Source organism: Aspergillus aculeatinus (genome assembly GCF_003184765.1).
Source record: "Aspergillus aculeatinus CBS 121060 unplaced genomic scaffold BO66scaffold_84, whole genome shotgun sequence".
Taxonomy (NCBI): Eukaryota; Fungi; Ascomycota; class Eurotiomycetes; order Eurotiales; family Aspergillaceae; genus Aspergillus; species Aspergillus aculeatinus.
The window spans coordinates 1-63445 of record NW_020291553.1 but is presented as its reverse complement, the minus strand read 5'-3'; the positions used below and the strand labels follow the sequence as shown (position 1 = coordinate 63445).

At 53.3% G+C, this 63445-nt stretch overlaps 22 protein-coding genes across 22 annotated transcripts; 10 read left to right on the top strand and 12 right to left on the bottom strand.

Moving 5' to 3' along the window:
* The first annotated feature begins 510 nt into the window (after positions 1-510).
* BO66DRAFT_385776 (transcription factor domain-containing protein) lies at positions 511-3677 on the top strand. Its single transcript, XM_025646156.1, has 5 exons — positions 511-1049; positions 1120-1248; positions 1332-2016; positions 2061-2576; positions 2634-3677. The coding sequence occupies exons 1-5, from the start codon at positions 982-984 to the stop codon at positions 3315-3317; spliced, it is 2082 nt and encodes a 693-aa protein (XP_025498123.1). The 5' UTR covers positions 511-981; the 3' UTR covers positions 3318-3677.
* A 303-nt stretch (positions 3678-3980) lies between these two features.
* BO66DRAFT_244095 (putative MFS transporter) lies at positions 3981-5967 on the bottom strand. Its single transcript, XM_025642893.1, has 5 exons — positions 5311-5967; positions 5079-5139; positions 4754-5016; positions 4176-4704; positions 3981-4107 (listed from the first exon to the last, which is right to left on the bottom strand). The coding sequence occupies exons 1-5, from the start codon at positions 5932-5934 to the stop codon at positions 4004-4006; spliced, it is 1581 nt and encodes a 526-aa protein (XP_025498122.1). The 5' UTR covers positions 5935-5967; the 3' UTR covers positions 3981-4003.
* A 477-nt stretch (positions 5968-6444) lies between these two features.
* On the bottom strand, positions 6445-8238 carry BO66DRAFT_444152 (uncharacterized protein; the record flags this gene model as incomplete). Its single annotated transcript, XM_025651570.1, has 4 exons — positions 6445-7910; positions 7970-7995; positions 8052-8089; positions 8152-8238. 4 exons carry the CDS (start codon positions 8236-8238, stop codon positions 6445-6447), a joined length of 1617 nt encoding a protein of 538 aa, XP_025498121.1.
* A 3617-nt stretch (positions 8239-11855) lies between these two features.
* Positions 11856-14329, top strand: BO66DRAFT_244026 (hydrogen/calcium exchanger domain-containing protein). The gene is made up of 6 exons (XM_025642892.1): positions 11856-11935; positions 12112-12187; positions 12247-13529; positions 13582-13923; positions 13971-14059; positions 14115-14329. The coding sequence occupies exons 2-6, from the start codon at positions 12184-12186 to the stop codon at positions 14143-14145; spliced, it is 1749 nt and encodes a 582-aa protein (XP_025498120.1). The 5' UTR covers positions 11856-11935; positions 12112-12183; the 3' UTR covers positions 14146-14329.
* Positions 14330-14859: 530 nt separating this feature from the next.
* On the top strand, positions 14860-15216 carry BO66DRAFT_444150 (uncharacterized protein; the record flags this gene model as incomplete). Its single annotated transcript, XM_025651569.1, has 1 exon — positions 14860-15216. One exon carries the CDS (start codon positions 14860-14862, stop codon positions 15214-15216), a length of 357 nt encoding a protein of 118 aa, XP_025498119.1.
* A 2711-nt stretch (positions 15217-17927) lies between these two features.
* On the top strand, positions 17928-23229 carry BO66DRAFT_406488 (uncharacterized protein; the record flags this gene model as incomplete). The annotated part of the gene is made up of 7 exons (XM_025649018.1): positions 17928-18363; positions 18422-20101; positions 20146-20162; positions 20661-20744; positions 20914-21070; positions 21167-21278; positions 21396-23229. The coding sequence occupies 7 exons, from the start codon at positions 17928-17930 to the stop codon at positions 23227-23229; spliced, it is 4320 nt and encodes a 1439-aa protein (XP_025498118.1).
* A 1915-nt stretch (positions 23230-25144) lies between these two features.
* On the bottom strand, positions 25145-27309 carry yap1 (putative bZIP transcription factor AP-1/Yap1). The gene is made up of 3 exons (XM_025642891.1): positions 26637-27309; positions 25395-26572; positions 25145-25343 (listed from the first exon to the last, which is right to left on the bottom strand). The coding sequence occupies exons 1-3, from the start codon at positions 27117-27119 to the stop codon at positions 25193-25195; spliced, it is 1812 nt and encodes a 603-aa protein (XP_025498117.1). The 5' UTR covers positions 27120-27309; the 3' UTR covers positions 25145-25192.
* Positions 27310-27998: 689 nt separating this feature from the next.
* BO66DRAFT_243929 (uncharacterized protein) lies at positions 27999-28875 on the bottom strand. Its single transcript, XM_025642890.1, has one exon. It carries the CDS (start codon positions 28697-28699, stop codon positions 28241-28243), a length of 459 nt encoding a protein of 152 aa, XP_025498116.1. The 5' UTR covers positions 28700-28875; the 3' UTR covers positions 27999-28240.
* Positions 28876-29472: 597 nt separating this feature from the next.
* Positions 29473-30762, top strand: BO66DRAFT_396284 (uncharacterized protein). Its single transcript, XM_025648433.1, has 3 exons — positions 29473-29585; positions 29636-30377; positions 30437-30762. The coding sequence occupies exons 1-3, from the start codon at positions 29535-29537 to the stop codon at positions 30523-30525; spliced, it is 882 nt and encodes a 293-aa protein (XP_025498115.1). The 5' UTR covers positions 29473-29534; the 3' UTR covers positions 30526-30762.
* Positions 30763-31811: 1049 nt separating this feature from the next.
* BO66DRAFT_475899 (uncharacterized protein) lies at positions 31812-33355 on the top strand. Its single transcript, XM_025653284.1, has 3 exons — positions 31812-32830; positions 32926-33051; positions 33118-33355. Exons 1-3 carry the CDS (start codon positions 31873-31875, stop codon positions 33294-33296), a joined length of 1263 nt encoding a protein of 420 aa, XP_025498114.1. The 5' UTR covers positions 31812-31872; the 3' UTR covers positions 33297-33355.
* A 1579-nt stretch (positions 33356-34934) lies between these two features.
* Positions 34935-38370, bottom strand: BO66DRAFT_243888 (putative C6 transcription factor). Its single transcript, XM_025642889.1, has 2 exons — positions 36606-38370; positions 34935-36556 (listed from the first exon to the last, which is right to left on the bottom strand). The coding sequence occupies exons 1-2, from the start codon at positions 37976-37978 to the stop codon at positions 35011-35013; spliced, it is 2919 nt and encodes a 972-aa protein (XP_025498113.1). The 5' UTR covers positions 37979-38370; the 3' UTR covers positions 34935-35010.
* A 5460-nt stretch (positions 38371-43830) lies between these two features.
* Positions 43831-44798, top strand: BO66DRAFT_243864 (uncharacterized protein). Its single transcript, XM_025642888.1, has one exon. It carries the CDS (start codon positions 44164-44166, stop codon positions 44704-44706), a length of 543 nt encoding a protein of 180 aa, XP_025498112.1. The 5' UTR covers positions 43831-44163; the 3' UTR covers positions 44707-44798.
* A 1009-nt stretch (positions 44799-45807) lies between these two features.
* BO66DRAFT_396281 (uncharacterized protein) lies at positions 45808-46751 on the bottom strand. Its single transcript, XM_025648432.1, has 2 exons — positions 46330-46751; positions 45808-46245 (listed from the first exon to the last, which is right to left on the bottom strand). Exons 1-2 carry the CDS (start codon positions 46520-46522, stop codon positions 45950-45952), a joined length of 489 nt encoding a protein of 162 aa, XP_025498111.1. The 5' UTR covers positions 46523-46751; the 3' UTR covers positions 45808-45949.
* An 852-nt stretch (positions 46752-47603) lies between these two features.
* On the top strand, positions 47604-52186 carry BO66DRAFT_464851 (uncharacterized protein; the record flags this gene model as incomplete). Its single annotated transcript, XM_025652478.1, has 5 exons — positions 47604-48001; positions 48024-48251; positions 48362-49435; positions 49490-50303; positions 50361-52186. 5 exons carry the CDS (start codon positions 47604-47606, stop codon positions 51942-51944), a joined length of 4098 nt encoding a protein of 1365 aa, XP_025498110.1. The 3' UTR covers positions 51945-52186.
* BO66DRAFT_243740 (uncharacterized protein) lies at positions 52076-52568 on the bottom strand. Its single transcript, XM_025642886.1, has one exon. The coding sequence runs from the start codon at positions 52469-52471 to the stop codon at positions 52208-52210; it is 264 nt and encodes an 87-aa protein (XP_025498109.1). The 5' UTR covers positions 52472-52568; the 3' UTR covers positions 52076-52207.
* Positions 52569-52665: 97 nt separating this feature from the next.
* Positions 52666-53023, bottom strand: BO66DRAFT_416003 (mitochondrial 54S ribosomal protein bL33m; the record flags this gene model as incomplete). Its single annotated transcript, XM_025649570.1, has 2 exons — positions 52666-52835; positions 53011-53023. The coding sequence occupies 2 exons, from the start codon at positions 53021-53023 to the stop codon at positions 52666-52668; spliced, it is 183 nt and encodes a 60-aa protein (XP_025498108.1).
* Positions 53024-53102: 79 nt separating this feature from the next.
* On the top strand, positions 53103-53675 carry BO66DRAFT_243799 (uncharacterized protein). The gene has a single exon (XM_025642887.1). The coding sequence runs from the start codon at positions 53271-53273 to the stop codon at positions 53562-53564; it is 294 nt and encodes a 97-aa protein (XP_025498107.1). The 5' UTR covers positions 53103-53270; the 3' UTR covers positions 53565-53675.
* BO66DRAFT_243737 (uncharacterized protein) lies at positions 53676-54589 on the top strand. The gene has a single exon (XM_025642885.1). It carries the CDS (start codon positions 53787-53789, stop codon positions 54261-54263), a length of 477 nt encoding a protein of 158 aa, XP_025498106.1. The 5' UTR covers positions 53676-53786; the 3' UTR covers positions 54264-54589.
* Positions 54590-56579, bottom strand: BO66DRAFT_243736 (uncharacterized protein). The gene has a single exon (XM_025642884.1). The coding sequence runs from the start codon at positions 56243-56245 to the stop codon at positions 54917-54919; it is 1329 nt and encodes a 442-aa protein (XP_025498105.1). The 5' UTR covers positions 56246-56579; the 3' UTR covers positions 54590-54916.
* Positions 56580-56869: 290 nt separating this feature from the next.
* On the bottom strand, positions 56870-59239 carry BO66DRAFT_385744 (phenylalanine ammonia-lyase; the record flags this gene model as incomplete). Its single annotated transcript, XM_025646155.1, has 2 exons — positions 58980-59239; positions 56870-58907 (listed from the first exon to the last, which is right to left on the bottom strand). The coding sequence occupies exons 1-2, from the start codon at positions 59132-59134 to the stop codon at positions 56870-56872; spliced, it is 2193 nt and encodes a 730-aa protein (XP_025498104.1). The 5' UTR covers positions 59135-59239.
* An 876-nt stretch (positions 59240-60115) lies between these two features.
* BO66DRAFT_294423 (MFS transporter) lies at positions 60116-61750 on the bottom strand (the record flags this gene model as incomplete). The annotated part of the gene is made up of 5 exons (XM_025643182.1): positions 60116-61251; positions 61323-61382; positions 61451-61508; positions 61578-61598; positions 61685-61750. Coding segments are annotated over 5 exons (1341 nt in total), but the record flags the coding sequence as incomplete, so codon positions are not given.
* A 428-nt stretch (positions 61751-62178) lies between these two features.
* BO66DRAFT_464825 (Clavaminate synthase-like protein) lies at positions 62179-63425 on the bottom strand (the record flags this gene model as incomplete). Its single annotated transcript, XM_025652477.1, has 2 exons — positions 62179-63146; positions 63197-63425. 2 exons carry the CDS (start codon positions 63423-63425, stop codon positions 62179-62181), a joined length of 1197 nt encoding a protein of 398 aa, XP_025498102.1.
* Positions 63426-63445: the final 20 nt, after the last annotated feature.

The window sequence follows — 63445 nt, the reverse complement described above, 5'->3', positions numbered from 1 at the left end:
CATGGGGATTCCAACTGTGATGGGCGGGCTGAGAACCCGAGCGTGCTGTGAGTGGGTATGGAAAGTTTCCAGCTGGGACGATCCGCTGGACTCGCAATTGGGTTATAACCGACCCAATTAACTGGTTAAATAAGCAAGGCAGCCCATGGCATTCGTCCTTGAGTCGCGCAGCAAGAATCTGAGCGAGTCAGTACTCACTAGGATTTTCAAGGTTGTTAAGGATTGTTTCCCGTGCAGGGATGAGAGCCTCTGAACGGGCAGAGCTAAACATCTGGACACCACATTTGATAGGCACTGGGCAGTCACACGGACTGCGGGGGGGGGAGGGAACTGCCAGGTGGAACCACCACAATCAACAATTACCACAACTACCACCAAATCATCTCCATCGTAGAAGGGGGGGAGTGCTTGCAAAGGTGGCGAGATATTGGAGCTGCTATAGAGCAGGTACAGTACAAAAGATAAAAGTTCAGCCAGCCACACCAACAGCCAGCCAGCCAGCCAACGCGGCTGTAGATCACATAACTTACACACACATACACACACAGTTTTACTGAATAGTATCACCGAATAGTCCCGACTTACGGCCGTTACAAAGCTTGCAGAATTCCCAAAGGGGTGACTGTACTACGCGCAGCTGGATACTTGAAAGTTAATTCTAAGTTGGAAGCCGAGTAACTTCACCTATTGTACATTTCCGACGGGAGTCGAACATTCCATTGATTCATCGATCCATAAATCCATCCATCCATCATCCAATGCCTTCATGCCTAATCGGGGATCGGCCGGAAGGTCGGCAGAATTCATCGATTGCCGGCCGAACTCAACTTCAACTCCTTCCAACCGGACACTGGCAGGAACTACTCGGTACGAACTTGAAACTCAAGAAACTACTATCAACCACGTACATGACGATCATCTACCGATCTCAAATTCCTCTAACTTCTTTTTTTGACAACTACCTCTGTCTCGTCATGACTGATGAACCGTAGAAAACATAGCAGAACGACCGATGAGGTCGAGATCCCCAAGCGGCCGAAATTCATCGCGTATGTTTTCCTTCCTCTTCCCCCCCCTTGCAGATGGCATCCCAGCAAATCGGCTGATGAGCCAATCTAGATGCCAGCGCTGCCATTCGCACAAGATTAAATGCTCAGGGGGTCAGCCGTGTCTCAAATGCCGGCAGGTTGGCTGTGCCGATGAATGCGAGTACACGCCTCGCGATCGGCAGGTGAAAGTAAGCGAAAGGTAGGGAGGGAGGACTTTCCATCACATCACATCTCACGCTTCCAGTTTACACAGGGTTTGATCTAATGCCAGCACTATTGCAGCTTCTTGCAACGCCTGCTAGCGGAGAACCAGCGTCTGCGCGAACAGCCCCGAGCGCCGGAGCATCCGACCGATGCGGACCCAGAGGGGGGCGGCGTCTCGGGGCGCGGGCCGTCACGAGTGCCGGCAGAAGCCCCGGACCTGGAAACTGGGAATCCCAACAACGTGCGCAATCCCTTAATCGGGGATCGCGCCTGGTTCCATCCTTACGATCCCTCCGCGCCGCCTATCTTCATTGGGGAGGCCGCCTGCACCGCGTTTGCGACGCGCTTCCGGCGCTTCCTGACTGGGAGTAACGCCACCGCCCACATCCCTCGCACCCAGTACGTCCACGACGAGAGCATCAGTGCGGCCACCGCGGGCGAGATTGGCTGGCCGAGTCTGCAGCAGGCCCGGCTGTTGCTGAAGATCGCCCTGCGGCAGATCGGGTTCATTTACCATCTGGTCCTGCGCAAATCGACGACGGAGAAGCTCGAGGAGATCTACCAGACGGGCGACTTCGAGGCCAAGGTCCACCAATGCAAGTTCTTCGCGCTCTTCGCCTTTGGCGAGGCATACTCCATGCGAAATGAGCCCTCCTCGGGGTCGCGGGTGCCAGGGACCAAGTATTTCGCGCGTGCGCTCAGCCTCGTGCAGGTGCTGCCGGAGCGGACGAGCATCGCCCATTTGGAGACGCTCTTGTTGCTGGTATGCATTCGATCCAGGCTGCGGGGACTCTGCTGATGATCCAGTCTTTGTTCTCCTACTACCTGAACCGGAGGCATTCAGCCTACGTGCTGATCGGCAGCGCGATGCGGCTGGGATTGACCATTGGTCTGAACCACAACATTCCCGAATCGCAGCTGATCGACCCGGTGGAACGCCAGCACCGCGTGCGTATCTGGTGGACGATCTACATCTTCGATCGCATGTGGGGCTCGAAGATGGGAGTGCCGTCTCAGATCCTGGACGATGATATCCATCTGGACATGCCGTCGACGATCACTCCGATCGCCTTGCACGAGGAGCAGTTCTCGGACACGGAATACTTGAAGGCGAACATCAGTCTAGCGCGGATTGTTGGCGAGACGATCGCCAAACTGTACAGTCGACGCAAGTACAGCGAGACGTTTCTGCAGCGCGTGCAGAAGTTGCTGAAAGCGCTGAAGAACTGGGTGGAAACGCTGCCGGAGCATCTACGTCTGAACCAAGAGGAACCGGAAACGAGTCGGACACCGGTCGGATCGTTGCATTTATCCTTCAACCAGGTACGTACACAGTGCACCGAGGTGGCTTGGGTTGCATCTACCTAACTCACAACTCAGTGTGTCATCATCACCACGCGCCCCACCCTCCTCCACATCCTCATCAAGCTCAGCGAGCCCGCGTCGGAGGAGATCTCCCAGCCCGTGCTTACGCTGGGGGAGGCGTGCGTCCACGCCGCCCGGCACACCCACTCCATCATCCTGACACGGTGGATCAACGGCTCCATGCCCACGTTCGGCTACTTCCACGCGCACTACCTGTTCTCGTCCGCCCTGGTCCTCGCCATGTCCAGCTTCACGCCGATGGGGAGCGCCGCCGACATGAACTCGTTCGAGACCGGGCTGGAGGTGCTCCGCTCGATGAGCGAGAACGGGAACCTGGCGGCGTCGGAGTTCTACCAGCACCTCAAGGTGGTCCACGAGTGTCTGGGGCGGTACCTGAGCGACCGCCGGCGGAGCCAGAATGCGGCCGCGGCGGCGACGGCGGCGATCGGGCCCGGGGTGGCGAATGCGGCGGTGGTGTCGACGACGGTGGATGGTGGGCCGGCGGCCGCCGCGGCCGGGGTCGAGGAGTTCTTGCCCGTGGAGCTCCGGGACAGCAGTGGGGGGTTCACGACGGCGATGGCGTTTATGGAACCTACGATGCAGGACTTTCTGGCACAGAGTGATTTCGATCTGGGGATGCTGCAGGTGGATACGTATCTGAATGAGGGGGGTTATGAGGGGATGACCAGTAGTCATTGACCTGTAGAGGCTCTGGGAATGATACCTGATGCACTAGTGTAGTGATCTAGGGGAGACATGACCGCGGAGAGCTTCGGATGGAGGCCAGATTGCGGAGGGAATACCGCCCAATCCCAAAAAAATAGATCCCCACAATACGAACCATCATCCATCACCACAGCGATCCTCAAAGGAACCACTTGCCGGGTCAGACCATAGGTCGTCGCTATAATACCGTCAATTCCGTGGTAAAACCCTGATCCATAAAGATGAGCAATATCTATGCTACAATCTACATTCCCTTTCTTGAGATTTAGTCATGTTGAAGATCCCTCAGACCTGCCTACTCTGCTTCAACATTTCATTTGTTGCATATTCTGTGATACTGATCCTTTTCAAAAATCTGGGGGAAAATTCTCGTTCTTAGCGTCCACACCTTGTTCACGGTATATCCTACCATACCATACCAATACTTACCTTTTACCAAACGGCTAGACCCTCGTTCAACCTGTTTATTCAAGATGAACAAGCTAAGTCAACTCTATCACGATCAATATGCAGTCTCTATATTATTCTTTATACCACTGCTCATGCTTGGGAGAACACCCCCAACCCCTCGCTATCTCATCCCCACCCCCAAACACAAGACATTACCCAATAAATCATAAACAATCATCAATCATAACCTCATTACCCACTTGGAGTAATCACGGATCCGCCCCAACCCTCCTCTGCACCCACCGCTGCATATCCAGCCCCCACCTTGTAATCAGCATCACCAACACGCCCCCGAAGATCGAAAAGAAGACGCCTGAACAGTCACCACAGTCAGCAACAACCCTATCACCAAAACCAAACCCCCCACCGAAGAGAACTCACAAATCGTAAACGTCCACCCAACCCCAATGGCCCCGATCAGCGGATCCACCGCGGCGCTACTCCCCGCCGAAAACAGATATTGGATGATGTACTTCCCACTGATCACCTCGGACCGCCGATGCGGCAGCGCCTCTGCCGCGTAGGTGTTCAGCCCATTGAAGCTGCCCATGAGGCCGCAGCCCCCGAAGAACGCCGCGATGATCGGCACCGCCATCCCGCCTTTGCCCTCCTGGAGGGTCCACCCATACACCAACGCGCCGGCCGGGAGCACCCCCAGCAGGGTGATCAGGCCGCTGTTCAGCCGGTCCTGCGGGAGGCGCGTGCCGTTGCGTTTCGCGATGTAGCGCTTCACGGTGCGGTCGCTGAGGCGGCCGCCGACGATGCTGCCGACCAGGAACCCGGCGCCGGGGGCGAGGTAGAAGAGGCCACTGACCAAAGCGGAGGAGAGGTGGAAGCGCGGGTTGAAGATGGAGCGGGCGGAAGTGAGGATCGCGTATTGGAAGGTCGAGAGGAGGCCGCAGGTGAGGTCCTTTTCTTTTGTTAGGATTGTTCCTGAGAGGAAAAGGAGATGAACGTACAGCTAGGAAGATGTTCGGATAGATCCAGAGTTTGAAGACGCGCATCGGGTTGAAGGCCTGCAGGATGTGCTTGAATTGCTCGGAGGGAGAACGGCGCGCAGGGGCTTTTTCCTCGAGGGTGATGGACTTTTTGGCGTCAACCGACGACAGCTCCGGGACGAAGAGGATGGCCAGCACGAGCCCGAAGCCGGTCATGGCGACTTGCACCCAGTAGATGTTGCGCCAGCTGGCGAAGGTGACGATGATGCCGCCGATGCAGGGGCCTGGTTGTTGTTGTTGTTATCATTAGAAAAGCGGACAGAGACAGCAGGGAGTGTATACTCACCAATGGCTGGTCCGGCGACTGTGCCTGCCATGAAGAAGCCAACTGCGGTACCTCGGACCGTCTGGAGGGTGTCAGTTGACGTACCAAAAGAACGATACCATGAGTGCTATGCATGAAGCTAGAAGATCATCTCCTATATCCCCATCGCCCCCGTTCAGGATATACTTCAGGATACAGAGACCCAACCCCCTCGCCCTTTTGCTCAAACCACAAAGAAAATAAAGAAACTTACAGGCTCCCAACAATCCGCCAAAACCGTTTGGCCCGTCACCATAAACCCCGTACCGGTCAACCCACCCAACACCCTCATCGCCGTGAACACGCGCATATCGCCCGCCACGGCCGCGCCCACCGAACACCCACACAGCACGGAGATCGCCAACAGGTACGCCACGCGCCGCCCGATCAACGCATTCATGGGGCCCCAGATCAGCGACGAGAACCCCATGGCCAGCAGCACGCCCGCGTTGGTGACATTGATGATCTCCGTGGTTGTGGCGAACTCGGCCGCGATCTCCGGCGTCGCGGGGAGGAGACTCGTGCTCGAGAAGGTCACGGCGAGGGTCATCCAGCTCACGATGAAGAGAATGATGGCTTTATGCCAGAACGGGAGCTCGTAGCCCTTTTGGGGTGGGGAGTGGAGGGAGAGTAATGAGCGGACGGTCCATTGTTGCTGTGGTTGGTGTGGATCGGTGTTCGGGTCGAGTGTGTGTGTTGATGAGGATGAGGAGGAGAGGGAGGATGAAGGTGCGGTTGGATGCTCGGTCGGCAGTGGTGTGCTGTTGGTGGTGGTGGTGGTGGCGGCGGCTGCTCTTTCGAGGTCATCACCACTCAAGAATTTTCCCATGGCCGGCATGGTCTTTTCTTTATTCTATTGATCTTTCTATACAATTGAAAAACATTTACTTGAACCAGCTTCTCCGAGAATGCAGCCATTTATATCTCCCCTCCTCTCTCGGTATCCCGATTGTGTGGCCGAAGCGACTCCATCGAACCGCTCGGCGATTGCGCTCTCACGCGCCGACCTCGGATCGCCCCGCCGAGCCGGTTGGCTTGCAGCTGCATGATAAATGCACCTCAACCCACTGTTGGGCCGCAAGCAGATGATATGCTGATTAACTAACAGCGCATACGACGGAGATTTCAAACCAATGTTTCATCTAGGCTAGATCCATCTACACTACACTCAAAGCACATGAGTTGGCATGAGAGGATTAGGACAAACATGAACACATCAATTCAATCTCAAAAACGAACGTATACAGAATCGGTTCAATTATGTACGGCTAAGAATCCAACGGTAAAGGTTACAGTTATAATCATTTTCTGGCTGCTTCCTCCACCCAGTCACCGTTCCGTCTTGCGCTTACAGCAAGATCATGCCGAGGGCAGCACCCACAGCAGTCACGGCGTAAGCGCCCAGCTGCCAGCTGCCAACAGAGACAGCCATGGGGCTGACACCCATACCAGCAGCACCCTCGGAGGAGCTGGAGCTGGCGCTGGCAGCAGAGCCGCCAGTGGGGGAAGAGGTCACGGAGCCAGTGCCGCCAGTACCAGCCTCCTTCAACAAGGAAGAGCAAGTGCCAGTGGGAGACTGGGAAGAGGTGGTGGTACCCTTGCCGCTGAAGTCACAGGCGCTGGCCGAGGCACCCTGGGCGCTAAAGTACTGGTTCATGACGAAGTTCAGCTGCTGCTTGGTCGAGCAGACGCTGTAGGCTCCGTAGGTTCCGCTGGTCGAGTTGCTGGCCTGGCCGGCACAGTACTTGCCGTCGTTCAAAGCGCAGATGTAGTCGAAGAGATCACCGTACTTGGAAGAGGAGACAGAGTCCTTGACAACGCAGCTCAGCGACTCCTCCATGCAGTCGCACAGGGCGTCGTTGGGGCTAGGGGGCAGAGAGCTGCTAGCCTCCCAGGCCGAAGCAACGGTGGGGCAGCTGCTGGTAGCGGTGTTGGAGGCGGACCAGCTGTTGCTGTTCACACCGGTAGGGGTGGCCTTCTGCATCTGAGACGAAAGGTTGGAGAAATCCTTTAGGGTGCTGACGCTGTTGCCGGAAACCGAGACCAGACCATAGTCGTTGGCCTCCTGGAAGTACATGTAGACAATACCACCGCTCCAGACGTCATCCATGTCGCTACCGAACAGAACGGGGACATCGGTGAAGGTACGAGGGGAGGGGTCGTTGCAGCCGTACTCGGAGAAGAAAGCGGGAACGGGGTAGTCCTTGAACTCCTCGGTACGAGCCTGGTATCCAGAGGTCTTGAAGGAGGAGTCACCGCACCACTCGTAGATGTTGTAACCGAAGAAGTCGATCATGTCCTCGGAGTCACCGCAGACAAGGTAGTCCTTGAGGTCGTCACGGATGGTGGCATCGTCGTCGGTGGCGTAACCGATACCAAGGGTGGTGCGGTAGTTCTTGGCCTTGATGTACTTCTTCATGTCGCGGACCGCAGCCTTGACGTAAGCAGCCGCATCAGTGTTGTTGTTGTCGTTGGTGACCTCGTTACCGGCAAAGAAGCCGATCACGTTGGTGTAGTTGGCAAAGGCATCGATCACACTGGTGTAGCGGTCGTACAAGGCAGTGTTCCACTGGGGGTCATTGCGGTTGATGGACTGGGAAGGAGACGACAGATCGGTGATCAGGTAGATGCCGGCGTCGGCGAGGGCGGTCATACACTCGTCGTGGTTCTGGGTGGGGTCCACGGCGTAGGTACGGATCACGTTGGTGCGGAGCTGCTGCAGGTAGGGAATGTCCCGCTTGCAAGAGGTGGCATCGGCCAAGGGATCGATGTAGTCGTTGTTGTCCGAGGAGGTGCCATTGGCCGTGTAGTCCTCTGTAAACCGGTTAGATTCGCCCCTCGTAAGTTTTTGACGCAATGCTCCATCGACGTACGCTGATAGGCGACACCACGCATGTAACTGGAATTGGTTAGTCACGGCTGACACCTTCGATACAAATTGGCAGGAAGACTCACAATTGGGTTCCGTTGTTAGAATAGAAGAACTTGTTGCCCTACACCAATCAAACAGTCAACACCAGTTCACTCGTGTTCCTTGTCTCCCCCGTGCACATACCTTGATGGCAATCTCAGGCAAGTCGGCAGCAATGGCACGGCCCAGGAGCATCGAAGCCCCAGCCAGGGCGATAGAGTTGTACTTCATGGTCAACCGTGGAAGGGGGTATGAACGAGAGTCTTGGAATCCGAATGGAGTGAGAGCAAAGAAGATTGAACCGCACCGGGCAGAAACAAAAGTCTAAAAAGAAAGAACGAGTGACTAACGGCGCACACTCTGCCGTTGAAGTGGGATGATGTTGTTGAGGTTGATTGGGGGGAGGTTGGAGAGAAAAAGAGAAAACAAGGAATCAGAAAGAGGGAAGGAGAGAAAGAGCGATGGCTGGGGGGAGGCGGAAGATAAGAATGGGAGCCCAGTTTGGCCCCTGCCTAGAGCCCTGCTACGGAGTAGGTAGAATGATGGTCGGTCCATCCAAGAGGAACCAGATTACGACGCCTGTAAAAATAGCACAACTACTGAGTACTAGACTACTAACTACTAAGACTGATGGGAACTCAGGGGACAGTAGGCAACACTGATTGGAGGGTTAATGCTGCTGATGATGTTGTTGTTGTTGTTGTTGTTATTGTTGTTGTGCATCCACTGTTTGTCTTGCTCTTGTATCCGCAATACATGACATCCATGATGAGGACAGGCACCTCTCTTCAATCTCGTCGAACTCGAGTCTATCCACCACCTCCCACATCCCACATCCTAACTAGACTATCCATCGTGGCACAAAACGGCGGGTTCGGTTACAATCCATTATTGGGAGGCCAGTGGCAATACCTACCTACCTGTTCAGCTTGGCTGTAATCGGGGCGGTTCCAGGAGGGCGAATACCTCGCTCTTACCATCAGCCAGGGGTCAAATTCAGGGTTGAGACCCCAAGTAAACGACCCACTTGCCCCAGGACCCTGATGGCTGATTGGCTCGAGACCCTGACTGTGGGTATGGTAAGGACGGTCATTACACGGTTCTTACCGTTTCCAAGAAAAGAATGGAAGAGTGCCTTGTTCCTGATCCGCTCTGCTCTCGACAAATCAGCATGCCAGTCCCGGTGCTGCCGCTAATCAGTCTGGGACCTGGCCATTCACCAGGTGGCAGGTGGGTCGGTGGCTTATTGAGATGCACGCCCACGGCTCAGTCGAGACACTTGATGGGGGGCCAAGGTGATTCAGATTTGTTGGTCGTTCCAGTCCCGCTATCCGAAACAGTAGGAAGAAGCGGGCCTGTCGAAGGGGCAAATTGGGCAATTTCCTCCTTGTATTGTGACCATACCAAGTCTTGTACGGTAAATCGTAAGGCAGGCAGACCCCTCAGACCCTGCCGCAGGGTCTCAGGGAGTCAGGGTTCAAAGGGCCCTGAGCTTACGTCGCCTCTTGTGCCCCCAGGTAAGACCAAGTAAGACCAAGTAAGACCAGGTATCACCCCGTACCGAATACACCCTCTTCCCATCTGAAAATAAAATTCATTGCGGCAAAGGATGGCAATGCATGCCCTTGTCCACAAGCGTGTCTCGAATATAGATAGGCAAAAGGCTTGTTTGAGTGGATCAAGGCTTAAACAATACTCCGTCGATGTCGCTCATGGTCTTTTTCTCTTCATGCATGTACTGACCCGACCAGCAGGAATACATACATCTCGTCCGGATGTTCGAGGATGGATGTGCATGCGTTCTGACCGAATCCGACCGATCCGGCTGACTGGCTGACTGGCTGACTGGTGGATGCGAGATGCTGTGCAATACGGTGTAGTCAGTCCTTTTCACCACGGATTTCGGCACAGGAGGAGGCCAGATACTTACTCCGAGGGATAATCGGCTGAACAGAGGAACAAGCTTTGGGATCATCCAGGAGCGACATCCTAGTGGCATCACTAGTCCAACCACTGAGTTCTCTGTTCTGTTTGTTTGTTGTCGGGAAGTCGCGTTTTCTCCTTTTGCCCGCCACCCCTTTTCTGGATCCAATTGTTGTCGACAAATACTATGTATAAACTCCGATGACCATCGATTTCAGGATGACCTCATCGCTTGGATGCAGGCGAGACAGCACAGGCATCGATGCAAGGAGGTCAAAAGGTCATTCTCCGGCATTACTGCCAACCCTCGTGGACGTGAAATCCAAAGGTGTCACGGCCTGCGCAACCCAGCGGAGAACCCTCATTTCATGCTCATCGAGAAGTGCACGATATCGACGCCGCCTGCAATGATCCATCTTTGGGGCTTTGCGGAGAGAGAGAGAGAGATTTTTGCGGGCGCTCGATCCGATTAAATAGTGACACAAATCTGCAGGCCTTGCGCCAGTAGAGCATAGTCTAGGGATTTCGCAGAGAGGTGACGCCTACCTAACTGACTCTTTTTTTTTTTAGATGCATATGGTGCTAGGTCGCATACCTAGTACAGTCTTCGTTGACCCAAATATGGGTCAACACCGCTGACGCTCTGCCTGCCAATGCTCACAGCGAGAGAAGGAGGGAGAGAGACCGCGTGTGTGGCTGATGTGGCTGATGTGGCTGATGCAGGTGCGGCTTGCCTGCTGCACAGGCGCAGCTACCCATCAGCCACAGGTGGCTGTATAATATCACGTGTGATTAGATAAGCGGTGAAGAAGCAGTCTTGGACTCCTGGGTCCCACCCCACCAACACTCGGTTGAAACACGCCAGGGGCCGGAAATGTTTGAACTTTGTTGAATGATGAAATGACGCCAGCACCGAGAGATTGGCCATGAAATGAATGAATGAAGTGCACAGATGCACTTGAGATTGAGGCCGTTGCAGCCTCTCAAAATGTCTGACTGACGCCTCGTGCATCATCCCGTCTGTTACTGCTGCCCAAACTGTCTCTGAGGTTGCCCGCAACCGAGCCTGAGAGTGTGAGTGCGCCGCAAAAACTGGAAGCGAGTACGGTAGTCTACTCCGTAGTGTGATAGGCAAAGGGGGGCAAGGTCCTCTTTTGGTGGCGGCCAAGAGTTATGCGCACATTGGTTCTGCTGCTAGTCGAAGACAATCGGAGGGCTTGGCAGAGTTGATTACGTCGCTGGGCCGCATCGTGTTGTGTGTCCTGTCCTGTTGTGTCTGGTCTGTTCAACAGATGGCAGTGCCTGAACATTTATCGGAGACCACCCGACCGGGAATATCCTCAGCACCATGGTTATCACTTCTGCGGTTCTACCCCCTCCCCTCCTCATTCTATTTCAATAATGTCAACAAGTCAACAAAAAGAGAAGAACCGGCGGAATAATAAGAATCAACAAGAATGGCCAAGGCGGCTATCTGCGTAACTCACCCGTGGAAACACCACGACGATGATTATGTCGTGGAGATTGTTGGCGCTTTAGATTGTGGCTGTGCCATCGAATTACTGCAACCCGATCCAATAATGCAGTGTGATTGTGGTCATCCACCAAAACTTAATCTTCCCTTCAACATTGATCCCTTTTCGAGTGGGATTTTCACTCCCTTGCTGCTGTCACTCGTTTCCCAGTCGGTCTTGCGTTGTTGTCATTGCTGGGTCATTCGTTGCAGGAAGTCAACCCGCCAGATCTCCCTCTTTTCTCCCTCGCTTGGGTAGTCTAGTCTTTCCTTTTTATTATCCTCGCTGGTGGTCTGATTAGAGCCCATTTCCCTCCTTTCCATTCTCCTCGCAGTCTATATTTTCCAGCAGGTGGATATCATTCATTGCCTTCGTCTGCTTCCCTGTGGCTTCAACGAGGCGGCTGTGTTGCGCAACTCTCCACCGCTTCAGCCACACTTCTCAAGACTTCATCGCTTTCTCTCTGCTTGCTTCAGACTCCACGTCAATTTGTAAGTGCCTGAACGGCTTCATTCCCATTGGATCATTGCTGCAATGACAGCTGTGTACCATTCTGTTGGGTCGCCTAACAAGCCTCGGCGTGCTGCGCACCTGAAGCTTGTTGGATCGCCATGCCATCGCCCCAAAGATCTATTACTTGATCGCCTGTCGCCTAATGTCTATGTAGTATAAGAAGCTCGTCCTCAATCCTCCAGAGCCATTTCAGTTCTGAACAAAAACATCCACTCCCACCGTAATAATGCGTGAGCCTGCCCCTTTTTCGTGCGATGGGGCCATTTGCTGACCGTGCTCCCGGCATCAGATATATACCGACGACAGGCCAGAAAGCTGGCCTGGTATGACAATGAAGGCGAACCCTCGACACATAATCCCTTCAAGAAATTCCGGGCGCGACCGCGGCGGACCAACTCCATTCAACTGGAGAACCGACTCACTCCTGTGGTTTCCGAAGGTGGTTTGCGACTCTCCGAGGAGCGCCGACGTCGGAGAGATATGACCCAAGGCCTGGCCGGTCCAGAGCATGCGGATACCTTCCCACCCCAGTCTGCCGGTACAGATCAGTTGAATCGCATTGACAGCGCCGAAAAGGCCGACACCGAGCGGTCGCTGCGCAGCCATGACCCCATCAATGTGCCGCAACCCGATCAGCCCGACGAGGCGCGACCACGAAAGCGAAGGACTTTTTTGGACAACACGTTCCGATCCAGCGCTGACGAGGATCGCATGACCGCCGACTCCAGCAAGTCTATGCCCGACAAGCAAAAATTTACTGCCGTCGGACAACTGAAAGCCACACTGTTCAATTCCTGGATCAATGTTCTACTCTTCGCCGCACCCGTGGGAATTGCGTTGAATTATGTCAACGTCCCTCCGGTGGCGGTCTTCGTGGTCAACTTCATCGCCATTATTCCCCTTGCCGCCATGCTGAGTTATGCGACCGAGGAGATCGCTATGCGTACTGGCGAGACCATCGGTGGTCTTCTCAATGCTACCTTCGGTAACGCGGTAGAACTGATTGTCGCGATCATCGCCTTGGTTGACGGAGAAGTCGTGATTGTGCAGACGTCCTTGATCGGTAGTATGCTGTCCAACCTGCTCTTGGTCATGGGTATGTGTTTCTTCTTCGGCGGCATCGACCGCCTGGAGCAACACTTCAATCCCGTGGTTGCACAAACTGCAGCCAGTCTTTTGGCGTTGGCTGTGGCCAGTCTTATCATTCCTACAGCTTTCCATGCTTGGTCAGATGCTGGAGAGACTGGAATTGCGGAACTGTCCCGCGGCACCAGTGTTATCTTACTGGTTGTATATGGATGTTATCTGTTCTTCCAGCTCAAGTCGCACACAGAGATCTACAACGCCCCTAGCCCCAAGGTGGAAAGAAGACGCCAGAAAATCAACGAAGGCGACGCCAGTCGGGGGATCGCGCAGATTGGCAAGATGACGGCCTCGATGGCTGGTGAGCATGCCCAGAAGGTGGAGCTTCAGGAACCAGACGATGAGGAACAGCCTCAGCTCAGCATCTGGGTGGCCGTGCTGACACTTGTCATCTCGACTGTCTTTGTTGCGCTTTGTGCCGAGTTCATGGTATGCTTGATCCTTTGCCTCATCTTACTTCGACAACGGCTAATTTGGTCAGGTTGATTCTATCGATGCTCTCACGCAGACCGGCAACATCTCGGAGACCTTTGTGGGATTGATCCTTCTTCCCATTGTTGGTAACGCGGCCGAGCACGCGACGGCTGTCACTGTGGCTTGCAAGGACAAGATGGACTTGGCTATCGGCGTGGCCGTCGGCTCAAGTATGCAGATCGCGTTGTTGGTGTTGCCCTTGATCATTGTGATCGGGTGGGGAATGGGTCAGTCTAGTTGTCGAGGAGAAGAGTCGAGACCAATCGCTAACAGCTGCTTAGGCAATGATGACATGACCCTCTACTTTGACGGTTTCCAGGTGATCCTACTATTTGTTGCTGTTCTTCTGGTGTGTACCTCAACACCTGCGCCGTGGACATGCACTAACCTCCGCAGGTCAACTATCTCATCGCCGATGGAAAGTCGCACTGGCTCGAGGGTGTTCTACTCATGATGATGTACTTGATCATCGCCGTGGCTGCTTGGTAAGAAGAGCCCCTGACTTTCATACCTTGAAGCTATGCTGACTTCCATTGCTAGGTTTTACCCGAGCAAGACCACCGTCACTTAGTCGTGGCCGATCAGGGGGCGCCACATTCATACTAACTAACATAATCGTTTAACTGCCATGTCATGTACCATATTTGAAGTCACGATTTGATTAGATCTTTGTGTCTTTCTCTTGATACCGTTTCTAGTGTCTTTACGGAGGGCTTTTTGAGACTATTACAGTTTCCATTGGGGATACCCGATCAATCTTTGAGACTAGCATATGCATTTCACTAATACCATTCTAATAATTGTTCATCTCCATCTGTCCTGAAACCTACTTGGATGGATCCTGGTTCTTTTTGTGCCAGGCAGATGCATTCGAGACTGCGGTGTTCTGTCTGCTCCCGTTGAACGGAAGACAGTTTGTCTCTGCTCTTTCATCCAGAATGAGCAAACGCACTTCCGTTTGTTATCGACCTCACACTACCTTGCGTGAGCACCCCTGGGCTCCACAGGAGCCTGAACGACAAACGACCGACTTTCATCAGTCCAGGGATCTCACCAGCCTTCTTTCTTCCCTTTCGCTACCAGCTGAACTTCTCTGCAGAGCTAAGCGGCATAAGTATCGCTTGTTGTCCGCTGCCAACATCCCCTCTTTTCTGTGACCATTTCTCTTCCTCTTGTATATTTCTTCCTGCTTGCTAAAGCTCTGTCAAATACACAGACTGGAACTTTCCTTCCCTCCATTCTATAAATACCGTCGGTCTTTCACTCACACACTACACTGCCCATCATGCTCGATTCCTTAGACCCTCAACAGTCTTCAAACAGCAGTGTCATGTCATTCATCACCGCTGGCAACCCCCTGGAGTCATCCCCCTTCGCTTCATCACTTCTGCTCTCTCTCGTATATTACAATGCGCTTTTTCTTCTGTTTGCTGTGCTCGAACTCCTCGTGCTTCGGCTGATTCGCATCATCTTCCCAGGGATCAACTCGGATCTGTACCACATCATCGAATTTTCAATTTCCAGCGTCATCCAAGTACCGACTTTCCTGGGTATTGCTTCAATCTATTATATCATTTTCATTCTCGCGCCCACGAGTATTCTTCTGTTGATCATCCACGCTCGCATGCCAGCGGATCATTAAGACGATACCCCTTGTCCGCAGACACAAATCCACGTTCTATGCTCCTTTCCTTGGCTCTCCTCGACCGATTGCAGTTTCTAAAAGAGCTCGAAGCATCGCAGCCCGGGAACTCCCCGTTGCAGCAATCATAGTTGCGGAACAAGTCCGGGGAAGGGGGCGGAAGGCTCAACCGACTGCTGCCCCATATCCTCACTCTCCTTCATACACACAATCCGGTCGCTGTCTGATCTCAAGTGATAAACAGCATCTTACGTTTGCTTGACCTTGAGGACCGTGCGTGAGCGCTTCTACACCCCAATACTCAAACTTGGCAACGAGAGTTAACCTTATCTATTTCTGCTATTTACTCTTATGACTGCGTCTGAAACCGTCGTTGCACCATCCATCCACTTAGTGTAATCGATAACCTCAACAATTACTGATACCCCTCGAGAAAGTGGCTCTGGCAGATTGTTGCTACGACTCAATCGAAATGGCAACCGCGATCTGTTCAGATATATCCGAGATAGTTGTGATCTCATCGGTGCAAGTAGTCCCCGAGCGGCCGGGGCGTCCTGCATATTTAGCTGCCCCGCAGGTAAAGGCATCGTCCTTCAGGTGGACTCGATATCCTAAGAACCATTACGAATCGATTCACCCGTTGAATTGTTCTTGCATGGCCTTGAATTTACCGTGGAGGGCACCTTTAACGCCCTTCGCGCGAAGAAATTTTCGCCACACCGCCGTGCAATGGCTTGCGACAATGGTTCGTCCACAAAGCGATCTTCAACTCTGTCGCAGAGCATGTACTGTATACTCCACAGAGCGCAAAAACGCACGAGGGGTCGATTCCAGAACTCTAAGTGAATTGTATGCACTTGGCGGTGAGTTGCATGCCCCAAAGAGTGCGGGCATCGAGCTAGGGTATTGGGCATAATCACTCTCAATTCGCGTTTAGCTCAGTCCATGGCAATCGGAACGGTATCAACGCTAGCATCGAGCTGAGCCAGCTTCGAACAGGACTAAGAAGTTGAAGCTTGAAATTCCCGGCAAGTGCACGGTACCGATGAACCAGAGTGAGGTTTCAATCAACTCACTAGCGTGATGACGAGAACGAAACAGTAAGAACGAAACATTAGCGAAAAATCAGCCTCGAATGTCGAAGTTGTACACATTATAGACAAAGGTCAGAAGACTCGATGCTATATGCCCTTCAGTTGGCATTCGTCGGGTCGCTGGAAGCTACTGTCACGGTAGCATGTTTCTTTTATCCACAAACGGTGGACTATTACAAATATGACAGGACACGGCGTGCTACCGACGAAAGGGGGAAGCTCCATGCCTCGCTCTCCCAATTTTACGCAGAGTGTACCATGCTCAAGGTGTGTACAATATCAATTTGTCTGAGTTAAGGACCGATACTTGAAATTCACGGAAAGGACGTGGCCCTCGATATGAGCTTTACAACTCTTGGCTCTTATTGGGAACGTTGCGAAGAGTCTCTGGGCTTTTTGTGGTGGTCAAGGTTGCGAACTATCTCTAGGGAAGACGCCGCCGAAACGCCAACTGGTGCTCGGATTCCCTTTGATAGGTATGATATCATCTTGTTATCAGTCATGTACAACAGAAATCCCCAACTTCTCTCAAATCTCCTCATTCACTTTCTCTTCGGCCTTCCCATGCTCTCTGTTCCCGCCCCGCCGAAACCTCCGATAGTCCATGACTACGAAGCAATTTAACCCCGTCAAGCACGCTATCTCAACGCTGCACCCTCATGCTTGCCAGGGCCGTATCTGCAACTGGTTCATCAGCTTCACCCGAGGTCATTGTAAACGGGAATGGGGTCAGGCTTACTTACTCGTCCTTGTCGAGACATACAAGCCGACCGGGCGAAAAGCCCTCAGCTCGAAGGGTTAGAAGCCCAGGGTGATCAGACAATGAGGAGTCAGAATCCCTGAGCAAACATTCTGCATATGCTCATGAGGACGCGGCGCTCTTTGCCCACATGAAAACGGCCAATTATCAGGATATTGTCGGGTGAACGTGCCAGATGCTACTCGTCCTGTTTCAATATCTATGATTTTATGCTTAGCTTGTCGGCACGTCCCTCTGGGACCCAGCCAGAGAACGAGGTAGTCAGCTATTGTACTGTCGCCATAACCAGCCGATTACCTCTGACACTTCTGAATCCTATTCTAACTTCACGAGCAATTTTGGATAATATTGCTAGGTATGAGCCGGAAAATCGCAGTATCTGTTCCAAGCACGGTTGTCAAGTTTGGAACGGATCTTACACCGGCCGGCCGTTCATTACACCTGGTACCATGGAGAGATCCTCGTGATGGCGGTTGAATACATGGACAAGGCCTGCAAAGATATCTGAAAGCTTTGAAAGAATTAAAGGTGAGCTCTGAAGGGAGAGGATGAGGCCACATCTGGGGGACTTTCGGCGAGTTCCTTGCACTGCAAGCTTTAAAGTGAGCGTCGAGGCTAGAGAGCATTTTAGACAGAACATCGCTTGCACCATCTCTTTGAAAGTGTCAGACTTGGATCAAAAAGGAAAAAACATCATCTGTTGAAAGCGAAAGGTGGTGTGTTAATGGGATGGAAATTGGTGATCAGCAGTCAGGGCGGGCCAGTCGTCGTCACCAGCGAATTTCCCCTCCTCTCTTCCCTCCCTCCCTCCTGCTTCTTCCCTTGGATTGTACTCTTCACTTCACTGCGAATACACAATGTATCTGGACTTCACTACCAACCTAGGTCTGAGCTCACTTTTGACCACCGTACTCTCCGTTCTTACGCCCAACAAGCAGGCCAGCGTTCTCCATCAACCTGTTCTTCCTCCATCTTATCCACTGGCAGTGCGAAGCCCATACCTATCAACATGGGTGCCGAGCGATCAAGTCGGGAGACTCCCTGAGGCCGAGCCACAGTTCTGGACTGGCCAGAATCTTACCTGGTCCATTATGGCTCGTGTAGATGGCCAGGCTTATAGTCTGATGAACGTCAAGGGCTCTGATAAACTCATTCGCCCTGCTACTGTTCGCAGTGCAGAATACACTGCCACACACTCCATCTTCACTCTCACTGCTGGCTCGGTGACACTTACACTAGACTTCTTTTCACCCATCTCGCCCTCTAACTACCTTCGCCAGTCCCTACCATTCAGTAAGGCGGGCTCTATGCATGACACTCGTCGGCTGCGTGCTGACTATCTTACCTTCAGGCTATCTGACAGTCTCGATTTCTGGAGCGTCATCCAACAATGTTCAGATCTACTCGAGCATTGACAAAAGCTGGACAGGAAAGTCAGAATCTACGTCTTGTGGCTTTCTTTATGCGAATGCTACTGCTATGTACTCCTTACGATCGGAGAATGCGATTCCGTACTCCGAGGAAAGTGACATGGCAGCTTGGGGCGAAGCCGTCCTAGCCTCTCAATCTACCTTGTACTCAAGCCTCTCGTATGCCTCGGGAGAACGAAAAGATGTGCAGTCCCAATTTGCGAAAACTGGAAAGCTAGATAATGCCAACCAATTCCTGACGACTGGGGGTATTGTTGCTGTTGCTCACGACTTAGGATTTCTTGTGAACGCGCAGTCCGTAACTTTTGCCGTTGGGCATGTGCGCGAAGAGTCAATCAACTACTTCGGGAGGCCGTATACAGGATACTACCGGGCCTTGTACCCCAGAACAGAGCAAGCAGTTGCGCACTTCTTAAATGATTACCCCGATGCTCTTCGAGAGTCACACGCTCTTGATTTGGAGATGGCGAAACAGGCGGCCGCCGTTGCAGGGCAGAAATACGCTGACATTGTGACTTTGTCGAGTCGGCAGGCCTATGCAGGGATTGAGATTACCATTCCTAATGACACGCTGAATATCACAGATGTGTTAGCGTTCATCAAAGAGCTTTCCAGCGATGGCAACATCAACACGGTGGACGTCATAATGCCTGCTTTCCCTATCTACTATATTCTGGACCCAAACTATATCCGACTTCTGCTAGAGCCCATGATGAGGTACCTCGCCGCCGGACGCTGGCGGCAGCCTTACGTGATCCATGATATGGGCTCACATTATCCGAATGCAGTTGGCCACGACAATCAACAAGCAGAACCAATGCCAATCGAGGAATGCGGGAACCTATTGGTTCTCGTACTCGCCTATGTTCGTGCCACGGGAGATACAGACTGGGCGTCCCAGTACACCGAGCTTCTCCAGGGCTATGCAGATTATCTGGTCGATAATGGCATCGACATAGCTGAGCAGTTGTCATCCAACGACGCCGCTGGACCTCTGGCCAATGAGACTAACCTTGCGATCAAGGCTGCCGTTGGTATCAAGGCATTCGGGGAGCTGACAGGCTTCTCCGAATACTCGCGTGTTGGCGACAAAAGAGCCGAGCTGCTGTTCTCTCGGGGATTGGGGGTGGACGCGCAAAAGACACACTTTGCGCTGCAGTACCCAGGAAAGCCGGCCTCCTGGAAGATTCCGTACAATCTCTACCCTGATGTGTTGTTAGGCCTACGCACCTTTCCCAAGGCCGCATATGACATGGAAAATACTTTCTTCAAATCGGTCCGAGCGGAGTATGGTGTACCCTTGGATGACCGACAGGACTGGGCCAAGTCGGACTGGAACATGTGGCTGGCTGGGACGTTGGACTCCACCACCCGCGATGAGTTCGTTGACGACTTGTGGAGATATATGACCAACGGCAAACATCACTGGCCGTTTTCCGATCGCTACATCGCCACATCAGCGAAAGGAGGCCGCTCGGGGGTCCCTGTCTTGTGTCGAGCGCGGCCTACAGTGGGAGGGCATTTTGCTTTGTTGGCACTGCAGGGTCCTCGTTGTCTGCAGCAGGCCGTGTATAGGAGACTTGAAGTCCTGGAGGAAGAAAGTGAGTATGAGCAGATGTCTCTGAGCTCTGAGCTCTGAGGTCAGATACCAATGAGGAGCATGTATGTATGCAATGTAGTTTGGTAGCCTGTCGGTGCTTTTCAAGGTCTTGTGTTACAGTGTAGAAGGGGGTGGTTTGCTTCCACCACCAGCCAGGTTGGCCGGTCTGAATTGAATACTGCACAAGCTCCTTTGTTCATTTAGTGGCACAGCTAAGTTAGAGTGTGCGTGTCTTATTTGACCGTCAATCCCTTGCGCCCTTTATTTGGATTAATTGGATTATTTGGTTAGTAGAGCATGGAGAGAAAAAGAGCTGCCCCTGGTGGATGCTTACCTAAGCGGGGATGTCGTTGTGTTGCCAAAGACGGCAAACCCGTCAAACCAAACCTCTCTTGGGTGTCCGTTGCTTCAACCACTCACTGCTGCTTGCTGGCTGTTGCTGTTCTCCTCCCAGAATCCCCCCATCTTCTTCCCTCACTTACTCCCCATTCCCACTCTTCTTCTGCTTTGTGTCTCTCTCCCCATCATCTCCTTCTTCTCTTGCTGCCTGTCTTTTACAGCCTCTTTCTGCTTTCTTCAATTTCCTCACCCTTGATTCTCCGTCGCCCCCCCTCCCCGTCATTAGATTCTCCCCCATGGCTTCTGTACGTCTTGCCTGATCGCCTCTTCAGCTTAGCTGCTCATGCTCAACGTCATGGCTGCTTCCTCCCCTCTATCCTTTTCTCCATCCATGCGTTTGGCAATCCTCCGCACGCGCTCGCTTGAGGTATAGCTTTTGCAGCTCACTGACTGATCTTCGACCTCTCTCTCTAGCCCCGTCCTCCTCACAACTTTGGTCCTCAAGGCTATCCGCTTCCCAACGGCGCTGTCACTTCTGGCCCTGTCCCCGGCGCCACCCCTCTTCTCCCCAACAATGGCCGCGTCTTGCAAAATGGTCCCGTCAGAGTCCTGTGCATCGCTGATGTTCGAGGTATGTGCTCCGGATAGACCTCCGATGGGTCGGTCGCACCCAGAAAACACGATCGCTGATTTGGAGGAACTTTGTTTTGCTTTTTCCGTGACGTAGGAAATCTCAAGTCTCTGAATGAACTGGCTAGACAGGCCCGTGCGGACCACATTATCCACACTGGTGACTTTGGTTTCTACGATGATACCTCGCTGGAGCGCATTGCGGATAAGTGAGTGATTTCCGGTGCTTCAATGGAGTGTCTTCGTTCGTCTTGAATGCGGCCTCGATGCATGCAACACATGTGATCGGATCGGTTCCCACTGACCGATTGGGCTATCAACTTTAGGACTTTGAAGCACGTGGCCCAATACTCACCTTTGCTACCGGAGAATGTGAAGCGGACGATCGCCCAGACCCCTCCCCAGCAGTCGATCAAGCAACGATTCACCCCCGACCAGCTTCCCCTTTCAGAACTCTCCATGCTGCTGGACAAGCGGCTGACTCTCGATGTTCCGGTGTACACGGTCTGGGGCGCCTGTGAAGATGTCCGCGTGTTGGAGAAGTTCCGCTCGGGGGAGTACAAGGTCAACAACCTGCACATCATCGATGAGGCCAACTCGCGACTGCTAGACATCGGTGGCGTCAAGCTGCGTCTGTTGGGTCTGGGTGGCGCTGTCGTGATGCACAAGCTATTCGACAATGGCGAGGGCAAGACTACGATTGCGGGCGGTCAAGGTACTATGTGGACGACCCTCTTGCAAATGGGCGAGTTGATCGACACGGCCAACCGTGTGTATGACCCGTCTGAGACCCGCGTCTTCGTCACGCATGCCTCTCCCGCCCGTGAGGGCATGCTGAATCAACTATCCGTCACCCTCAAAGCCGACTTCTCCATCTCCGCCGGTCTGCACTTCCGCTACGGCTCGTCTTACAATGAGTTTTCCGTCAACCCCTCGCTGGATCACTACCGCGGCAAGCTGGCTGCTTCCAAGGCATCATTCAACGACGTATGGGAGACTGTCCGTGGAGAGGTTGAGACGGCTATCTCTCAGAACGAGGCCCAGAAGACTCTGCTGGACAACGCCCTGGAGGTGGTTAACCGGATGCCTACTGTTGCTAACGGCGGCAATCCCTTTGGTGGGCCTGCTGCTCCCGGCAACGCGGCCGGCCAGGTGGACGAGAGTGCTTTCAAGAACATGTGGAATTTCAACTTGGCGGATGCGGCTTTTGGCTTCCTCGTGCTAGAGATTGAGGCCGGCCGCATTGCGACCGAAATGCGCGCGCAGGGTTTCAACTTCGCTCACCGCACTGGAAAGCCCCAACCTGTGGCCCCTGCCCAAGCTGCCCCCGTCCCTGCTGCTGGTGCTCCCGCCAGTGTCGCCTCTCCCCGCATTCCCGGCGCTGCTCCTCAGTTCGGTCAGGTGCAGCCAGTTTCTGGACGTCCTGGTGCCCCGGCACAGCAACCCCCTCAGCCCACCCAGGCCAAGGCCTCTGCCACCGCCCCCGCCCGCACCTCTCCGGCTCCCGTGATCCCCAAGCCTGCTACTCCCCAGCCTCCTAGCGCTCCTGCCGGCCAGCCCTCCGTGGCCTCTCCCGAGAGAGCCGCTGCCACCGAGCCCAACGGCACCGCTCAGCCTGAAAAGCCGTCTGAGTCTCCCCTACCTAAGCCCGAGAAGAAGGCAAGCAACGGTCTCTTCGTCTCCAACGTCGACAACGAGCAAGCCGTGCGCGATCTCTTCCCCGAGGAAGACCGGGCCAAGATGGTACGAGTGGAGAAGTGGGGAAAGTTCAACCACGTTGTGACCTTTGCGACTGTTGAAGAGGCCAAGGCCGCGCTGGAGCGCCAGCCCGCGGACCACAAAAAGCCCAGCCCACCTGGTCAGCCCCGCAAGCCCAACATCAAGTTCTTCGAGGATCGCGGCAGCCACCGTGGCAATGCCGGCACATGGCAGAGCAGCAACCGCGGCGGTGCCAGCTCCTCTCAGCGCGGATACCAGAGCGGTGGTGCCAGCGACAGTGAGACCAACCGGGGCCGTGGATTTGGCGGACGAGGCCGGGGCCGGGGCGATCGAGGCGGTCGCGGCGGCCGCGGCGGTCGTGGTGGCTTCAACAAGGGTGGCCCGTCCGAGTCTTCGGCTGGGGATAACAAGCCCGTTGCCGCAGCTGGGGGTGACGCTTGAGGTGTAATTGTCGTCGCATCTATTGATTTCATCTCGCCTTCTCCGTCGTCTTCCTCATTCTGTGTCGAAAGCTTTTTCTAACCTTTTTTTTTTCTATCCGTGCTCCTTACCTCTCTTCCTTACTCTCTCATCATGCCTCATCTGTCTCTAGCATCCGTCCTACCCTCAACTCATCACCCACCATGTTCCCTACGAATCTTGCACGGTCTTCGCTTGATACTTTAATCTTCTTTGTGCAGGATCTTTCTTGTCTGCAAAAATGATGTCCTCTTTTCTCTTCCCTTATCTACTTTTTCCACTACCCTTTTTTTCCATTACCTCTTTGAGCGAGATGCGTTTGAATCTTCATTGATTTTTTTTCTCTCGTTCTTCCTTCTTTTTCCATGTAGACATTTACCGTGCAACGATGGTAGGATTGTTCCACTAATAGATCAGTCTATGTCCGGCCCGTCTCAAATCGAGATTCTGGAAAGCCATCGGGAGCTAAGGAGTTTATGTTATTCGTTGGTACAGAAGCCACGGTTGGGGTAAAAGATATGGGGAGCAGCTCCACCGGTCGTGCGGGCGAGGCAAGAGGAGGATGTCAAGATCCGAAAATATGGGTGGGTGGATGAGAGAAGGATTCTCCTGAGGGCGGCAACGATTAGGAAGAGACGAGGGGAAAGGGCACTACGGAAATCCAAAAAATAGGGGATAGGAAAGAAGAAGAGATTTCGAGTCGAGAAAGGAGAGCTGAGCGGTCATGTTTTTCTTCAACTTATTTCTTTTCTTTTCTTTTTTTTTGTACTTTAAATTTCTCTGTTTTCTCTATCGGGAGACGTTACCCAATATCGATACCCTAGTAACTTCATTTTGGGTCTTGGATCTATTCATGGATTGGTGTAGTGCTGAGTAAATGCAGGGCTGGGCATGTGGTGGTCATATATCTCATACATAGTTTGTAGTTTTGGGGGTTGTGATGGGCGGAGTTGCTGGGTTTTGGTGGTGGGATATATTTATTATCCTTGGGCGAGGCCTTCGTGCAAAGCTCGAAACTCGAAGCACAAGGAACGCACTGCATCTACAGCTGAGATCGCGACTACTCAACCCGGGACTATAGGGAGGGATAAAATGGATTTCGTAGCACCGGCTCTGATTACTGATATAAAATGATATAAAGAGCGATGGAACAGGCGTGAAAAACAAAACACCAACAGGATTGAAACCCAAAGCTCGAACCGATCAATTTCCCCCGTAGCCGCCTACCTCTTATTAACGCAGAACGCAGATGCGCCGCAGTGCCTGATAATCAATCCAATCCATTCCCCATGTTGATGAAAAATAAGACCTCCGACGTCCGGCAAGAACAAGATACCTAATCAAGAAGCGCTGATTCCGTGTTTGTGTGAGTGCAAGCAGAACAAAGAGAGGAAGGAGTTTCTTTTTCGATCCAAGTGAAAAGCAAGCAAATCGAGCACATCGAGCACATTGAGAGTTCGAGGAATCAGGTACAGAATTCATACTCCAAAAGCGATGGTGGTGATGTACAATATCTCCCCGCAAGCTCCAGGGGGTACGGAGATTATCGATGAATTAACAGAAGCACGCCTCCCGTGATCATGAAAGTGTGCAGAGAGATGAATAACAAAGACAGAATAGAGAAAGAGAAAGTAGGCAATGAGTGTGGATGGTATATTGTAGTATGTGTGTACATAATTTGTCGGAGAAAACAATACAATATAGAGCTGGTTAGATTATACCGGCTGAATTTGGTCTTCGTTCACATATTGTGGGCTGGCTCTTCATATATGAAGAGCTCCCGTGATCCAAAATGTTTTCCCTGGGGTCATAACGACATCAATAGCGGTAGTATGGTGATTGTATTGTAAAGGGTGGGTATCTGAAACGCATAACGATGGTGTCGGAATCGGTAGCGACGGCGTTGGAATTTCCTTGTCGATAGATCGATGGTGACTTGTATGAACTACTTGGCACGTCCCATGATGTCTTCGACATCTTGCTGATTGACGACCACGCCGCCCTCGGAACACCGAGCCTTCATGCGCAGCTCTGAGCAGAGGTTGTCGACATCGAGTTCGCCATTGCGGAATTTCTCCATGGATTGCAGGCGATCCCTAGACTGCGTTAGTATGCCTTGATTCATGTCACGCGATGAAAGAACGTACCATATCTTGGTGCAACTCATCATCTGTGTCTTGTCTTCCCCAGGAACCACCTCATCTTCATCCAGCTTGCTGTCGATCTCGTCAATCAGACTCCTCTTAGGCTGTTGCTGTTGCTGTTGCTGCTGCTGTTGACCGGCCAATTCGCTGAAGTTGTGCGAAGGACTACCCAAATCCGGCAACGGGAATGCATCGTCGAAGAAAGTGCCAAAGTCTTGTGACAAAATTGCGTCTTGTGGTTCGCGCCAATCTCCGAACAACACCGGGTCAAATTGCCCACCATTCTGCTGAGCCAGGATCTCAAGAGCGGGCTCGGGAGCAGTTTCTGCCGAACCCTGCTCAGGTTGACTGGGCGTATTCGTGACGCTGACACTGCTGTGCCTGACCGCCGGGATAGGATTTTTGATATTGCCACAAGCCATACCGAGCTGTGCGCAAAAGGACTCCTCGCCGTTGATTCCATTATAAGTACAGTTGCTGTGGTCAGTGTGGTGCTTAATTGCGGGCGAGTTGACAGATGGTTCAGGGGAGGTGCCGCTGGAAGAGAGGAACTGGCTTTGGTGAGAGTCGGACGAAGAAGACGGAGAATCAGAATTTGAAACATCTTGTACGGAAGGTGCGTGCTGAGTATTGTGGGTCATTGGAAGCTTGGGCGTGGTACTCTTGGAACCCAAGCGTTCACCGTTAGACTGTGACATGGGGCTAGGCGTATTCGTCGCAGATCCATTGGTCTTGATTCCATTCAGTGAGTCTCGACTCAGAACACCAGGGACACGGGACTCGCTTCGTGAATTGACGTCGTTCTTGAGCTTGTTGTTCTGTTGGTTCTTGCCCCATTGACCGTTGTTAAAGATGTGAGCACCTGGAAGGTCGCCGAATTTGGGGAAGTCGAACATGAAATCATTGTTCTGAAGACCAGTGTAATTTCCCTTGGAGTAGGCTCCAGGGATAGCGTTCATAGCCGAGAGCCCGTTTGTGCTGGTAACCCAGGAAAGACGTTTCCGGTACTCCTTGAGTTCAACCTGCAGACGCTCAATCTGGGCGCGAAGCAAACCATTTTCCTGGTTCGCATCATCCGATGCCTTTTGCAATTCATCCACCTTTGTTTCAAGATCCTTCAAATGCTTCTCCTTACGCTCACGGAATGCCCGTTGAGCTGCGCGATTCTGTGCTTTACGCTTCTATAAAGGAATTAGTACAAGGATGGAAGGGTAGATTACTACGAACGGCGCAGACAAAACGTACCGAGGTGGGTTCCGAAGTCAATGGCTTTCTTCCCGGCTTCTTGGCTGTCTTGTCATCACTCTCCCTTCGTTTCTTGCCAGCGCCTTCATTTTCTTCGGCAGGGCCGTCCATGTCCTTTCTCTTCTCGCCTGCTTCATGATCGTCCGGCAGAGAAAGTCCTTCGGGCAAATCACCGATCAAATTCTCCGTACCTTGAAAGTCAAAGTCAAGCTCTGGGTTGAAGTCGAGGAAAGGACTTTCGTCATCACCATAGCCCAAGGTACCGGAGTTGGGTTGGGTGATGTCAAACCCAGGCGATACATTGTAACTGCTCGAGGATGCATTACCGGGGGTGGAGTCTGGCTCTGAAGTTGATCTCTTGATTTGGTTGTTGGCTTGCTGTTTGGGCGGAGGATTGTTGGAAGAAAGCGCGGCCAGAAGAAGGTCTTGCTGGTCGGGGGAGAGGTACAAGCTGTGTTGATAGAGGGAGTTGTAGTCGGCCATTGTGAAAGGAGGATACGGGTGGTGCTGGAAGGACGCGTTTTCGAAGCGAGAATATGATTAGGCTAACTGGAGAGAATCGGTGATCTGATAGCTACGCTATAGCGTCTCGTATACGAAGCTGATAGGATCAAGTGTCTTGTCAAGAATTTCGATTCGACTGTTCGTTGAGCTATCAGGGCCGGGCTTCCCGCCCGTTCGTTGTATCGATGTTGACCCCAGAGGCTAAATGGAGTGATCGACGGGGCTCCTGAATGATAGGACCCGGAAGAGGAATGAGAGACTCGTTTATGGTAAAGAGGCCGATATCACCGAAGCTGAAATCTGCGAAGACCTGTTGGAGAGGTATTGATGATCAAGGTAAATGAAGTGATGCAGAAGTCCTCAGTGGAAGAGCCTTGCTGGGATTCCGAGAGGTAAGAAAGGATCAGGGACGTTCTTGACCAGGAGCCGTATCGAAGCAACTAGCAAGCGAGTGCACAAGCCGCAACAAAGGCTGACGAATGGCCGAAGGTACCACCGGGATTGGGATAGGTCAGGAGGAGAAGAGGGGCTCGGAGAAAGTGTGGAATAAGGAAAGAAAATGATGATGCAAGCCGGTGGACTGACAATGAAAGGATGGAAGATGGAAGAGAAGCGTAGAGGGAGGGAGGGGGGTGGGGGGTGGGTGGGCGAGGCAGGCGAAAGGACACTAAGGCGAAGACGGTTTCAGGATCATGGGGGGGATGATTCGCTGCCTGGATCGCTGGAGGACTGGAGGACCTAAGACAAGAAAGGCGTAGTTCGGGAATTGAAGGGGAAGTGGTGAGTCTGCAAGTTGAGGGAATACTGAGTAAATTGGATAAATTGGATGAAAGAAGAAAGATGATGGAATGGAGAGGGCGGAGGGACGGAGATTGAGGAGGGGGGCGAGTTGCTGCCTAAGGCGGCAGAGGGCGGTGAGCCTATCTGTGGATGGCTATTGGTGCACAGCAGAAGCGGGGGAGGCACTTGAACCAATAAAGGTAAAGTGCCTAAAAACCCTTGAGAAGGTCTCGCCTGCTTATAAATCGAGGCTGACGATCCTTTTGAGTCTTTTTTTCTCTCTTCGCCCATTCTCTTCCACGTTGATTGATTGGTTTCACTCACTCAGCACTGATATGAAGAAACTGCCTGTCGGGGATACACGCGGCTTCCTCCGTGCTTACTACCGTTGCACCGTTGCACTCAACCAACCATCCCCTAGTTACTGTAAAGTGCAAACCACGCCCTAAGTTACCAACTAGACAATCTATTTGGTTCAACAAGAGTGACTCATCTCGCGCCACAACAAAATTCCCCGTGATGAATGCTGCTACGGACCGTATTTGTACAATCGCGGAATGTATGTATCTGCGTCTTCCGATTATCGGGGCTCTCGTACCACTCGGGTGCCTCGGATCGCACGTTCTTCTATGGAGATGATTCAATGAGACTCTGTTACGGTGGACCATTTCGAGAAACGCCGAGGGCAGCAAGCAGCGATCGTAAATACTCATAGATAAAAAAGAGGCCAAGATGAGGTAGCTGAGAAACTCAAATCTCATCTCGCCGAAACTGCTCATCTCGGTCCAGTGCCACCCGGACAACCGGGGTAAACCGTGGGGATGGAAGGTCAAAGGTCCGCGATTCCGGCTCGAGATCCTAGACGTCGAAACAGGCTCTCCTCAGTACACCATCCATGGGTTGATCAATAAAACCCCAGGCACGAGGGAGGAAGCGCGGGTTGGCTTTATGCTAAGTATAGCAAAAACGCCATCTTCCAGCGACTAGACCCATCCTGCATTATCACTTTCGCCGTAGAAGATGGTCTTGAAGAATTGGAGTTATTGGCGGATCCATCTTGACCCTGCAGGAGCCAATTACCCTCCCCATCGGTTTGCAAAGGTCCCGAAACTGAATGACGTGAGGATCGACTACCGATGGAACGGACGCCAACTAAGCCTCGACCCGTAGTGGGTTGATTGCCCTGATGGAGTCTGGCGTTTGTGCATGGCCGCAATGGCCCCGATGAAGCTTGGGTATTGGGTGCAGTGTTCCATAGTACATAGGAGGGAACCGGCCAGGATGTTGTTGACCGTCACGACATGACCTCGTGTTTCCGCATTCATTGACGTGTGCAGTCTGTCAGCGATAAGCAGCATGAACGAGTCCACGTTTACTGTCGGATTCAGCCGACCTTCCGCTTCAACCATGTGGCGGTGTTGTTAGAAATCACGTGACCAACCAGCCACAGTGGGGCTCCGCCACGCTATCTTATCCCAACGCGACTTCTTATCTGCAACTTCGCGATTCAGCCCAGCCTGTCTTGGTTTGACCATCAATAGACCGCCTCTCCTCATACTTCTTCTCTTTTCCATACCCTCTTTCTTCAGACCCATCTCAACGTTCTTCAGAAATATGTCGGAAATCGCAGCCCTGGAGGCTGAGGTCAAGGAGTTCAAGCTTCAGGTACGACCGCCGCATTTTTAACACCCTCCATTGGATCTGACCATCATCAGCTTGAAACCGTCCAATCGAGTTTGCAGGTAGACCCAGACAACACAGAATTGCAAAGTCTCAAAACTGAGCTGGAAGAACTTATAAACCTTACCGAAACATCCATCGCCGAACTGAAACCGCCAGCGCCACCAGCAGTACCCCAACCAGCCGCGGCGAAGGATAAAGGAGCGAAGGACAGTTATAGCACACAGAGCAACTATCGCAAACCGACCGCTGAGCAGCCCGATGAACCGGCACCATCCTACCAGTCGTCCTTCTCCGTCAACGAAAACGTTCTTGCGCGCTGGGTATCGGGCGATAACTCGTTCTATCCCGCGCGCATCACCTCCATCACCGGCTCCTCGAGCAACCCCGTCTACCTCGTTTCGTTCAAGTCGTACGGGACAGTGGAATCTCTGACTTCCAAGGACATTCGGCCAATCTCCAGCAATGACTCGCGTAAGCGCAAGGCTGATGCAGGCTCAGGCAATTCTTCTTCCCAATCACCGGCACCCCAGCCATCCCACTCGAGCGTGATTTCTGCGGCGGCGGACATCAACCCTGCGTTGGCCAACCAGGCGCGTCAAGAGCCGACCAAGGTGAGCGAGGGGTCCGCACGGCCTACCAAGGCCGCCCGCAAGGTGAAGGCCAACAAGGAGCTGGAGGCGGGCAAGATGAAGTGGAAGGATTTTGCCAGCAAAGGGAAACTCGGACGCAAGAAGGAGAGCATGTTCCGAACAGGAGACGGATTGAATGCTCGAGGTATGCTCTTCTCCCACTTCCTACAATGTGGAGTGTGTTTCAATGACTGACTCGGACAGTGGGCTTTACGGGGTCCGGCCAACAGATGCGCAAAGATCCGACGCGATCGCGACACGTCTACCAGCAAGGCGAGGAAGAAGGATACTAGTTCTCTGAGTGTTGATCGATGGGATACATCCCGCCGTTACCTCGTGTCCTCTACCATGTATCACATCGCTAACGGGCTATGGTGACAGATCTAGTGCAAGTCGATCCTGTCGCAGGAGCGGGGGAGCGATCGTCGATGTCCACACTTGATGTGGTAGGATACCAAAATTTCTGATAACGAAGGACTTTCTCTTTGTAATTTATTCCATTCTTATTCTATTTATTATTACTGCCATGAGATGGATTTGTTCACGTCTTGCGCCTAAAGCACAGGACAGCCGTTGCTATGCTTCTGGTATTGCACGCAACCTAATCAATGCAGCTCAACGTGCCTCCACGTATATAGTAGGAACGAAGCATTCGAGAGAAGATGGACAATAAAGTGCTAGGAGCCTGATAATCGTCGTCGGGGCGATGCCTAGTGTACAGTGCACACAACCCTTGATTTCACGATCTACCAAGGCCTTGAAGGTTGCAGGTAAGGCTGTGGCTCCTCACCTGACTGTTGTCTTCAACACATGAACCTGCTCAAGACGGCTTTCAGGAGGCTAGAATTATTGGAGGGACAATTCGAGCGTGGTTCACAACCCGCATAGTTGGAGGTAGAAATCCTCATTTATAAGCGCCCAACACCGCCACACTCTCAAGATCACTTTGCTTGCAAAGGTGAGCAATGAACTCTTATCATCTCTTAAAATGTTGGCGTCACTTTAACCCTTAATCCCATTGTGACTGTCTCGGACGACTCCCACATGGTATCTACCTCTCCTAGGGTCGACAGTCCTACGAAAGTGCAACATGGCCGTTGATAGTCGCGAAGATCGTTCAGGCTCTCTAGATTTCACTTTTATTTGCAGACCATCTTTTACTTGCTCCTATGATCAAGAGAATGTGTGTTCTGTGGATCAAATTCACAACTCAGGCTGCTTGATGCAGGCGCCAACAAGCCACAGTGTGGCACAGTTGGGAAGTTGCAGTGCGCTCACCAACACATAACCATGTCTAGCATTCAGCGGCGCAGCCTTGTAGTGTTTGTGCGCCAGCCTTGAGCCTTGCAGGCTTTCACTTTACTTAGCTTTGGGAAGACACTCATACCAATGGATGGTCTTTCAAGTATAGCCCCGGCAGGCAACACTTGCGCCATGTGCCATAACACTTTTGCCTTGTCCTTTGAGTTCAATCGATGTTCCAAGAAGAAAGGATAGAAGTCCAAGGGGAAGAAACTTATAAAAGCCAGACTGATGTCGCGGAAACTTCCTTCTCCTACTTCCACTCCAGTGCACACTCTGAGGATCATCCAAGTTATCCAGCATCGACCGATCAAGATCACCCACGCTCATCCGCAAACATGACTGTCGAAACCATCATTGGGTCCTTTCAACACTTCAACATCAATCCGCAATCCCAACCTCTCTGCTTCAACCCTCCAGCCGACCTCAAAGCAACTTGCAGCTCTCTCTCAGAGACCCCAACCTATCTCTTTCGCGTGGCATCAGCGAAGACTAGCGCCCAAACGAGCAGCACATGGGTCCGTCCCAAGAGCACCCTCCCTCACGGGGAAGACATCTTCTCCAACCTGAATGAAGGCAGGAAACGAGACCGCATCGCCGCCCTTCTGAATGACCATCTCTGGTGGAAGGAGCCCCCCAACGACCCCTTCGTTTCATGGACCAGTTCCCTGCTTTTTGCGCTACAGTACATCTACTTCCGCCGCTGGAGCTACCGCGACGGTTCGCCTCTGGACGAAATCAACCTCTACGTGATCGACACCACCAAGTTCCCTCGCGGAACTTTCATCCGTGACCTGGACTTGCTCAATGCCTTCCTCGACAATGATCCGAACCCACAAGGCGACGGTCTGGCAAAGCTGAAGAAATTCCGCGATGCGGAACTCTACTTTGGCGAGTACCTGTCGCAGGGCGCGCTGCAGATCGAGGGCAGATGCCAGGTGATCAATGCGCAGACCCTCTGTGAGGGCAACCGGCTCCGGCGCATCCAGCCCGCATTCGCGGATATCCAGCTCCCCCAGCAGAGACCGCGATGGGCGAACGAGGTCCTTCGCCTGCGCTGGGTGTTGGAGACACGCCGGCAGACTCACCCTGCCGTACCGCATGATCGCATGCAGGCGCTCCGCGAAATTGTGCACTTGTTCGAGAACCCAGCCTGGAGACTTCCCATGGCGGTATACTTTGCAGCGTTGATGGGGGATCTGACTGAAACAGCTACAGCAAGTACCACAACAATACCCGTCGGGGTGTCCGCTGCTGCATTGCTCGAAGAATTGCGATCATATTATGAATCTTCTGGTTCGCCTCCTCCTCCTCCTCCTCCTCCTCCTCCTCCTTCTGGGGCTTCGACTTTTAGTACGAACAACGGATGGCTGACTATAATCGTGCCTTAGATATCGGTCTCGATTGCGACCAGCTCAAAACGAAGATCATCGCCCCCGCAGCGATGCCCGAATTGATCCAGACCGAGAAGATCTTTCGCCGTGTCCACAAAGACTACACTCTGAGGAAGGCACTTGGTCAGTTGTACTCTCTTGGACGATATTTTGTCCTAAGCATAGATAATCGTCTAACCAAAAGACCAGATACCCTAGGCAAAGCCAGGTCATTCCTCGGAAGACTCGGGGGCATAGCGGCCACCGTCTCGGCGGTCGACCCAGACCGAACAGCCACGAAAGAGCTCCTCTCGGAGGTAAACACGATAATCAAGGACTCGAGGTTGATAGTCTGCCTGGATGCGTTCCCACAGCGGTTATCTAGTTAATACGTCCCCTCCAGAAGGGCTGGTGAAGTGTTTCAAGATCGAACGTCCAGATCAACCCGCAGTTTTGCGAGAGCTTATCGGGGGAGGGGGGGGGGGTGGTCACTGGGGCTATCACTAAAGCAGTTCTCCGGTGTACACTACGGCCCACGGTTGTCCCCGATCAGCTGTCTGTCCATTGAGTTTTCAATCAGCAGCTCGGGTTTGGCAGGTTTCTTGGACTCCACTATGCATGCATGTCTGCGCCTTGTTGGTCAATTTAGTTTGCTTGGGGGTTCCATCATATCGATTTAAGGTTCTGGTGGACACGTTAGAGTTGCGATCCGTTGGGGTGGGAATTGAAGCTTGTTTTGACTTCTCATCCTCGTCCTTGTTCTTGAGTTATCGTAGTCACAGGATCCTATGACTTCTGCTGAAAAACAGTACAGTCTGCCGTTTTCACAGCGTTGCGTACTGTACTTCCAAGAAGTCTCGTCTCGCAGGCCCTTCCAAACCCAGACGGTGTCTCAAGATCATGGATACCATTCCTCCCCATGATTCTCTCGGATCTATTTCTGAGGCGAACAGTTCACCGGATTATGAGCACTCAAGAGGACCGATCTTTTCTAGCCATGCAAGTCCATGGACCACCGATATACGAAATCCGGCCATTTCGTCAGCGCAAAAAGGGAGAAAGTGGGAGAGTAAGGCCTGGAGGTTTCGATGCACCCTTGCGCTTGTTGGCGAGCCAACCAACCGTCGCGGTTCAGCCCAATAACTCTTTCCTTGGGAATAAGCATCCTTGGGAATAAGCATGGTGATCACTTATGAGCCTGGCTCGAAGATAAAGCAAGCCTCCGAGTGATACGTTACTTGTATCTGCTTCCGGATCCTGAACTTGCGCTGTATGGTTGGCTGTGCTGCACCTGCCATGGATACCGTACAATTCCAGGGGGGAAATCAATTAAACGGTCTGGGATGTCCTCTGCTGGAGTGGCTTCAACAGACAAGATGATCCGACAGTAAATGCCTCGTACGTGTGTTGATGGTGGGCTGTTGGGTAAATTACCCTCCCTAGAGTCCTCACGCCCTGCGCCACGCTGTGGCGTCCCGACAACAATTCCGCGCCATCGAGACAGTCCGAGCGACACGCTAGTTTGCCAGCGGCATCTCGTGTCCTTCTTTCCTCTACAAGCTAGGTGCATCGTAAGAACAAACAAGAAGATACAAGTGATCAAGGTAATCGTCATAGATTGCTGGAACTGATATGCCTCCGGTCCATCCAAAATAAGATAAACCCCCGAACCGAACCGGACGCCACGCTCGTCAAAATCAACTTGCATGAAACCCCCTTGTCAAGCCATTTCATTCCCATCAGTGTCGTGTCACTCCACAGACAACATTTGCGCCATTGCAAATTCCAATGCTGCTGAAACCAGGAACCAGAAAGAAGACAGAAACAAGAAATGCGACCTGCAGATCCCTCTGATGGGCTTACCCCAAGAGGTTTTCAACCCTCAAATAAACATCGCGTCAATCCCAAAGCATTGCGTGGTCTCGTCAGTCCGCCGAAGCGCGCATACATAATCATACAGCACAGCAGCCGCGCATATAGCGTAATAATACAGCCCAAAAAATGCTCCATCATGGGGGAAAAAACAAAAAAAAAAAAAAGAAACATCGAAGTCGAAAGACAAAGGAAAAAGAAACGAACAAGGCTTATAATCAATCAATGAATTCAGCGGGCAAACTCGGTCCACACGGTGGTGAGCCACCCAGTCGGAGTACTCTCTGGAGAAACCGTGGCTGGTAGTTGATCATACTCGCACCCCTCTAGAAAGGCAAGTACATCGTCTCCACCCAAGCTCGTTGACCACAAGCTATTAGTGTTAACGACTTCCAGTCCATCCACGGTCACTGGTGGGGAGGCGCCAGGGTGGCCGACTGAGCCAGGAGGGGGCAACAATGGCAATCCATGTGATGACGCTGCCGCGTTGATCGGAGGAAGTGATTGAGAATAAGGAGGAGGTGGCTGAGTGCGATTGAGCCAGGAATTCAACGGCTGCAGGCGGTTGGAAGCTGCTCCTGGACCATTGTACTGCGAAGACGCCGGGGTCGATGTAGATGGCGGAACGCCGTATGGTCCAGGCGGTCCCAGCGAAGGAAGGTTGGGGGACGACGAATTATACAACGGCCCATCCGGATGGTGTTGCAAAGACGGGAGAGAGTAAGGGGATTGAGATTGCAAGGAGCGATTAGGTGGCAATGGAAGACTAGGCCGACGTTCGCCGTCGGGTCCGGGCAGCGGCATACCAGGGCTGTTGATAGGGACCCAAGACTCACGTCTGCCCCCCGCGCCATCTAAGGGAGGCTCCCCAGTGTCTCCAGTCTCGCTGCGGACAGCATTACTGCCTGCATCGCTAAGGATCGTAGCCCGTTCACTCGCAGCAGCAAGACCGTCATCGTCGGCGCCACTCTCTGGAAGTTGGTCTTCGATAATACCAAAATCAAGGAACAACTTCTCCAGAAGCTTGAACTCCTCAAGACCGCCGCCCGATCCGCCCTCACGTACAGGGCGAATTCCATTGGCGTGAGCATCGGCCGGGTCAGCCGGTTCCGATTTGCGCGATTGCCGCCGAAAGTCACGTTTGACCTTGGAGAAATACGTGTGCAACCGATTCAAAGTGCGGAACCAGCCACGCGCCATCTTAAGGCGAGGTCGCATCTCACGCAGGACATCAAGTGCTTTCCGGGCTTGCGCTTGTCCCTGCGTGTTTCGATCGCTCATATTCTTCGAGGCCAGAACCCCATCTGGGTCCATGTGCGGAAAATGAGCAGCGTAAATCCCGATGAAGACGGCATTGTACACTGCGAACCCCACGAGAGGGTTTTCTACCAGCACTCCTCGATCCTGGCAAGTCACGACCAGGTCCATCATTTGTCGTGCCGCGCTGAACAACACCCGAGCACTTTCACGCCAGAACCCATCAGCAAGTCCGGCCTTTTCCATTGGAAAGAGCGGCTCATCCAACGGTCCGACAGGTTCGGTGCATCGTACCGGGAGGAAGGGGATGTAAGCACGGTGAAGAACGATTACCGACAGGAAGTGGACCACATGCATGACAGTGTAAGGAGCGAGAGTGTTATTTTTGTACATGATGTGGGTGTCGGTGTTGCGAGGAGAGTACTGAAGGTTGCGGGACAACCCATCCTGGAATTCGCTCAGCATTGCTCGAAGCTTCGAAAAGCGTGATTCAGGGTGCCACGGAGGACATTGCTCAGTTCTACTCACGGTCAGAATAAATCTTGCTAAGGGAATGAGCGCAGACATACCTTCTCCCCCCAGCACACGACCATTTGGCGATGCTGCCCCAGATGCGAATTATACGGATAATTCGACTGTGGACGGACTCTTCAGCACCGACTTCCCAGCGATCGATCTCATCCTCACTCGAGTCTTTCCGACGGGAGATAGGAGACCACGCTTTTGCATCTCCCGGACCAGCACTCGGCATTCGGTCGTCTCCCAAGCCTCCTAAGCTTTGTCGAATACTGGGAATCTGAACTCCCTGAGCACCGAAACTTGTGGGGCGACGCACTGCGGGCTCACTCAAGCGTGACGTTCGAACACGTTCTCCAAAAGCAAAGGCGTTATCACTGGGGAGCTGGATGGCGAGCTCCTTGACGCGAATCATGCGAGGGCGGTACTTGCCGCTGCTCAGACACCGGTCGAGGATGAAACAGGCCCAAAAGGTACGACGTTTCGTCTCTTGGGCGATGACATCGTCGGAAGTTTGTTCCCGTTGCTCGACAGGACGCCTGGGGAGCCCGAATAGGTCGGCTTCCGTTTTGAGAACGGGAGATCGAGGCCCCTCACGAAACGGCATCTCATTCTCCAGCTCAAAGGGCAGACCCATCGCTTGAGAAAGCCGAATGGCCATCCCCACGTATAGCCAAGCACTCCTCCCACGACACATTCCCCATTCATGCAAGGCCAGCATCAGCAAGGCTTGTACGCGCGTCAGATCGGGCACTGCCAGACTAGCACCATCAACGCCGGCCAGCCGGCTGCGCAACGCTGTCGCATAATATTCGGAGGCAACTAGAGGATTGGAGGGGTTTCCAGGGGACGATGGAGAGTGGTATGCGACAAGTTGAGGGTGGAAACGTGCCGTAAGAGCGAGTACACCGAGGGGAATGAGCGAGTTGAGATCTGATTTAGTCGCAGGAGGACTTTGCGCGGGATCGCGTGTCGCATCGGCGTTGTTCGGAGAGGGGTTAGAGGAATTGGAGGAGAGCTGACGCGCTTGGCCGATAAAAGATGCGGGATGTACGAAGGGTAGCATAGTCGCGAAGTGGGATTGGAAAAGATCGAAGACGGCATCCCAAACTTTGTTGGTCAGGATTGATGCATCAAGCACATCGGCACCAATCCTGGACGCATCTTTAGCAGCTGTGGAAGAGAGACCAACGGTCTTGCGTGAGCGTTGTCGCTTGGGGCTGTCCCAATCGCCGTTGCGCTCCTCGCCCTCCGCCAGGGCGGCAAGGTCCCGTTTCGCGGCACCACCGCCCATGCCGATTGCGGGGGCGGGATATACACATTCTCGGCCAGAGGACTCACACGCGCGACAAGTTGTGTCAATGCCAGCGTTCACACATTTGATCTTGCTCCGACGACAGCGAGCACAGGCAATACTAGAGCGCATTGTGATGGAAAGGGTGGGCACGAGAGACGGGCAAGCCGTCTCTCTGATAAGATACGAAGGAAGGAAAGGACGGAGGGGGCAACGATGGTGGGAAAGAAGGGTTGGAGGAAGAGGAGGGACGACAGCCCCAAGGACTGCAGGCACCAAGAGCGAAGAGGTAGCAGTAGTGGTGGTTTGTGTCTCCGCAGGTCGTTACAGTTCCCGTCCGCCGTATTTCTCCGGTCAATTTTCCCCGGGATTCCGAGCCAGACGCCAGACGGTCTGGGTTGCAAGGGGGGACAACAGCGATGCCCGATCTTTTCACGGGCTGTTGTTCGTTGCTCGCTGTCAGTACCACAACCCGGTTTTTGAGAGGGGGGGTGAGGGGGTAGAGCTTTGAGGATCCACCGAGGATGTCCGTGACGAAGCGTGCACTTACAGATCTTTTGAAGGATGTTTATTGGCGTAGGATCTTTGCGTTCTGATGCCGGTAGCACGCAAGGGGAGTCAGGTCTGAAGCCGGGAAGTAGTCGGTCAGTTAGGAGATAGGTGTGGGAGTAGAGGCTGGCGACAGCGATATTGCGATGTTCTCAACCAACGCAGCAAGATGCTAGCAGAAGGGAAGGTATAGAAAAGGAAGGCGAAAAAAGAAAAAGAGAGAAAAAAAATCAAAGAAGTCCAGTTGGAGTGGAGAGGGCGTGGGATGAGTACAAAAAGGAAGAGAGTGGCCGTAGGTAGTAGACGGCCGGGGAACGGGAAAAATGAAACCGAATGCGATAGGCGCGAGAATTCGGGCACACGAGAAATTAAATTAAACCCCCGATGTAAGCAAAGTGTGCGACTGGGGGAGAGAAGGTGGAGGAGGGGGGGAAAGAGTGGAGGAGATGGAAAAAAGGAAGAATCCAGATGGAGTCTGGTCGGGTAAGAAAGGGAGAGTTCGGCGAGGCTAGTGTGGGTGTGGGGGAGAGAATGTAAGGATGAGAGGGAAGTGTGGATGGATGGGGGTGGTTAGAAGAGGATGGGGAGGAAAAAGACAACAGACGCATAGAGTAATGGGCAAGTAAAGAAAAATCCCTTCACAAAAAATCATGGATATGATTTTAAAAAAAAGATTCAAAAAGAAAAAAAAGAAAGGGAAGTCACATAAAAAGCATTAATGAGAAAAAAGAAAATAATAATAATAATAATAATAATAACAACAATGAAGAGAACAAGCAAAGCAGGCAGGGAAGCAAGCAAATCGCCAGACTAACCGTAAAGACGGAATACGCGGAGTGTGGGGGAGAGCCCGACTCTCTTCTCGCCCAGGGTCGGGGCTCCGGTCCGGCAACGCGCGCGTGGGTTGCGCAGGGGACAATGTCTGGCAACCTCAACTCGGGTAGATTAGGGAAAGGGAAGCTTGACGATAGATGGAGAAATTATGATTCAAGAAGCCCGGGGGGAGGAAGGGAAGGAAAGGGAGAGGGGACTAAGATTGGTATTAGTCCCAAAATGGCTTCTACTAAAGGCGGACTGGCCCCATCTGACGATGATGATGATGATGATGATATAGACGAAGAAGAAGTTGAAGAAAAAGAAGCTGAGAAGTCCGGCCGAGGGTTGAACAGCGTCAAGGGAATCCCAACCAGGCAAGGCGCCATCCGCATTTGCGGAGGCCCGACAAGAGTTAGTCCGGAGCGGGTCTAGTGCGGCCTGAGGATGCAAGGACGCGACCGAGCGGCCGGAGAGAATGAGAGTGTGGAGCAAGATTCCGAGTGCCGAGATGGGAAAAGACTCAGGTGAATAATGAATTTCCTGGAGAGAGAAGTTGAAGATTATGACCACTATATGTTGGACTGGCTATCTTAATAGATAGAAATCTACCTATGGTAGAACGGAAATAATAGAAACAATTGAAAGTATATCCTTCATTCTCTCTGCAATGGCGGTTGAAAACAAATCATAATGAAAAAAAAATCAATTTATGAGTGCAGTACTTCGTAAATAAGAAACAAAGCCCAGCAGCACCACCCGTGAATCAGGGAAGAGGGAAGAGGGAAGAGTCCCGAGTCGAGTCGGGTAAATTACCTACCCTCCTAGACAACTTGCTGGTTGGGTCACGGCGTCACGCTGGGTAATAATACACGGACTCGGGTGCCAGTTGGCGGCGACAGCCGATGTTGCTTCGGTATGTTGGCTGGGCCATGCCGTCTGGTGTTCCTCCACTATTCAGGTACTGTACGCCCGTACAATCACCCATACCCCCATGAGATCAGAAGGGGAGGTGTAGTGGTGGGAGAACCTTGAACAGGAGGGAAAAAGAGGGGAAGAGAGGTGAGATGGATCACAAAGATCATCAGGGAAAGACTCATTTTGTCGTCATTATTGAGTCTCACATACTGATTGATCATTTACACCCAGGCTAACTCCTGACTCCTGATCTGATCTGATCTGGTCTGGTCTCTGGTCTGGTCTGGTCTGGTACCGACCGACCGACCGAAGGACTGAGAGACAGAGAGACAGACAGGATGCCGGTTAGCAGCAGCCGTGTGTGGAACGTCACTTGACCGCCATCTGGCCCATTCCATTACCTAACTTGACCTTTCCCCAGCCCTGCTCCCGGCTTATTGTCGTCGATCAATGTCAGTCCCCGAGCAGTGACTGATCAAGTACTCCGTGGAGGTGGATCAATCAGGGTTTTTATGGCAATTGTTGAAGACAATCATTGAATTGAGGGTCTCTCTAATTGCTACAATAACACCTCAGGAGACGATTAGTCGAGTTAGGGGAACGGGGGTACCCAGAAGACATTGACACTCTCCCCCCTCCTTCTTCCCCCAGTGAAAACCGTTACAAAGAATCCGGGGATTGCATGACGCGAACCCCCAAAAAGACAATACCGCCGACCCGGCCACTGCGAACCCATCCTCATTCATTCATCCATCCATCCATCCCTCCCTCCCTCCCTCCCTTTAATCAATCCCTCTGTTCCATGTCTACATGTCTACACGACCCGACACATTAACATATCCAGCCCCGACCTTCACAACAATCCAACCATCCAACCACTCTTACTCGGGCACACGGCCTGATCGCTTGGATGCTGCCACTGCCGCCAGTCACAGCCCACCGACTAACCCAGCCACAATACCCCGGAATGCAAGTCTAAACTCAACCCCAACCCCAGAACAGCAAGTGACACGGGTCAATCCCCGGTTAAGCCAAACGGGACGGCGAAGGGTAGGCGACGGAGGAATAAGAACGACAAGGAGGGGCAAAAAGTAACGGCAACTGAATCTCAGCCGACCACAATTCGTGATAAACCTCGGGTATCGACGCATCTGACGGGCGAGCCAAGACGCCCAGGGCTGACATAGCCAGACGGCTTCCCATTTCTCGTTTTCGTGCCCCAGATCTCAGTCCTCTCGTCGCGGAGGGTATTCTCTTGTCGGATGTCTCTTTTCCCACCTCCCCTGCATCGGATCTCCCCGCGGGGGAGAAGAGCGAGATGAGATCACGATCAGCCCGGGCTCCCTTCGCTAGGCGCCCGCGGTCACTGACCGGACACCCTATGCAGCACAGAGTTGTCTCATCTGCACTCCCCCCTCCTCTTCCTCCTTCTTTCCCTGCTGCTGCTGCTGCTGCTGCTTCTTTCTTGGACCGGACTGAATGAAGAGAGGAAGATCGTATATCATCCCTGACGGGATTGGTTGCCGTCAGGGATATGGTACCCGATCGACAGAGTCCCGAAGAATCCTACTCGCTGACATCCAAGCCTCAAAAGGCCTGTGCAGCCCGGTGGTGGTCATGGACCCAATTGGTTATGCACCCCCAGTCCATTCTTGAAAAAATGTTATCATTGTCGTCACAGGCTGGTTGATAGGTACAGTAGGTAGGTACCTACCCTAGTACCTCTAGTATGCTGCACTTCCCAATTGGGCGAGTCAGCTCATTGTACTGTAGTTGCCTCAGTTAGTACTAAGTCTGTACTCCGTACAGTACGTATGATGATTGATCCTAAGCCGACCGATCGGAGCCAACCCGGCAAGTCCCCGCGCCCATTTAACCGGTTATCCCGTGGCCGCTCAATCGGGCCAACCGGGGATGCTGATTGGTCTCCACCGCCACCCGAGGCATCAAGCGAACCGACCCCGCAATCACGGAGAAAGGCTGAGGAGCAACTTGTTGGAATAATGGAAATTATTCATTAGTCATGATGCCCTGAATGGGGGCAGCCAACGCGCGACTGGTGACTGCACAAGACAACCCCCATTCCCCCAACTCCCTCCCCCCCCCCCAAATTCTTCCCCCTCCGGAGGTCGACCGATGTGACGACGGAGAGAGACTAAGACTGAGGAAGGAAGGTCCCTTCTGCCACTAAGCCACCACCTGCCCACCTGCTGATGTTCTTTCTGCTTGCAGTAAGTTCATCCGCCGCCTGTTAAGCCGCCGGGGTTGCTGGCTCGGGAGTCTGACGACGAGACCTTACCATGGGTGGGATGAGGAGACGCTGGTCGGCAAACCAACAAGCAACAACAATTATTCCTAGCCCTGGGAACAGGTTGTCTTCGGCAGACCATCACATGCACCTCTGAAATACGGAGAACGACGAGTCTGGTCTGCATGCCAGTGACCCGAGGATCATCATCCCGACCCCTCCTCTCAGACAGACGGTTAGACTAGACAGCCACAATTCTTTTCTCTTTCAGACCAGGGGAAAGAGAAATTCATCACAGTGGCCACACGGGAAGTGTGAAAAATCGAGAAATTACCAACCACAAAAAGAAAAAAAAAATCCCCAACGATCCCATGACCTGGCCCCAAGACAAACCCAGCCAAGCCATGCCCAGCCAACCACCACGCGACCCCCTCTCCACTCCGCCCAGTCCTTTGAGAGTCTTACAACTTCACCAAAGTGACTCCAAGGCAATGAAACCTATTGAAGCCCTCTTTCTATCCCGCTTTCGTCATAGCTCGGCTTTTCTCCCCAGGTGTCTTCCCCCCCGAATCGGCCAGGCCCGCCAGTGCGGTCAATGAACGGTCGACCATTCGTTGGCCTGTCCATGCCACGAGTCGCACTAATCCGAACAAGGCTAGCTGCCTCCCGACGGAGCACCAGAGTGGCAGAGCCTGGAGCTCGACTACCTTTTCCAGGGCCTGAGGCATCCCCGATTCTTCTCCGGTTGCTTCGGGGAAAGAAAAAGGTGGGGAGCGTTTGTCTAGTGGGCACAACTCTTTTCCGGGGCCGCGTTTTATCCATCAATTCCCTCACTTGCGGGTAATTACAGAATGCTGAACTGACAGCTCGCCAATTTTACTTGCTTGCCATGCTTGCCATGCTTGCCATGCTGCTAGGTGCTCAGGCCTTCCGCAATCTAGTCGTTGCAATGGTTGCACCTTATCTGGCTTGCACCATCTTGTCTCGGATTCACCAGATGCACGTGGTTTGCGCTCAACCCTAATTGTTTGCCGGGGTTGTATGGAGCGCTAATCCATCTTACTACAGGTCCAGCAACCGGATACTTGTCCGGTTGGTTCCTTCACGGTCTCCTTGTACTAGCAGGTGACTTTGTGCCTTTCTTCGCTCTCTCACCGATAAGTCCTAGATAGGCCCGGCCAGTATATGCTATCTTACCACCAAACGATTCGCTAAGATCGTTCGTCCCGCGTCGACCCCCTGAACATTGTAGCAACGGCTATGGGTTTTTTTTTTTTCGTTCCCGTCAGAATTGCACCCAGATTGCAGGATTCTGAGCGAACGCTCGGTTCCTAGAAAGCGGTCAAAGAGCCTAGCTGCCTACTAGGTAGTAAGCTGGAGTAAAGCTCATCCAGATGCCGGGCTGTCCCGAACTCAGCCGCACCAGAATAAGAAGCCTTTGGAGTCTCGATCTGCGTCTGAGAGACTGGATCTGATCCCGCCATTCAGCGGTTTTTACTTAGTAACAGCCTGTCATGCGGACATCCCCAGCGGGCCTCGCCTGTGGTGGCTTAAATTGGCAAGCGACGGACACAGCCTGGAAATTCGGAACATCGGGGTCCTTGGTTTCCGACATAGGTTCAACTTTCCTACCGGATAAAGCAAGCCGATTTGTTTACCAGTGCAATGCGATCGATGGGGGTGGTATCGCGGAATACGCTATGGGGTGTGGACACCCGTTCAAAAGGATGTGTGGCAAATCGATGCGGAGGACGACGAGCAATGGAGTAGCCGGACCCCAGACTCTGACATGTCACGTATCACCGTGTTCCCCCATTCCGTCCCCCTCAGATCAAGTCGGTTATGCTTTCGCGTTCCCCTCTCACCCTTCTCCTCCTCTTCTCGTCGCCGTGAGGAGCCCGGTTACCCGGGGAAGAGTGGTGGTGTTTACCCGGGGATAAATAAGTCCGTAGTTCGGATGATCGTAACCTGGCTCAAAGATGACAAAAGGGATGGGGGTATGGTTGAAAAAGGTACAGGATACGTAGACTCTGACTCTGTTCTAACACCAGAACATGTAGGAACATTGCACTCAGTCGAAGAATGCGGCTTTCAAGGTGGTGGGAAGCCCCTCCAAGTGACTTGTGAAGATGGCAGAGTTCACTCCCGATACCACCGCCCCGGGATTTTCCGTCCGTCGGCCTTCCGTCATTGCATTCAAATGAAGAATTGGAGACTGGCAGCCGTCGCGAACCGGATTTATCGATTGTTCTATCGTTGTATGCTTGCGTACGACCGAGGTGAGATTGGATCTTTGTGGACCAAAACTACTGTCTGCTACTTCTGTCTGTGATGGACTTGCCCCGGGGGCTGATGAACTTCCGACTTCGGCCAGATTCTGCAGTCCTCATACATGCATGCTCTCAAGCAATGTACAATGTCGACTTTCCTTATGCTAGCTATGCTAGTGGAACAAACACGTTCGGAGCAACCGCCGGCACTGTTTTCTCCCAAAGGCTGTCTCGGATAATCTTCTATGGGTAGCATTCGTGGAGGGGACTCAGACGTAGCCAGACACGATTATCGACGTAGCCAGACACGATTATCTCCGATCCTCTTGTCCTGTTGGTCCACAAGCCCTAATGTGCTCGAATTGTTTTCATGCCGCTATTTATGTAAAACGGCATTGTAAATATAACTCAATGTATAGGATTCGCATGCTAAGTGCGAATGTACAATACCTACCGCCTCAGCTGAATAGGTTTCCCTCGCGAAGCCACTCTCTCCAATTAAAAGAGGGGTTTATATTGCAGCTGTGACGGTCTTAATCTGCTACTTTGCTATCTTTATGCGTAGGCGCTTTCTGGGTTATGTTTCTATGGGCTGGTTATTCCCAATCTTGAAGTTGAAGGATATTAGGATGCGCTGCTGCTGTTGTTGTTACGTCGCTGCAGGCTGTGTCGGAAATATATTCCCGATGGGTTTCGGATTGGACAGCGAGGGTAGTTGATGTTGTTCATACAATTTAGATATGGAGAACGTGTGTCTCTGTTTCGAAGAGTCCGAGCTATCCAGTCTGGTTTCCCATAATTTGATTTCTTGATTTTGTGGTGGCGTAAATGACCTGGTGGTCGAGACTGCTGGAAATGCTACGGCATCACTGAGCAAGAGGACTTGTTGTATCACATGTAGACATGCGCTATGCATTGCTCGAGGGTAGTATTTTGTCCACGTCTACTGATTGATGAATGCGATCCGGGTTCAGTGGATATAATCATGTGAGGGAAGGAAGGTGTGCCCTTTCCTTTGGAGCAAGACTCTTCATTTTGTAGGACTCATGATCGCTTACTGTATGTAGCATGCCAATTCCCGCAAGATACTCAAGCTGGACCGCGCACCTGGCGCGTTTGATTGAAGGTGAAATAAGCCCTTCGCAAATAGTTGTAAACTCAACGCTAAACAGAAAGTGCTTGGGAGGTGACGCCTTTTCCCCAGAAAACCGATAATCCCCATAAAAGCCCACTTACAACGCCGAGAATAAACATCCAAATGCAAAGAATCATCCAGGTACCTCATGACAATACGTGCAGAGTCGATTACTGCCGGCTCTGCGTCCGCCCGAATGAGAAGAACGAGCCCCATCCTCGGTGTGTCGCGGCCGGTCCAGATGCGTCGTCCGGCTTCTCGACCTGGCCCGCGGCCGCGTGGTGTGCTCGAGACGCAGACCGGGTTTCAGCGTCTGCGCGGGTGCCGACCCGGTCCAACTGGCTTGATGGCGTTTTGACGATCGAAGCCCGCTCGATGTCCGGGGTGACGCGCTCGGTCGAGTAGAGCGCTTCGCGCATCTGCCAGCGCCGTTTCTTGAACACGATGAAGATGGTTGTGAACGAGACTGCGCTTTCTTGGTTAGCAGGCTGGGGGGATCCTCCCGTTTCTGGGGGGCGATCTGTTTGCTTGGATGGACGGGGGGACTGACTTCCGACAACGATAACTAAAGCGACGATCGTGCATAGAATGATCATGCCTTTCGAGGAGACGCTTTTCGTCTCCGAGGTCGACGCGGAGTTATTCTTTTGTTCGCCGTCTACTGCGTCGAGCACGCTCTGCGCGAAGGTCTGCGCGATCAGCGCTGCAATGACAGCGGGCAGGTAAAGCCGCCTTGAGAGCATAGTGATGTGTTATTTGTGCGGGTTTAATGACGATCGGAGAGGAACAGGTGTGTGGAAGATCTGGATCGGCGACGCGCAGCGTTGTGTGACTTGAGATCTGGGCAAAAAAAATAATGTCAGTGAAGTGGGAATTCGGGGGGGGTATATGAGAAAGGAGCTTCTGCAGACTGGGTGACTACTCAGGTATCTTTGGGCTTGACTCCTCTGCACGTTCAACACCTAGGGGTTGTGGTGTTTCGAGAAGAGGAGCTGTCCTTGACTGTTCGGTTGTGATAGGCCCGACGAAGACAGCCTTGACCTCTGCTGGATGGGCATTGGGTCGTCAGCTGCATCCATTAGGCCTGGCGAGTGGGCGTTTCAATTCTATGGTGATTGAAACATAGTATCAAATCAGAGACGAAATACGCTCGGAGAAGGCGTGGTGTCGGCGCCTGCAAGTGGCCAATGGTTCGATTGGGTCGGGCCCGTTTGTCGCTGGGGAAAACTGTAGGTTTAGCGCCGTCTCGCACTATAGCACCCACTATACTACACTGCACATACATTCATTGTCTTCCGGTCTAATATTAGGATAGCTTGCAGGGAGCTGCAGATACCTTTGTGCAGATGTCATGCAAATTAGCAACTCTATGAAGAATCGGCAATGCTGCAGAAAATAAAAAGAGTATCGCGCATCTTGGATACATTTAGCGTGATGAATGACCTCTTTCCCCAGTGCTGGTATGACTATTATCTATACACCCAATCTGGAGGCTCATTTACTGTCCGGTCATATTGAAGTATGATGGACTCTCTCATAGCAACAAGCGAAGGCACCCCGCTGATGGCTGCTAGGAAATGTTGTGGATTGCCGAAAAAGGAAGGCACCCACCCAGACCTACGGTCACTCCACCACCACCAGGTCACCCGGTCCTTCACGGCCAGGATTGAACTTAAGTCTACCTAATCCTTTCACACCTCGCACTGATAGCTTACATTGCATTTACCTCCTTCATTGACCTCGTCACTCCTTGCTCGATCTTCATGTTATGCTCTAAACTGGCCTGAGAGCTACGTCAATGTGCAGACTAGCGAGGTGATAAAGATGGCTACCGAGACACCGTCCAACCTCACCACCGCCCCAGCCGGCACAGACAGTACGTTCGACGAGGTAGAGGAACTGTTCTTGCTCCAGATGGCAGTTGCCAACAACGAGCCTCTTTCCCCACAGCTCAAGGCTGTAATGGCAACCCAAGACACTACTGCCTCAACCGACAAATCTGCGGAAAGACGTCTATCGCCATTGCTTATGGAGCGACCGAGAAGCTCTGGTCTGGACTTATCGGCTTTTTCTTTTGCAAAGCCTGCGCAAGGTCGCAAGCCATTCACTCTTCAGGCATCAACTAAGCCATCATCGTCCACAGCTGGGCTGAACAATACTACCACCCAGCACGAGCATGGTACAGCTGAGCCCTCGAACGAGGCAACTAGAAGCTTATCAAGGTAAGTCACTCTAGATGACTAGAGGGAGAGGACTATCTTGCAGACCACTAAGTTTTCCCTCTCCAACTAGTGATCGGCAAAGATCTGGCACGCAAAAGTCACAAACTCGGATCCGAGAAAATACCAGACAAGGTCCTAGACGGCCCTGCTTCCCGCTTTCTGACAGTGGCTTGCATGGTTCGACTTCTGAGAAGGTTGTGGTGCCTGATGCAAACAAATTGCCTATCAATGCCGAACACGGGACCATTGTGTTCGAATCATCGAGTGGGTGGACCTGATTTCCAGATCCAAAGGTACCTGGCTTCTGACATTGCTTGCAGCAAAAGACAACGAGATGAGGAAAACCTTTAGTCCTCCGAGCCATCATCCAATTTCCCAAGCGCCCGCAGTGAGCAGGGCCGACAATCATGGTACGCCTTTGGGTGATGGGCACGGTGCATCTAAGATTGCGCATGCAGCGCAGGATTTGGTCCCTCAAATGCAGATCCCAGAGGCCAGTGAGATGGCCCAAACATACCCGGTGGGCCCTGCAAACGAGAAGTATAGGGTCTCTAAGCGCCGCCGCTCAAGCAAAAGTCGTCATTCACGCAATGTCAAACCAACTCGCATAGCATCAGGAGACGATGGTTCTTCCTTGTCCGAAGAGAGTCTGTTTCATCTGCTAATCGGACGGATAAAGGCTCGTGAAGAAAATGAGGCTGCCGCGGTCGAATTGAGAGAGCAGATGGAAGCTTGCATCTCTGGCCTGGCTGACGAAAATAAAGCGCTGAAGAGTCAACTTGCAGTATCCGACAAGGTCATCCGTAAGAGAACGATCGAACTGGGAGCTTACAAATCCCAGGTCGATGCATGGCAGTCGAAGATATCGAACATCAAAGGCTTTGTCAACCAGCTTGGTTCCGACTTTCAGACCCTCCGTAGCGATGCAAGCCGGCTCTTGGCGGCGAAGAAGAGCGTGCATGACGAAAGGATAGATATTGACAGAAGCATTAGTGATGCTAAGGCACAAGTAGCTAAAGCTTCAGATGCTGCCAGCAAAGGGAGAGAGCAGTTATTGCGGTCAGAGAGCCAGGTTGACCTACTGAAACAGACCCTTTCTGCAACAGAGGAGAAGACTAGATATGTTCGAGGACAGCTTTCCGATGAGAAGAAAAGAACCAGACTTCTTGAGCAATACATCCAAGAATGCTCCCGCAGTCAAGAACCAAAGCTTAATCAGATCAGGGCTGATCAGCTAGCGATTCTGAAGCGATTCGAGGCCGTGTTTCACACTTTGGGTAGCCAGCAACAGCTCTCTCAAAACACCATTCAGCAAATGATCGGTCCTAGCTTAGACAAATGTGTTACAACACTTGATAATCTCTGTGAAAAGATTGCAAACAATGACTCGAGTGTCAAGGACTGCATTGACGGAGTTAAGGGTGAAATATCACGGTGAGCTCTCAAAATTTAGTCAATGCTGCCTTATTGCTGATCACGAACGAACAGCATGGGAGGTGGATTGATTCAACTACACGACTTGACCAAAGAATGCCGCGCAAATGATGGCAGCTATATGACGAACCTGACCGAGCAACTCCAAAGGGTCACAAGTCAGATTGCGAGCGAATCGACGCTGGTCGAGGGAATTTCCAGGAATACGGAGCATTTCGGCGGACTGAGAGAAACCCTTGAGCGCCTGCTACCCTTGACTGATCAATTGAACTGTTCTATTGACGCATTGAAGGACAACGAAGCAAGGCTTTGCGGCCAAATGGAGCAACTCGAAGCCGACCTGGATGATGCGCGGACTCTCAAGAATGCTGAATCTGCTGCACTTGAACTCACGCGTCACGAGTTGGAGAAAGCTCAAATAGAGAACCGGATGCAGAAAGTGGTGGCGGAGTTGGAAGTCATGGCAGAGGAATTGAGAGCAAAGGATCTCGAGAACAAAGCCATTCAATCTTCCCTGCTTAAGACAGAATCACGAACTCAAGAGGTAGAATCTTGTGTCATGCAGCTTGAATCGGAAGTTGTCACCCTGAGAGATGCAGTCAAGAAGAAGGAGAACCAAGTCCGAGAGGAGTTGGGTCGGGCCAGTGTCATCGCTCGCGAGCAGATAAAGGCCAGATACGAACAGCAACACCGCGATCTGCTGAAAGAGAAAGCCGATCTAGCACAATCAGTGGATCTTCTTCAAAAGCAGCTTGACGATACCAAGTCAACATTCGTAAGATGCCCTTTCCCAACTTCTCAAGCATGTGAGCTAACAATTGACAGGATGAGTTCAAAAATACACGAGACAAAGAACATGCCGCTCGAGGTATCCTTGTGAGTGGCCTGTATGACGACTAGCCGGGCGAGTTCTAATTATTTATAGCTTGATTCAAAAGCAAAAGAAGTTGAAGAGTTGACTTGTCGTGAATCCGAGACGGCCACTAAATTAGCCGAGCAAGAGCAAGAGCTGACAAGACTGGCGGAACAGACAGCTCTGGCCGAAGCGCGGAGTACCTGTCTCCAAAATCAAATTGAGGAGACGAACAAGAAGGCACTCGCCCTCGAAAATGACCTTATTAATACTCGTGACGAAAAAGACAAGGTTCTGACAGAGTTGCAGCATAAGCTCGACGCGCTTTTGCAAGACAACATGGAGAAACAAGAAGAGTGTCACAAGATCCAGGAGAGGCTCACAGGTGTCCTAGCAGAACGAGCGGATCTTGAGAGCAGCAAGCTGAAGACAAAGGATGAAATCCACGCACTCCTTAAGCGAGTTCAAGACTCAGAAGCGTGGGTAAACAAACTCAAGGAGCTTCTCGGTCGCGCAGGTCTCGCGGCGGCTACAGACTCGCTTACGGAGGTCTGGAGCAGGTTCGAGGTGACTTTGCTCTCTACGGCTGGCAGTGCGCTTGAGAGTCGACATGATATTCGGGTCAATCCTGTTGAAGAAAGGTTCCTCGGTGCCAGTAGCGGTGGATTGCTTCCCCAGGAGGATATCGAAAAGCCTGAGCAGATCAATTCCAAGTTGACAAGAGCCGCTACTACAGTACCTGACAGCCAGGCAACCACTTGTCTTTCACCAGCAAGGCGAAGCGACAAAATCAGTAATGACGAGGCTTCTGTGGACTCAATGTGCTTGTTGGAGTCAGGTATTGTTCCATTTTCCAGCATCCAGCAGCAATCCCCTCGCACTGAATGCCTGTTCCCAAGCAACGACAGCTTTGACCTCGCAGCCATGCTTATATTCACTCCGGAAAGGGGATCAGTGGTAGATAGCTCTACCGTGGCAGAACTAGCTGCGAACTGTTCTACAAGCTCGCCTAAGCGTAAGGGACAAGACTCGATGGAAGGGCAGCAGAACTCCCCATCAAAAAGTTCTCCGAAGGCCGCAAGCCCTAAGGATGATGGTAGGTCACGCAGAGTTGAAAAAGCACCCACGGTACTCAAGTTACACTTGAGTAGTGGAAACAGCAAACCGGGTGATAACAGAGCGAAGCACAGATCAGTCACATTCGAGACTGAAGTCCCAGCTCCGCAAAAAGGGAAACGCAAATTACACGATATTGAGACTAATCAGAGCCAGGGTAGCTCCGCAGACAGCTTTGATGAGGATAATTCCATGCGTTCGCGAAGAACATACTCTAAGCAGCAACAGCAGTCAATGACTCGGATTCAGGCGAAGTCCAAGGGTCCAGTAGCAAGCGCCTCCAAAGAAGACATTGCACATGAAGTCACTGAAGCTGGAACGTCCCGCTCTATCATGAACAAGAGGACTAGAGTGTCCTTCGACACAATCAAGACTACATCGCAGACGAAGACAGTGACGGAGTACTTCGATCGCAAATCGAGCCCTGAAAAGCTTGCTTCTGGGAGCAGTAGACCTGCGCTGAATGATAATCAAACTGGATTCCAGAAGAAGCCGACTCGAGGTGGTAGAGGCGGCGGCCGAAAAACAAGAGGTGAGTAGGTTCTGATGGCTAACCAAGTGTTCGTTGCTAAAGCACCAAGGTGATCGCTATAATGCCCGCTTCAGCCGAGGAAAGTAAATTCCAGCAAGATATGCCCAATTCGCGGACTCTTCCACGCCGATAATGGTGTGAGTATGTGAAAACATCGAATTCTTTTTGCCTGTTTGTTGATTTATGGTGGTTTAGTTGATATCCTTATGCGATGAACTTGTGATGTTGATGAAACTGATAAATCTCTCATATGTGCTTTGAACTTTTCAGTTCATGAAAACATTGATATTGACTTCCTTGCAGGCGAGTTTTCCAGTGAGAAGGAATTTGTGAAGTAATTTGTGATATATTGAACGATGATGGACCCAAATTGTACTGCTCTAAAACGCCAGAATGCAACACAAGAAAAGCAGACAGCTTTGACATACATGGAGATGTTGAGTGCATCCCACAATTTGAAGTCTTGGCTGTTGCGCTGTATAATATACATGATCATATCTTCAAAAGTTGGAGAGAGTTCGGCGACTCGCTGCATGGAGGTGGTGGCCGTGTTGGTTGTTCCGGTGTTCTCCGCCAATCGATAACCATGAAGCGAGGAAACGGTATCAGGGATTTGTCCAAGCCGAGATCTGTTCTGGGAGTGTTGCGACAAAGACGAACCAACGATCGAATGATGCGCGAGACGCCGTTTGACGGCAGCGAGAGCTTCCGTGGAGCCGACGAACCACTTTATTTGTTCCGACCACCCTTGGTCGCCTCCAGGAAGAGAACCTGCTTCTTCACGACGGGATCGTACTTGAGCATGCTGAGCGGACGGTGCGTACGCGGCCGGACCATTGTGCGGTAAAAGCCAGTCATGGCCATCGAGATGAGACGGACGGTGATGGTACGGGACTTGGCTATACACGTGGAAAAAAAAGAGATTAGCTTCTGGTCGTAGACATGTCTCTCAAGTGCTACAAGGACTGGGGAAAGTGATGCGACGTTTTTTTCTTCTTGTCCGACCGGGCTGGATGTCCCGCTAGCCGCGGGCAATTGAAATTCAAAGGTGCTGTCAATCGAGGAAGTACACACCTTTCTTGGCCATTTTGTGCAGGAAGTGTGATGAGCGCGTTGAGGTTGTGAGGCGTAAGGTTGGTGGTTCGGAGGATCAAAGTCTTGCGTCTGCGCGATCGGGGATGCGGAGGTCGCGGCGGAGGTTTGGTGGAAACTTTGGCTGTGCCTCTTCCGTTATGCAGTCACGTGATTGGGCGGTGAGGGCTGTACTGTGTAGATTCCACTTCCAAGTTGTCTAACGCGGGCTCCTTTCCCGATGGGGTTTAGACCAGGGCGGAATGATGGATTATGGGTCTTGGTTTTTGGTGCAGTGGGTGCTTCTACATCTGCACTCATCACTACAACAGTACAACTATCTCTACATGAACGTTCAACTCCTGAGAGCGGAGTTCTTGTTTCTCTCGGAATGCTTTGCTCGACTTTTAATGCTTGTCTACTATTTTTCTTCGGTTCTTGCCACTCAATCGGTCACTGCTACCTCAGTTCTTGATTCACAGTGCAATCGCGTCCCGAATTATGGGCGGCACGTGGCTTGTAGCTGCGAGGCTGGAGTTGAGACCTTTGCTCTGTAACAGCTGATCAATCGCAATACTTGACAGACGATATTCACAGACACGAAACAAACTATCAATTGGGCATCAAACTTCATTGCTTCAGGACGGTGGGTGCGATGCCCAATACCGCTCTGATAGTAAGAAATAGAATCCGACACTTGGTGTGCTGGAGATACGCTACACGCCCTCCCATGACCTTTCCTGCTTTTTCCACAAGCCGCACATTCGTTCTCCTTCAGGATGGGAACAATATGGAGATCCCTCGATTCTACTTACCGACTGGGACCCGATGCTCGAACTACGTTTGCCAGAACTCGTTTGAGATACCATTCTCGTCTCTGCTTCTCAGGAACAACGCGCTCGTGTGGGCAAGACTATGCATCCTCAGACCCCAAGGGTAGGAGACCAGGTGGTTTTTGTTCCCATGATCGTTTCGTGATGGTCGAGAAACAGGGAAAAGTGATAATTACCATCTCCAACCACCCAATCCATCATCTATACTTCTTGTCCCGGCATGTTTTGCTAGTGCCGGCTTTCTGTTGCTCCCGCGCATGCACGCCATCACCCGTGTGTGGATCGTCGATGATGAACGTCTTGACCGACAGCCGCAGAAATCAAGGTCTAGACATCATCTGCCTCCGTCCTCTTACGAGCGCACGGCTAGTCTCGAAGTCTACATGGCTTGTCAAGCTTGATAAGGGAAGGTGTAGAGGCTAGCTTTGGGCTCGGGGTGGGACGGATAAGTCGAGGAAACTTTGTTTCTGGCAGCAGCATTACCGGCGATATCAACATCGCGCATACTTCGACCTTTCCGCGACCTTTGGAAATGACCAACTGCCCACCAAGAAGCTTGTCGAATTGCGGGGGGTTCGAGCGCCATTCGAACTCAAAAGATGTGTCCTGACTGAAAGTATGTTCTGGTACCGGATGGCACATTAGACTTCCCCTTGGATTGTCAGGCGACCCGGACTTATGCGCTATTGGCCCCTGCTATCATGGAGATCTATGCGGGTGCACCAGCCACACTTAACGGGGCACGGAGTCTTCATAGTATTTCCACGGGGTTGAGTTCGTGAGTCGGATTTAGGTAAGGCTAATTTCCTTTTTGGTTTTCCAACGCAACATGCTGCATATGACTCAGGAGGGAGCTTTAATATTACTTCGTGGCTGGCATAGGGCACTGTATTCCAATCGGATTCTTCGTGATCTTTGTTCAGATCGTGTTATTGGGCGGGAGTTACCTATGCGCTTTGTGATTTGTCAACTTTATAGGTGGGAGGGAAGAAAAATTCTATGGATGGTTCTTCTTATTGTCTTTCTCCGAGGAGAATTTCTTTTCTTGCCTTTTTTTCGTTGTTTTTCCGTTTTCCTTACCACATATCGTTTTCTTCGTGGTTCTCACCATACTCACTTGCAGCTTCGAACGTCTCGTCGATAACGTCCCCTTCCAGATCCATGCTGACATATTCGACCATGGGAAGGTTGAGATCCTGCACAAGGAGACGGGTTATGTCGGATACCGGAACCTCGGGTGGAGTGGCAGTGTCGTGGTATAGCAGATTGTTGTCCAAAGTTGCGCCTTGAAACGTGGGCCATGGCATGTCCGTCGCCCATACCCCGCAGCAAGGGCAAGTTGGAATAACCACTCTGGAGTCGCGTGTGTCAGGCCGGTTACGGGGATATGGCTCCCATCGATAGGAAGCGGAACCGGGCCGGGTTGTGACAGCAAAGCTGCTTGGTGTTGGAGGGTGCGTTGATGTAGGCCGGCGTCGCGGATTCCAGTTGCAATTACATGGGCCAGGGCGGTCGACCCGCACCGGTGTTTCACGGCGAACGTCCCAGTTCAGCGGCCTTCCGGCATCCTTCCGAATTAGCAGCTCCTGGATTGCACTCGCTGAGCTCGGGGCTACCTCGCGATCTCCATATTCCTCGACTAAACACAGGTAGGACTCGGGAATGGAAGATTTGAACAGGAACCGTATGATGTCCACTGTCGATACCACTGGAGCTGGGTCTGCCTCTGCCCACCGAGCTGCCTGCAACCGCTCCACCGCTCGGTCTCTTGGGCCGGTGTCACCGTTGGTGCAGCTGCTGATACTCGGAGCCTCAGCTTCCAGAGTTTGCATACCATTCATGATATTCAGCTCGCGCAGGTACTGTCGGTGTAGAAGCTCTTGTCTATCAATCTTCTGGAGCTCTTGAAAAACTTCCCACTCGAGCATCTGTCGATTATACTGCCTAAAACTCCAAGCCAGCCAGCGGTCACGAGCAAGGCCCTCGGTATCGGAGTCTGTGCTTGGAATGGGCATGGGCACCCCCAAATCCAGGCGCTGCCCGGGAAGCGAGCGTTCGTATTCGTCTAGGCGAGCTTCCTGTTCCTGCGTCATGATGCAATAGATGATGCGGGGGCGGTCAATCTTACCAGGAGAACTGGGGTCAGGGGGAGGAGGAGGATCGTGCCGGTCAGGATCGCGTGCCTGCTGGCGCAGGACGCGAAGTCTTCGATTGCGGTGGCATTCGAGGTTCTGGCACGGCGGTTGCATGAAGCCATTCGGTCCACAGCAGCGACACTGGCCGTCCAGCACGGGCGGAAATCCATGACTCGCGAGCCCTCGGCGTGCGCCTAGGGCCGCCCTGCACATTCCACATGACTCCGACTCCGTACTCCCTTCGTGCCAGAAGCAGTTCAACCACGTCATCTTGAAAGAGCTCGAGCTTCTGATGAAGCGGAACTTGTAGGAGGCTTTGTTGTTTTTTTGGTGTCGGTGTCTTGGAAAGGTTCTAGGTGGGCGCTTCTAGGACTGTTCCGTTGGACAGAAGGGGGGGAAGGGGACGCTCTGAAGGAGCAAAACATAGATGCATTATATATTAGCTTTATGGCTGCAATGCTTTGTTGCTGGACAAAGACAGTTGATGCACATCTTCCTCGAGGGCTGTACTTGATGCTAAGATCTCCGGCTGAAAGATAGAGCTTGAAGGGTACCTCAGCTGGAGAGCTCCTCTTGCTAATATCAACAATCGGTAGATGTCCCGGAAGCTTGTGTCCGACGGATTGAAAGAATCATGAACTGGAAATGCCCTTGAGTTGAGGTGCATCTTCACTACGAGATTGGGATATCTGCTGCATTGGATTTCGGGTGTAAGTGACCTTTCTGCACTACCCTCGGCAGTGATACATATTCCATTAGAATCCCCTCCGCTTTAACTTACATGTTTGAGGCGCAAGATCTTGGTCGGTGCATCATGGCTCGAGTCGCTGCCTTGTCATGTTACTATGCTGCATGGCTAATACTGGATTCTAGATACATAGCCGAGAAGATTCACTACCAACACTCCAACAGTACCCATCGCAAACGCCCCTCGCGCAAGGCCATGTAGACCTTACTTACCTGAGACCCGATGGTCAACTTCCCCGCGCTCCGAGCCCGATCGACCGTCGGGTGATCCGCAAACCCCTGATGAAGCGGGACGCCCAGCTCCTCCCGCACAAAGGCGTAGAGCCGTCGCGACGCGCCGCAGAGGTAGGCTGGGGTGGGAAGGGAGGTGGTGGTCTGCGTGAAGCGCGTGGCGCGAACAGTCTCGTAGCTCTCGCGCAGCGTGCAAGCGAGAGTGCGCTTCCACGCGCGGAGCGATGGCCCCTCCGTCTCGCCAGCGCCAGCGCCAGTCTCCGGCGATGGTAGTAGGTCGAGCAGGGTGCCGGCGGTGCTCGTGGCGGTACTCGTGCAGCGGTCGGCGAGGTCGAGGGTGCTGGATCGGGACCAGTGGTACATCAACTCGGCCCAGATGGTGGTGCGGATGTGTTGGAGGGTCGAGGGGTCCGCCGCCGCCGCCGTTCCCTGGCACGATGCAGCAGCAACCACCTCGTCGGTGAGAGCGTCGACTTTGGGCCGCACATCGCGCAAGAACTCGGTTTGCAAGACGCGCAGGTCCAGCGCCTGGCACAGCACGTACAGGAAGGTGGCGGTCATCAGGGCCAGGACCTCGACGGCGTCGGCGGCGTAGCGGCACCCCACCAGGGCCAGCGAGTTGAGGCTCTGGTTGTGCATCTCGGCGGACTGCACGTGGTTGCTGACGGGGTGGTTGAGGTAGCCCAGCTCGGAGAGGTAGGCGGCCATGTTGATGTCGAGGCCCTTGAACGCGTACGACAGGCTGGGGTCGTCGAGGCTCAGGTTCGGCGGCAGCCCGTGGCTGAGCGCCGGGTTCAGCAGCTCCGAGCACTGCGCGAACAGCATCTTGCCCACCATCTGCACGCACCCCAGCGTCTTCTCCATCGCCGACGTGATCGCCGCCGCCTGGAAGTTGCCCCCGTGGTGGACATGGCGGCCCGCCACGCTGATCAGCGGGTTGTCCGTCGTCGAGTTGAGCTCCGTCGCTACCTGCCTGAGCGCCAGCGCCATCGTCTCGAGCTGAGGTCCCAGCCACTGTGTCGCTGTGCGCAGGGCATACCGGTCCTGGCTGAGCCCGGCGTGACCCGCGGCGTCGGTCATGCTGCTGCTGTTGCCCGCAGCCTCACCCTCCGTGGACCGCGCCGCGAGACGGGAGTCGGCCAGGAAACCGAAGATGTTGGCGGCCGCTTCGATCTGCCCGTCGTGGGGTCGCACGGCCGCGATAAACGGGTGGTAGTTGTCCGCCTGGCCGGCGAGAGCCTCCGTGGCCATAGCGGTCAGGAGCTGTGAGAGGAGGATGAGCTGGTTGACTTCAAAGAGGACCAGACTGGCGGCGCCGCAGCTGAATGCCGTCCCGTTGAGCAGACCGAGTCCCTCCTTGGGTCCTAGATCGAGCGCGGGGAGTCCCAGCTGCCGGAGGGCGTCGTCCGCGGGAAGGATCTGGTCAGTCTCGTGGACATGCACGGAGATGTCGGGGTTGCCCTCCAAGGTGCCGGCGATGTAGGAGAGCGGCGCCAGGTCGCCCGAGGCGGAGATGCTGCCCCGGAGCGGCACGACCGGCGTCATGCCGTGGCGCAACAGCGTGAGGATATGCTCGACCACGACCGGCCGCACGGCCGAATGACCGCGGAGCAGGGAATTGCAGCGCGTCAACATCGCCGCCCGGACCACGGGAATCGGCATGCTATGGCTCCGGTGGCAGGGGCGGAAGGTGGTGGCGGCGGCGGCACCCCAAACCCCCGGGGAGGATTGTTGTCGATCGCTGGGCAGAAGAACGCACGAGGTTTGCATCTGAATTAGGGCCTTCTGGAGGCCGGCGTAGTGCGTGGTCCGCGTGTCCGCACTGCCGCCGAACCCCGTGTTGACCCCGTACACCACTTCGCCGCGCTGCAGCTGCTGATCCAGAAAGTCCACGCTGGCTTCCATGCTTTGACGGATAGTGGGGTCACTGGTCATGGTGGCATGCTGGCCGTATCTGGGGTAGATTTGATTAGGGGGTGGAGGGGAAGTGAGTGGATGGACCGGGGTCCGGGGAAAGAAAACATACTGAGCTACGACAACCACCGCACCCACATCAAGGGCACTTCCGTTCAGCACAATTGGGGTCTTGCTTGTCAGTAGATCCTCTACCCTTTGACAGGAAGAGAGCACACTCTCCGTGAGGGACAGGCCACGAGCATTGCGCAATGTTAAGTCTCCCATTGTGTTTGTTGGGGCACAATATGGTCGGGTCCCCCGTCGATTTACTGTTGAGGTTGTCGGTACGGTGACCGGTGAGAGCCTGTCTGTTGAACAGCTTTATTTATCGTGGTTGTTTTTGGTCGTCCCAGACAGCCTGACCCCTCGCCAAGGATAACCCCAAATAGGCAAAAGAGGAATATTCTGCAGGCGGGGATGAAGAATCGAGAAGATGGAGACGGTAAGACAAAAATGGACTTACCTCCCTATCCCAATGCCTTAGTTAGGCTGTTCATGTGCAGAGGCTTGGACCTGTTGACTACTACTAGCATTTTAATTGCATCGTTAGTCCTTTTCTGGCGGCATCAGACGCCAAGATGGAGAAGGATTTTTAGACACAGGCCGGCCGGCCGGGCCGTCTGCTTGACCAAAAGCAAATCATGCAGAAGCAAATGGGAAATAGCGGTGTAGCTCACAGCCTTTAAGGGGGATGGGATGGTTGAAGGTAGACGAGGGCCCTTGCAGATTTGCAGATTGTAGGGCAGGGTATGTTCAGGTATGTTCAGGTATGTGGCAACCACCGCCTTACATTCTGCTCGTTGATCTGACACAGCAGCAGAAGCTGAGCAATACTGGCACTGCTTTGGTCGGCCGGGATATACTCCTGACCACCAACGCTCTCACTTTTACATCCGGGATATCTTGACTGCAAACGGAAAACATGAATCAGGTGTAGATGAAGTTATCATTACAAGGACATCCATCATTTGCAAGCGATCTGCACGGGGGGTCATGCTCGTGCTTTCCACTAGGTTGGCCTCGAACAGCATGTGGCTGTGCATGAATTGAGACAGAACACCGTGTATATCATTCGTTTGCCATTGCCACGATGCGGCGAAGACTACACCCCCTCGACGAATACGGTGAACGCGTGCAGTATGGATGAGACACGGGGAGCTCCCCTCCATTCCCTTACCAGCTCACGATCTTCCTGCATGGCACGACGCCTCCAAACCAGAACAGTACAGGGAGAGTCGAGACCCCCGTCAGTAAGCCCAACACCCCGGTCATCGTGGCCCAACCCGCACCTTGGCGAATGTAGCCCGCCAGCAGAGGGCCGGCAATGGAGCCAGCCGCGTAGGCGGAGTTGGCCAAGCCGTACGCCAGGCCCATAGCCCCCTGGGTGCCAAAGGTCGACGGGGCCTCCTGCTCCTTCTCCGCCGCGGCATACGAATTCTCCGCCAGGACCAAGGGGAACAACAGACTCATGCACACCCCTAGCAGGAAGAGCAGGACACAGAGGAGGACCTTGTGCGCAAGGTCATTGTCGGAGACCAGACGAAGAAGGACGGCCGGGGGCACACTTAGCAGCAACGCCCCGCCGGCCAAAAGCCGACGATGCTTGGAGGGGACTCGGTCATTGATCCAACCGACCAGCGGGCCCAGAAGGCTGGGCACGAGGAACGGGATGAAGATCAACCCCTGCGCGGTCTGCGCCCATGCGTAGGCGTCCTGGACGAACAGCGGTAAGGCGCTGTCGAACGCGGAAATTACGATCGAGATCACGAGACACGTCCAAAGGACGACCAGAATCCGAGGCGAGGAGAACAGTCTCCAGAGGCCCTGGAGACCGGTATGCGACTGCAGCGCTGGAGGTGCAGCAGGTTCGGACTCATCCTCAGGTTGATCGGCCGGTTCCCGCGCAGGGTCGGCCAGGGAAGGTCCCCCGTCCGAACCACCACGAACGGGCTCGGGGGCATGTGTCCTCTCAATGACCAGCAGCCGCAGGCCCAGATCGAGGCCGATCAGGACAAACGCCACGATGAAGACCGAGTAGTACCCGGCATGCTCATAGACCGCACCGCCGATGAGCGGGCCGATGAGGTTGCCGATGGTCATACCCATGCTCATATACCCCATGGCGTGGCCCAGCTGCTCCTCGGCAACCGTATCCACCAGCAATGCGCACGAGACGGTCCAGACGATGGCGGCGGCGGCCCCCTGGAGGAGACGACCTGCGATCCAAAAGCCAATGCGGTTCCCCGCGCAGAGCAGCGCCGTCCCCGCGCCGAGGGTCAGCACTCCGGCCACCATGGGCCACCACCGCGACTGGATGCGATCGGAGACGTAGCCGCTGAGGGCTGGACGTGTGGAGGGGGGTCCAGCGTTAGCCTCGGAGGTGGGATTCTCTTAAGGTCGTGAACGTACTCACGTGCAACAGAGAACTGAGCAGCGCCGTAGAGCGCGATCAGGATCGAGGTCCATGTTTGCTCTGTGCTTGTGGGACGGGAGATTAGCGACACGACGGAGAAGACAACTCGCGAGAGAATCATCATTTACCGTCATTTCTGGATACTCCGAGTCGGTTATTGAGCGCAGTAGGAACCACAGGGACAATCTGACGCGGCTTTAGCTATGGGACTGATTGAGAGGGCTCGGATGGATTGGGAATTCTTAACAAGCATACCAGTCCGTACAAGAAGCTATCCTTGAGGTTCGTCAGTCTATGTAACTTGATGATCGCACTTCTGGGGTCACTGGACAAAAAAAAAAGGGGGGGGGGGGCATGCGTACGGTAAAGACGGCGTAAGACGCCACGAACGTGATGAACGAGACAGAGGATCTCAAGCCTAAGAGTACAGAACGTCTTTGCCTTGGAACACAGTCGAGCTGCGAGTGACTCACAGTCGTGCTGGCCATGGAAGTGGGCAGCCAGTTATTACAGTTGACAACAAGCCAGCAACATCACAGGAAGCCAGGGAAGTTTGCCCTACTTTAGTTAACTATCGATCGCCAGCATATGGAGCATATGGATGGCTTGGACGTCGCCTCAATTCCGAATGGTCTGAACTACAGAGATCACTAGAATATGCGGAATATGGGCCCATCCCTTGCTTGATTGAAATGAGCAATTTCCAGACTATTACTCCCGCAGGCATGCAATGCCATGCACCGTGCTGATCGCTCTCCTTTACCGGCACGAGCCCTAACTTAATCGGTAGTACGAATTCCCAACTGCAGACCTCCAATTTATTGCATGTTAATCCCATTTGCAGCGCTGTGCCCATTCAGCCCTGGTGATACTCGGCTGCCACCCGTTTCGTCAGCCACTCATAGGAGGTCACCGGCTTCTCCTGGTCCCAGTCGGCCATACTGGGCCTCCATTTCCCCGGCACATCACAGCCCGGCAAGGTCTCGATCATGACCTCGGGGTCCACCGCCCCGGTATAGGCAATCGAGTAGCGATCGAAGACCAGCTTGCCTGCATCCGAGCGTACCGCCGCCGCCGCCGCCGCCGCCGCCGGCTCCCCGAGCCCCAGCGTCTCCTCGCGCGGCCCCACGACCTGATGCAAGGCGCTCTTCCACCGCCCATTCGACTGCCGCTCCAGCATATCGCCGACATTGACGACGATCGTGCCGGGCTTGGGCGCCACCGGCCGGAAGACGGCGCCGTCGTGCACCTCCAGCCCGCCCACGTGGTCCTGGAAGACGAGGGTCAGGCCGCCGTAGTCGGTGTGCGCGTTCAATCGACGCGGGGCTTGCCCCGCCGCCGTGGTGGCCGTGGCCGTGGCCGCGGCCGACTGCAGCACCATCTGCGGATAGTGGAGGAAGCTGATATGCCCGAACCGCTGGCTCTGCATGCGGCACAGCCTGTCGGGCTCGATGGCGAGGATGTCGCAGAGCGCGCGGCGCAGCGCGGCCTCGACCTCGTTGCACGCGGCCCAGAAGCGCGCGTAGAAGGCGCGGAACCCCGGCAAGACCGACTCCGGCAGCCACCGGTTCTTCGGGTCGGCCGGGTTGCCCACCTCCAGGGTCTCCTTGTGGTCCGGCGACGCGCGGCGGTGGGCTTCCACGGCCGCCTCGTCGAAGACCAGCTGGCTGATGTGGCCGACGCCGTACTCGGCGTAGCCGAGGTGGTCCTCAAGGGCGTCGCTGGCGGGCCGCGGGATCAGGTTCTTGGTGGCGGCGTCGAGGGCGAAGAAGCGCTTGGAGTGGAGGCGGTTGGTCAGTTTTTTTGGGTTGGGTCGGGGGGGGTCTTGCTTTTAGGCAGAGCAGAAAAAGGAAAAAAAGTGGGGGGGGGGCAACTTATCCATCCCAGGGCGTGGTCGTAGACCTCCGCCGGCATGCCGTGGTTGGCCAGGTAGATGAAGCCGTAGGTTTGCAGGGCGTGGTCGAGCTGGCGGAGCGCTTCGCCTCGTTCGGCGGCGGACCCGTGGAGCTTGGAGCAGTCCAGCGTGATCATGTCCGCCGCCTCGTTGCTGGATGCTGAGGCTGCGAGCTGCGGGTCATGGTGGGAGGATCCGATAGAGCCCATGGTGATGATTTTGATGGTTT

Coding starts and splice junctions, on each gene's coding strand:
- BO66DRAFT_244095 (XM_025642893.1), bottom strand. CDS start 5,934: ATGCCGGCCATGGGAAAATTCTTGAGTGGTGATGACCTCGAAAGAGCA. Junction 4,705..4,753: donor ATCCGAACATCTTCCTAGCT/GTACGTTCATCT, acceptor ACAAAAGAAAAG/GACCTCACCTGCGGCCTCCT. Junction 4,108..4,175: donor TGGGTGGACGTTTACGATTT/GTGAGTTCTCTT, acceptor GTGACTGTTCAG/GCGTCTTCTTTTCGATCTTC.
- BO66DRAFT_243929 (XM_025642890.1), bottom strand. CDS start 28,699: ATGAGCAGTTTCGGCGAGATGAGATTTGAGTTTCTCAGCTACCTCATC.
- BO66DRAFT_243740 (XM_025642886.1), bottom strand. CDS start 52,471: ATGCAGCGAGTCGCCGAACTCTCTCCAACTTTTGAAGATATGATCATG.
- BO66DRAFT_243737 (XM_025642885.1), top strand. CDS start 53,787: ATGGGAACAATATGGAGATCCCTCGATTCTACTTACCGACTGGGACCC.
- BO66DRAFT_396284 (XM_025648433.1), top strand. CDS start 29,535: ATGTCGGAAATCGCAGCCCTGGAGGCTGAGGTCAAGGAGTTCAAGCTT. Junction 29,586..29,635: donor TCAAGGAGTTCAAGCTTCAG/GTACGACCGCCG, acceptor GACCATCATCAG/CTTGAAACCGTCCAATCGAG. Junction 30,378..30,436: donor AGACGGATTGAATGCTCGAG/GTATGCTCTTCT, acceptor TGACTCGGACAG/TGGGCTTTACGGGGTCCGGC.
- BO66DRAFT_243864 (XM_025642888.1), top strand. CDS start 44,164: ATGTCACGTATCACCGTGTTCCCCCATTCCGTCCCCCTCAGATCAAGT.
- BO66DRAFT_396281 (XM_025648432.1), bottom strand. CDS start 46,522: ATGCTCTCAAGGCGGCTTTACCTGCCCGCTGTCATTGCAGCGCTGATC. Junction 46,246..46,329: donor TTTAGTTATCGTTGTCGGAA/GTCAGTCCCCCC, acceptor AAGAAAGCGCAG/TCTCGTTCACAACCATCTTC.
- BO66DRAFT_243799 (XM_025642887.1), top strand. CDS start 53,271: ATGATGGATTATGGGTCTTGGTTTTTGGTGCAGTGGGTGCTTCTACAT.
- BO66DRAFT_475899 (XM_025653284.1), top strand. CDS start 31,873: ATGACTGTCGAAACCATCATTGGGTCCTTTCAACACTTCAACATCAAT. Junction 32,831..32,925: donor ATCATATTATGAATCTTCTG/GTTCGCCTCCTC, acceptor ATCGTGCCTTAG/ATATCGGTCTCGATTGCGAC. Junction 33,052..33,117: donor CACTCTGAGGAAGGCACTTG/GTCAGTTGTACT, acceptor CCAAAAGACCAG/ATACCCTAGGCAAAGCCAGG.
- BO66DRAFT_385776 (XM_025646156.1), top strand. CDS start 982: ATGAACCGTAGAAAACATAGCAGAACGACCGATGAGGTCGAGATCCCC. Junction 1,050..1,119: donor AAGCGGCCGAAATTCATCGC/GTATGTTTTCCT, acceptor GAGCCAATCTAG/ATGCCAGCGCTGCCATTCGC. Junction 2,577..2,633: donor TGCATTTATCCTTCAACCAG/GTACGTACACAG, acceptor CTCACAACTCAG/TGTGTCATCATCACCACGCG.
- yap1 (XM_025642891.1), bottom strand. CDS start 27,119: ATGGCCGACTACAACTCCCTCTATCAACACAGCTTGTACCTCTCCCCC. Junction 26,573..26,636: donor TGACTTCGGAACCCACCTCG/GTACGTTTTGTC, acceptor ATTCCTTTATAG/AAGCGTAAAGCACAGAATCG. Junction 25,344..25,394: donor ATGAGTTGCACCAAGATATG/GTACGTTCTTTC, acceptor AACGCAGTCTAG/GGATCGCCTGCAATCCATGG.
- BO66DRAFT_243736 (XM_025642884.1), bottom strand. CDS start 56,245: ATGACGTGGTTGAACTGCTTCTGGCACGAAGGGAGTACGGAGTCGGAG.
- BO66DRAFT_244026 (XM_025642892.1), top strand. Junction 13,924..13,970: donor TATTTGTTGCTGTTCTTCTG/GTGTGTACCTCA, acceptor TAACCTCCGCAG/GTCAACTATCTCATCGCCGA. Junction 14,060..14,114: donor ATCATCGCCGTGGCTGCTTG/GTAAGAAGAGCC, acceptor TTCCATTGCTAG/GTTTTACCCGAGCAAGACCA.
- BO66DRAFT_243888 (XM_025642889.1), bottom strand. CDS start 37,978: ATGCGCTCTAGTATTGCCTGTGCTCGCTGTCGTCGGAGCAAGATCAAA. Junction 36,557..36,605: donor TCGTGTGCTGGGGGGAGAAG/GTATGTCTGCGC, acceptor GACCGTGAGTAG/AACTGAGCAATGTCCTCCGT.